Below are 72,089 nucleotides of genomic sequence, written 5' to 3' on the forward strand. Positions count from 1 at the left end.
TGGCTGACCTGGACTCACTTTGTAGAACAGGCTGGCTGCAAACTCATAGGGATCTACCTGCCTCTCCTCCCAGAGTGCTGGAATTAAGGGCACGTGCCACCAGGCCTGGCATTTTTAAAGAGAACAATGTTTTCATTTTTAATAGCTGAGTAATATTTCGTTGTATAATGTACCATATTTCATTACCCATTCTTCAGGTGAGGGACATCTAGGTTTTTTTTTTCCAGTTTCTGGCTATTACGAATAAATCTGCTATGAATACAATCGAGCAAGAATCCTTATGGTATGGTGACATACCATTTTGGTATATGCCCAGAGTGGTCTTGAGGTAGAGCTATTCCCAATTTCCTGAGAAACCACTAGGTTGATTTCCAAAGTGGTTGTACAAGTTTACATTCCCACCAGCAATGGAGGAGTGTTCCCGTTTCTCCACATCCTCTCCAGGATGAGTTGTCACTTGAGTTGTTTTTTTTTCACTTATTTATTTATTTATTACAAATTATTCACTTTGTATACCAGCTATAGCCCCTCCCTCATCCTCTCCCAATCCCATCCTCCCTCTCTCTTCTACGCCGATACCCCTTCTCTTCTCCTATCCAATGATACCGGAGGTCCTCCTCCTCATTCACCTGTCCCTGGCATATCAGGTCTCACCATGCCCAGCTGCATTGTCTTACTCTATGGCCTGGTAAGACTGCTTTACCCTCGGGTTTGTGTGAACAAAAAGCCAGCCACTGTGTTAATGTCAGAGAAAGCCCCTGTTCCTATTACTAGGGAGGCTATTTGGAGACTGACTTCCATGGGTTATACATATGCAGGGGTTCTAGGTTATCTCCATGAATGGTCCTTGGTTGGAGTATCAGTCTCAGAAAAGACCCCTGCGGCCCAGAGGTTGTTTTTTTTTTTTTTTTGGTTCTGCTGCTCTCATTGTGTCCAGTCTCCTCCAGGGCTTTCTAACTCCCCCTTCTTCCATAAGATTCCCTGAACTTTGCCCAAAGTTTGGCTAAGAGCCTCAGTATCTGCTTTAGTACCCTGCTGGGTAGAGTTTCTTTGTGGTAGGCTCCTGTCCTGTTCCCTGTTTTCTCCCTAATCTGATGTCTATCCCATTTGCCTTTCTGAATGAGGTTTGAGCATCTTACCCAGGATTTTCCTTCTTGCTTGGCTTCTTTAGGTGTATAGATTTTAGTATGTTTATCTTGTATTATATGTCTAATATCCACTTATGAGTGAGTATATGCCACGTGTGTCTTTCTGCTTCTGGGATAACTCATTCAGGATGATCTTTTCTAGTTTCCACCATTTGCCTGCAAATTTCATGATGTCCTTATTTTTAATTGCTGAGCAGTATTCCATTTTGTAAAAGCTCCAGAATTTCTGTATCCATTAGTCAGTTGAGGGACATCTGGGTTCTTTTCATATTCTGGCTATCACAAATAAAGCTGCTATGAACACGGTTGTGCAAATGTCCTTGTTGTGTACTTGAGCCTCTTTTGAATATATGCCTAGGAGTGGTATAGCGGGATCTTGAGGTAGTTGTATTCCTTTTTTGTTCTTTTTTAAAATTTTTATTTTTTTATACTAATCACAGGTTATTTACTTTGTGTCCCAGCCGTAGCCCCATCCTTCATTCCCTCCCAATCCCAACCTCCCTCCTTCATCTCCTCCTTGCCCCTTTCCAAGTCCACTGATAAGGGAGGTCCTCCGCCCTTCCATCTGACACTATTAGGTATCTTCAGGACTGGCTACAATGTCCTGTTTTGTGGCCTAGCGAGGCTGCTCCTCCCTCGGGAGCAGGGGGAGGTCAAAGTACCAGCCATTGAGTTTATGTCAGAAATAGTCCCTGTTCCCCTTACTAGGGTAGGAACCCACTTGGATACTAAGCTAGTACGGATACTACAGTATCCGATCAGGAGTTCTAGGGTATATCCATACATGGTCCTTGATTGGAGAAACAGTCTCAAAAAAGACCCCTGTGCCCATATCCATTTGCAGTATTCCTAATTGTCAAAGAAAGCTCCAGATTGATTTCCAGAGTTGTTGTACAAGTTTACATTTCCACCAGCAATGTAGGAGGGTTCCCCTTTCTCCACACCCTCTCTAGCATGTGTTGGCACTTGAGTTTTTGATGTTAGCCATTCTGATGGGTGTAAGATGGATTCTCTTTTTTTTCTCTTTTCTTTCTTTCTTTTTCTTTCTTTCTTTCTTTGTGACTTTGTTTGTTTCTTTCTTTGTTTCTTTCCCTTCCTTCCTTCCTTCCTTCCTTCCTTCCTTCCTTCCTTCCTTCCTTCCTTCCTTCCTTCCTTCCTTCCTTCCTTCCTTCCTTCCTTCCTTCCTTCCTTCCTTCCCTTCTTCTTCTTCTCCCCTTCCTTCCTTCCTTCCTTCCTTCCTTCCTTTCTTTCTTTCTTTCTTTCTTTCTTTCCTTCAACTTTGTATCCAGGCTGTAGCCCTCTTCTTCCTCTCTTCCCAGTCCCCATCTCCCTTCTTCTTTTTAGCCTAAATCTCTTCCCTAGTCCACTGATAAGGGATGTCCTCCTCCCCTAATATCTGACCCTAGCCTATCCAATCTTATCAGGACTGACTGCATCATCTTTCTTTGTGGCTTGCACCATCCAGCAGGAGTTGATCAAAGGGCTTGTTACTGAGTCCATGTCAGAGAGAGCCTATGCTCCCCTTACTAGAAAACACATTTGGAGACTGAGCTGCCTATGGGCTTCATCTGAGCAAGGGATCTATGTCTTCTCCATGCATGGTCCTTGGTTGGAACATAGCTCTCTTCAGGCCCCCCTTAACCCAGATATTTTAGTTCTGTTGGTCTATTTGTGGAGCTCCTGTCCCCTCTAGATCTTTCTAACTCCTCCTCCTTCCATAAGATTCCTTACACTGTACCTAAAGTTTGGCTATGTTTTTCAGAGACCCCCTGTGGAAGGCTCCTGTATTGTTCCCTGTTTTCTCCCACTTCCAATGTTTATCATGTTTGACTTTCAGAATGAAGATTAAGCATCTTCCCCAGGGCCCTCTTTGTTGTTTAGCTTCTTTAAGACTATAGATTTTAGTATGTTTATCTTATATTATATGGCTAATATCCACTTATAAGTGAGTATAAACTGTGTGTGTCTTTCTGCTTTTGGGTTACCTCACTCAGGATGATCTTTTTCTAGTTCCCACCATTTGCCTGCAAATTTCCTGATTTGCTTGTTTTTAATTGCTGAGTAGTATTCCATTGTGTAAATGTAAAATTTCTGTATCCATTCCTCAACTGAGGGATATCTGGGTTGTTTCCAGATTCTGGCTATTACAAATAAAGCTGCTATGAACATAGTTTAGCCAATGTCCTTGTTATATGGTTGAGCATCTTTTGGATATATGCCTAGGAGTGGTATAATTGGATCTTGAGGAAGTACTCTTCTTAATTGTCTGAGAATGCACCAGATTGATTTCCAAAGTAGTCTTACAAGTCTACATTCCCACCAGCAACAGCGGAGGGGTGCCCTTTCTCCACAACATCTCCAGCATGTGTTGTCACTTTAGTTTTTCTTCTTGGCCATTCTGATGGATTTGATGTAAAATCTCAGAGTTCTTTTGATTTGCATCTCCCTGATGACTAAGGAAATTGAGCATTTCTTTATTTCTTTGCCATTAGATATTCCTCTGTTGAGAATTCTCTGTTTAGTTTTGTACACCATTTTTAATTGGATTACTTGATTTGTTGGTGTTAACTTCTTAAGTTCTTTACATATTTTAGATATTATCCTTCTGTCAGATGTAGGGTTGGTGAAGATGTTTTCCCAGTCTGTAGGTGGTCATTTTGTTCTGATGACAGTGTCCTTTGCTTTCCAGAAACTTTTCAGTTTCATGAGGTCCCATTTATTGATTGTTGATCTTAGAGCCTGTGATGCTGGTGTTCTATTCAGGGAGTTGTCTCCTATGCCAAAGAGTTCAAAACTCTTCCCCACTTTTTCTTCCAACAGATAAGTGTGTCTGGTTTTATGTTGAGGTCTTTGATCCACTTGGATTTTAGTTTTGTGAAGTGTGATAAATATGGATCTATTTGCATTTTTCTACAGGTAGACATCCAGTTAGACCAGCACTATTTGTTGAAGATGCTATCTTTTTTTCCCATTGTATGGTTTTGGTTTCTTTGACAAATATCAAGTGTCCATAGGTGTGTTGGTTTATTTCTGGGTCTTCGATTCTGTTGATCTAACAGTCTGTTTCTATGCCAGTACCATGCATTTTTTATTAGTGTTGCTCCATAGTACAGCTTGAGATCAGGGATGGTGATACCTCCAGAAGATCCCTTATTGTACAGGGTTGTTTTAGCAATTTTGAGATTTTTTTGTATGTTTTGTTTTGTTTTCTATATCAACTTGAGAATTGTTCTTTCACAGTCTGTATAGTATTGTGTTGGTATTTTGATGAGAACTGCATTGACTCTGGTAGATTGTTTTAGCTAGGATAGTCATTTTCATTATGTTAATTCTATTAATCCACGAGCACGGGAGATCTTTCTAGCTTCTGGTTTATTCTTCAATTTCTTTCTTCAGTGACTTGAAATTCTTGTCACACTGCTGTTTCAATTGCTTGGTTAGAATTACACCAAGATATTTTATAATGTTTGTGGCTATTGTGAAGGGTGTTGTTTCCTTCATTTCTTTCTTAGCCAATTTATTGTTTGTATAGAGGGGGGTTACTAATTTTGTTTGAGTTAATTTCCTATCTAGCTATTTTGCTGAAGGTGTTCATCAACTTCAAGAGTCCGTGGTAGAATTTTTGGGCTCACATATGTATACAACCACATCATCCGCAAACAGTGATACTTTGGTTTCTTTTTTTCTAATTTATATCCTCTTGATCTTTAGTTGATGTATTGCTCCAACTAAAACTTTATGTACCCTATTGAATAGATATGGAGAGAGTGGATAAGCTTTTCTTGTCCCTGATTTTAATGAGATTGTTTTAAGTTTCTCTCCATTTAATTGATGTTGGCTATTGGCTTGCTGTATATTGCCTTTATTGTGCTTACATAGTCTCCTTGTATCACTGATCTCTCCAAAACTTTTATCATGAAGGGGTGTTGAATTTTGTCTAAAGGATTTTTCAGCGTCTAATGAGATGAACATGTGTTTTTTTTTTTTCTTTCTTTTTGGTTTGTTTATAAGGTGGATTACATTGATGAATTTTTGTATGTTGAACTGTCTCTGCATTTCTGGGATGAAGCCTACTTGATCATGGTGGGATGATGCTTTTGATGTGTTCTTGGATTTGGTTGATTATTCTTGGATTGAGTAATTTTGCATCAATTTTCAAAAAGGTGATTGGTCTGAAATTCTCTTTCTTTATTGAGTCTTTGAGTAACTGTGGTCTCATAAAATGAATTTGGTGGTTTTGCTTCTGTTTTTAGTTTGTGGGAATGTGAAGAATATTGGTATAAGCTCTTTCTTGAAAGTTTTGCCAGGCCATAGGGAAGAGGATATGTTAAATCTTGATACTTCTTGATGAGCTAGGGTGGGTAGGTAGGGGTGCATCCCCTTTTCTGAGGAATAGGGAAGGAAGTGGAGGAAGAGAAAGGGAGGATGGGATCAGGAGGAGAGGATGGAGTAGGCTACAATTGGATGTAAAGTAAATAAATAAACATTTTTTTTAAATAAAAGGAAAGTCTGGTAGAATTCTTTGTTATATCTATCTGGCCCAGACTTTTTCTGTTCTTTTGTTTATTTATTCATTTATTTTTGGTTGTGAGACATTTAATGATTATTTATATTTCCTTAGGGTTTATGGATCAGTTTAAATTGTTTACCTTATCTTGATTTAACTTTGATAATTGGCATCCATCAAGAACATCACCCATTTCGTTTAAATCTTCCCATTTTGCAGAGTGCATGTTTTTGAAGTAAGACCTAATGATTCTTTGGATTTCTTTTGTATCTGTTATATCCCTGTTTTTCATTTCTGATTTTGTTAATTTGGAAATTTGTTCTCTGCCTTTTAGTTAGTATGGCTAAGAGTTTGCATATCTTGTTGATTTTTTTTTTCAAAGAACCAGAAAGTCTTTGTTTTGATGTTTTTTTTTTATTCTCTTTGTTTCCAGTTCATTGATTCCAGCCCTGAGGCTGATTATTTCCCATCATCACCACTCCTCTTGGGTTTTTTTTTTTTTTATGTAGACTTTCAGGTGTTCTGTTATGTTGCTAGCATGGTATCACACCAATTTCTATATGAAGGCACTTAGCGCTAAGAACTTTCCTCTTTGCACTGCTTTCCTGTGTCCCATAAGTTTGAATATGTTGTGCCTTCATTTTCTTTGGATTCTGTTAAGACTTTAATTTCCTTCCTGACCCAGTTGTCATGAAATATAGAGTGGTCCAGTTTTCAAGGATTTGTACGCTGTTTCTGTTGTTGTTGAAGTTCAGCTTTAATTCATGGTAGTCTGATACAATACAGGGGGTTATTTCAATTTTCTTGTATCTGTTGAGTCTTTCATTTTGACTGAGGATATGATCAAATTTGGAGAAGGTTCCCTGAGGTGCTCAAAAGAAAATGTATTCTTTTGTGTTTGGGTGAAATGTTCTATAGATATAGTAGGTCTATTTGATTCATAACACTGGCTAAGTTCATTATTTCTCTGTTAAGTTTCTGTCTCAGTGACTTGTCCATTGGTGATAGCAGGGTATTGAAGTCTTCTACTATTAATGTGTGCGGTTTGGTGTGTGATTTAATCATTAGTAATGTGTTGTTTTTTCTTTTTAATGAATGTGGATGCCCTTGCATTTGGGGCATAGATATGGTGGATATTTTCCTTTCATGAGTATAAATTGCCCTTCTCCATGTGTTTGATACATTTTGGTGAAATCCTGCTTTATTAGATATTAGAATGGCTACTCCAGCTTGTTTCTTGTGTCTGTTTGCTTGGAAAATCTTTTTCCAACCCTTTACTCTAAGATAAAGTATGTTTTGTTGCTGAGTTGTTTCCTGTATGCAACAGAATGATGGATCCTGTTTTCACATCTATTCTGTTAGCCTGTGTCTTTTTATCAGGAACTGAGTCCACTGAGGTTGAGAGCTATTAATGACCAGTGATTGTTAATTCCTGTCATTTTGATGTTTGGGAGTGGTTTTGTTTATGTGTGTGTGTGTGTGTGTGTGTGTGAGAGAGAGAGAGAGAGAGAGAGAGAGAGAGAGAGAGAGAGAGAGAAAGAGAGAGAGAGAGAGAGAGAGAAAGAAAGAAAGAAAGAAAGAAAGAAAGAAAGAAAGAAAGAAAGAAAGAGAGAGAGAGATTCCCTTTTATTGGTTTGGTGGTTTGGAATTACTTATTTCTTGTATTTTCGTGGGTGTAGTTAACCTTGTGTTGGAGTTTTCCTTCTAGTATCTCCTCTAAGGCTGGATTTGGGATATATATTGTTTAAAATTAGTTTTGTCATGGAATATCTTGTTCTCTCCCTCCACGGTAATTGAATGTTTTGCTGGGTTTGGTATTCTGGGCTGGCTTCTGTGGTCTCTTTGGGTCTGCAAGACATCTGCCCATATTCTTCTGGTTTTTATATTGTCTGTTGAGAAGTTGGGTCTGATAGGTCTGCTTTTGCCACTTTTAATATTTTTCTTCCTTCTGTACATTTAGTGTTTTCATTATTATGTAGTGGGAGGATTTTCTTTTATCGTCCAATCTATTTGGTGTTCTATAAGTTCTGTATGTTTATCTTCATCTCTTTCTTTAGGTTAGGGAAATTTTGTTGAAAATATTTTCTGTACCTTTGAGCAGAGAATCTTCTCCTTCTCTTGCTAGTTTTCTTAGGTTTGGTCTTTTCATAGTGTTTCAGATTTCCTTGATATTTTGTGTCAGAAACTTTTTAGATTTAACATTTTCTTTGAGTGATGTATCGACTTCTTCTATCATAGAATCTATGACTGAGATTCTCTCTTCTATCTGTTGTATTCTATTGTTGATACTAATGTTTGTAGTTCCAGTTCTCTTAGGGTTTTCATCTCAATGATTTACTCAGATTGTGTTTTCTTTATTCTTTTACTTTTAGTTTCTGGTCTTGATCATTTTTACTCATTTCTTTCACCTGTTTGATTGTATTTTACTCTGTAAAGCCTTCTATAATCGTCAAAAGATTGGATTTAAGGTCATTTTCTTGTGTTTTAGTTGTGTTAGGATATCCAGAGCTTATCTTAATAAGCTTATTGTTGCCCTCTGGTGATGCCATATTGCTCTGACTGTTGGTTATATTCTTATGCTGTCCTTTAGCCATCTGGTTTTTGCTGCTATTATAGATTTAGATGCTGATTTCTGAGTTTATCTTTGTGATGCTTTGTTGATGCTTTTCCCTTGGTTTCTGTTTCTTCTGTGTCTCCTGGCCTGAGTTACCTGGGGTTCTCTTGGATAGCAAGTATTCAAGTCCAAAAGGGATGTCTTCTTGGGTTTTGTTGCCTTTGTGGACTCTGGGGTTTGGGCGTTAAACTTTTCTCTGTGATCCTTAGTACCATCTTGGTTCTGGGTCCCTGGTGCTGGGAGACCTCTGAGAAAGCAGGTGGAATTGTTGACTGAAAAATGAAGTTGAGAGGATGTGGTATAATTTAAGTCTGTTGGGTATGTTTTAAGGGGATATGGCAGGCAAGGGCTTGGGGCAAGGTCTTACCTAATTTTCACTGGTGACAGCAGGCCTCCAAGAAAACAGGCAGAGTTGTCTGGTAGGAAATGGAGTACAGGGTGTGGGATGCAATTTAAAGCTGCATGTTTGGTTGTGCTTTCTGAGGAGTTAGCAGACAACTGCTTTTGCTTGGTTAACTGGTGCTCCTGGTGCAGTTACGCCTCTGGGAAATCAGGCAAAGTTGTGGGGCTAGAAATGGATTGCAGAGTATGGGATGCAGTTTACAGCTGTTGGGTATACTTTAACGTGATTTGGTGGGCAGGGTCTTGGGGGTGCTTACCTAGTGTTTCTGGTACTGGCAGGCCTTCAGAAAAACAGTCAGGGTTGTGGGGCAGGAAATGGGGCACAGGGTTTGGTGTGCAGTTTACTATTGTTGGGTGTGCTTTCAGAGGTGTTGGCAGGCCCAAGGTAGAAATTATAATGAATGTAAATTACTAGATCAAGTCATTGAACATCATAATCCTTCAGTAAATGTTAGCTATTATTACTATATCTAACATTATTGTAATATTGTACTGGCTTACACTTTTTGGAAAATTCATTTTTTTTATTAAGTGTGAGTTTTACAGAGACATCCTAAAACACAGAGACACATGATATCATTGTAAAGAAGGAAACAAAGCACACAAATTCATTCCATTTTATCAGAAAGCAGCCAGTGGTTCCCTCATGGCCATGGGTTGGGATCTATCCACTGGGGCATGAGTAACTTTTGCTTTTTTGAGAAATGGTTTCTGTGTATAACTCTGACTGTGATGGGACTTATTTATAGAGCAGGATGACCTCAAACTCAAAGATATCCGCCTGCCTCTGCCTTTTGAGTGCTGGGATTAAAGTGTGTGCCACTACTTCTTAGCACATGAGTAACTTTCCAGTGTCTATATCAGTAGCAATAATGAATTCTCTCCCTCAGCAACATGCAACTGCTATATTTTTAATTTAGCTTTATGTAATATCATACAAGTACTATATTTTCACTTACTCCTCCTTCATTTACCCCACTCCATCTCGAATTCATGACCTCTTTAAGTATTACATGTGTGTGTGTTTATATAAGTAGAACCTGTTTAATCCATTTATTGTTGCCAGTATGCACATGTGTTTAGAGATGAACACTTGTGATTAGATAACCTATCAAGGAGCTTATCCCTGGACAAAACTGATTCTTCCTCTTTCAGTAGCAATTGATTGCCTTCTACTCTTCATCTAAGTCAGGGCTTCTTGACCTATGGGATAGGACCCTTTAGTGAGATCACATATCAGATACTCTGCATATCAGATATTTACAATATGATTAATAACAGTCGCAAAAAATTTATGGTTAGGGTCACCACAACATGAGGATTTGCACTGAGGGTTGTAGCATTAGGAAGGTTGAGACCCACTGACCTATATGGTAGAACTTTGTGAAACTTCTCTCATCACACTGCCATGATAACTGCTGTTATCATTGTACAAATTTTGTTTAGGCAACTATAATTGTTGAGATTTAACTGGGGAAGTACATTTACACAATGGAATATTACTCAGCTATTAAAAAAAGAAAATCATGAAAATTTGAAGGCAAGTAGATTGAGGTAATCTGATACCAGAAAGACATTCATGGTGTATACTCAAATATAAGTGGATATTAGCCATAGAATATAGGACAACCATACTACAAGCCACAGACTTAAAGAAGTTAAACAACAGAGTGTGTTCAGCTATTATTCAGAAGGGCAAATAGAATAGACACCTGAATTGGCAGAAGAGAGGACAGGAGTCTACCATAGATGTCCTCTGACTGACTCTGCCCAGCAGGGGATTGAAGCATGCAGTCCTCATGAGGCTTGATAGGCTTGGGTCAGTTCATAGGGGAGCAGGGCTCCTCCTTTTTGAGGACTAGGGTAGCAGAATGGGGGGGGAGTGGGAGTGAGGGTGGGATCAGGAGGAGAAGAGGGAGTGGGCTACAATCAGGATGTAATGTGAATAAATAAAAAAAAAACTAATAAAAGATACATTGACATCCTCCTTTCTTGTTTTAATCTCCTTGATCTCCCACAGTTATTTTATTGCCTTAGCTAAGAATTCAAGTACTGTACTAATATCTCTGGGTAGAATAGAGTCAACACCCTAGTTTTGTTCTTGATTTTAGTGGAGATGTCTTGAGTTTGTCTACATTTAGGATGATATTGACTCTGGGCTTACTGTAATTGCGTTTATTATGTTGAGGACTAATACTTATATTCCTAGTCTCTACAGGACTTCTATCCTGAAAGAATGCTCGGTATTTTTAAGACTTTTTCTGCATCTGATGAAATGAGCATTAGATGATGACACATTTTTGTCTTTCAGTCTGGTTATGCAGTGGATTACATTTACACATTTACACATGTTGAACCATCTCTGCATTTCAGCAATGAATACAACTTTACCATGCTAGATAATATTTTTGGTATATTCTGGAATTTAGTTTGTAAGGATTTTTCTTTCTTTTTTGAAAGTATTCTTTTTGTCTTTAATTATATTTATTAATTACAGTTTATTCACTTTGTATCCCCCCTGTACTTCCCTCCCTCATCCCCTTCCAATCCCACCCTCTCTCTTCCCAAACCGTGTCCCTCTCCCAGTCCAATGATAAGGGAGTTCCTCCACCCCTTCCCTCTGATCCTAGTCTATTAGGTCTCCTCAGGAGTGGCTGCATTGTCTTCTGTGGCCTACTAAGGCTGTTCAGCTGCAGGGGGAGGTGATCAAAGAGCAGGTCAATACAGCCACTGGTCATTAATCTCTCTCAACATCAATGGACTCAATTCTCCAATAAAAAGACACAGACTAACAGAATGGATGCATAAATGAGACCCAACAATCTGTTGCATACAAGAAACACACCTAAGTCACAAAGATAGACATTACCTGAGGGTAAAGGGCTCAAAGATGGTTTTCCAAACAAATGGACCCAAGAAGCAAGCAGGAGTAGGCATTCTAATATCTGATAAAATAGACTTTCAACCAAAATTAATAAAGAATAGATGGGGAAGGACACTTCATACTCATCAAGGGAAAATTCCACCAGGAAGATATCACAATCCTGAAAATCTATACCCCAAATACAAGGGCACCCACATTTGTAAAAGAAACATTGATAAAATTTAAACCACATATAGATCCCCACACATTAATAGTGGGAGACTTCAACACCCCACTCTCAACAAAAGACAGGTCAATAAAACAGAAATTAAACAAAGAAACAATGACTCTAACAGAGGTCACAAATCAAATGTATCTAACAGACATTTACAGAACCTTACACCCAAACACAAAAGAATTTACCTTCTTATCAGCACCTCATGGAACCTTCTCCAAAACAGATTATATAGTTGGTCACAAAGCAAGCCTCAACAGATACAAGAAGATTGAAATAATCCCTTGTCTCATAGCTGATCATCATGGACTAAAGCTGGACCTCAACAACAACAGAAATAACAAAAAGTTACACACACGTGGAAACTGAACAACTCGCTCCTAAATGACAGCTGGGTCAGGGAAGAAATAAAGAAAGAAATTAAAGTCTTTCTAGAATTCAGTGAAATGAATATACCCAATATACCCAAACTTATGGGACACAATAAAAGCAGTGCTAAGAGGAAAGTTCATAGCACTAAATGTTTTCAAGAAGAAATTCAAAACATCTCATTCAAGCAACTTAATGGCTCATCTAAAAGCCCTAGAAAGCTTATTATTATTGAGAATATTTTCATAATGTTCTTAGGGAATATTGGTGACATTTTTGTTTTTGCTGGGTCTTGTATGGTTTTGATATTAGAGCAATAGTAGTTTTATAGAAAATATTAAAAAATGTTCTCCCAGATTCTGTTTTGTTGAATAATTTGGGAAATATTGGTTTTAGCTCTTTTTTGAAGATCTAACAAAATTCTTTACTGATTCCATCTGGCCCTGAGTTTTTTGGTTGGAAGTTTTAAAATACTTTCTCTATTTCACTAGGGGTTATGCATCTTTTTTAGCTGTTCATTTAATCTTGATTTATCTTTTGTATGTCATTTATATATGTGTTTGTGTTCCATTTCTTTTATGTTTTCCCATTTGATGATGTTTATTATACTCCTACGTGAGTCAATTAGACTTATTAGTGATTAATTCTGAATAACCAATAATACATTAGTATCACATTACATCTCTTTCCTTTGATGTCATTTAGTTAAGTGAGCCCAGATTTGAAGATTTTACTTCATGTCCCCTGTCTTTTGTTTATTTCTTTCATGAGTCTGAATGTGCCTGAACGCTGTCTTGTGAATCTGTCCTTATCTTATATGTGATTGTGTCTGTGTCTCCATGTGACTGTGTTTGTTACTGTGTGGGTCTATGTCTAACAAATGGCTTTTGTCTGTCTTTATTAAAAAGAACAGAAAGTATCACATAGTGAAAGAATGGGATAGTTTAAAGAAATCTTTAACAGGACACTGCAAACAACATTGCTTATCAACTAATATGCAAATGTTTTCAACAATTATGGTGGATATCCATTTAGAAGATTGTTTTCAAACTTTTTTTTATGTCATGGGCATGGAAGAGTGTATAACTTAAGATTACAGCTATACATTAGGTTAGATTGTAAAACTTAATTTCATGGGAAATAAAGGGCAAGTGAGGTTGTCTCTCATATTCTTTTCTTATATGCTCATTAATGGAATAGGCTGTGTATACAGTAGACTGGCAATTTTAAGTCTTAATTGATCTCAAGTTGTATTATTAACACTGGCTGTGAGGTTCAGTAAAAGTTCCAGTCTGTTAGAATATAAGGGACATTTCTATAATATTGCATTGCCACATATATACATATTTTAAAATCTGATTATTTTGTTAGGTTTTACACAAAATGCATTTTAATTCATTGCCATATAGGTGACATGATAATATTTCTTCAATTTTTAGATCAGTATTCTGTGATAAAAATGTAGTTAATTTTGAAAAAGTTTAATTTGTTGATTTTTCCTTTTGTGGATGTTTTTTGCTATAAAGAAATCATGCAGGCTGTTTTCTACTAATTTTTCTTACAGCTATAATTTTTACCATTAAATTTCATTTTTTATCTAATTAGAGTTTATGTAAGATTTATTAATTGCTTTTCTCCTTGCTATGATGAAATGGCTGACAACAGCAATATAAGAAAGGATTTATTTTGATTGAAGGTTTGAGGGGAATCCAGTCTATCACTGATAGAGATGGTATGGTGGTAGGAGTATGAGTTAGGTCTTCACATTTTACCTATTGTCAGGAAGGAGAGAGAGATACTAATTTTTGCCCCTCATTCTCCATTTTAAAACATTATTTATTATTTTATTACTTTTTTAAAATTCAGCACAAGATCTGAGCACATGTGAAGGTGCTACATTATGGGCATTATTCAGTGTGTTTCTTTTTTCCTCAGTTAAATTTCTCTGGATATTCACCAAGACATCTCCAGAGAAATCTCTGGTAGGTGATTATAAACTTAGTCAATCTAATAGACAGAAGTGCTTGAAAAGAGGGAACAGAATAGGAGAGGGAGTGCTGAGGGAAATGAGGGTGGGGATCAGAGGTGGGAAGAGCCGGATGGATGGGAGGAAAGAGTTCTTGCAGAGAGAAGAGAAACCATGGGTAGGGACATCTCTGAGACAAGCTTTAGACCTAATACAGGGTAGGCTTCTGGGAGGATACGGAGGTAACTTCAGCTGAAATTCCGAGTAGAGGTGGTCATGGAGACTAAAGAGGGTACCCTCTAACCCAAGAGGACACCTAATGGAGGGAAGGGAACACCAAATCACTCATAAAAACTTTAACTAAAAATGTATAATCTCAACAAGATAATGCAGAGATTGAGGGAATATCTAACCAATGCCTGGCCCAACCTGAACCCACACCAAGGAAGAAAGCCCACATCTAAAAGTATTAAAAACAATGTGCTATGCTTACTGATGGGACCCTAGCATACCTGTCCTCTGAAGGGTTCACCCACAAGTGGATTGAAATAGTTGCTGAGACTCACAGAGCTCCCTGGACAAAGTTCAGGGAGCCTAGTGGAAGAGTGTGGGGAGGAGATAGAAGGACCCGGAGAGGATAGGAACTCCACAAGAAGACCAACAGAGCCAAGTAAACTGGGCCCAGTATGGGGGAGGGCTTGCGGAGACTAAATCACCAGCCAAGGACCATGCATGGATTGGACCTATCCCCCTTATACATATGTAACTGATGGACAGCTTGTTCTTCATATGGGTTCCTTAGTAAGAGGAAAAGGGGTTGTTTCTGACAAGGACTCTGTTGCATGGCTTTTTGATCACTTCCCCCTGGCGGAGTGCCTTGCGAGGCCACCTCTCAAGGATGTGAGGATGTGCTCAGTCCTGTTGTGACTTGATGTGCTTGAATGGGATATATTTATATTCATTCTCCTGTTGGCCTTCAAACCTTCATTTTACTCATGACTCTGATATTGAAACCACATTTCTACTTTCTATTTCCATATAGTCTATTTTATTTGCACATTTTAGCTTATACTATTTTTTAAAGATTTATTTTTATTTATTATTTATACAGTATTCTGCCTGTCTGCATGCCTACACACCAGAAGAGGGCACCAAATCTTATTATAGTGTTATGCCAGGTTCACGGGACCCTCAGAGACCATCAGGAGACGACTGGATGCAATAGTAAGAAAGCTTTATTACAAGAGCAATCGAACTCAGGACCCTTGTCTCACTGACACAGCAGTAGAGAAGTGGGACCCCGAGCTCTGAGTGAGCAGGATTTTTAAAGGTAAAGTCTGTGAGCAGGGGGTTTCCATGGCATCAAGCAGGGGGCCACAAGTCTTGGCGTTACAGAATTGGGTGAAGTTTAGCAGGGTGGGGTGACCTTTTCTGAGGTACACAATCACAATGGCTAAGGCATATAATCACAATGGCTATTTTTCTAAACCATATCTGAAACATTGGGGAAAATTTTCCCACCCGATTCTCAACTGATTCCCATTGATTGCCAGGGAATTTGTCTCTATTTTCTATGAAACATTTATTCTGTTATATTTCCTGGAGGCTGTTGCTAGGAGAGTTAACTTTGTTTCTGCTAGGTGTACATTCTGTGATATTTCCTGGTACCTGAATTCTGTTCCCAGTCTTTATTTCAAAATGGAGTTATATTCAGGCTATCTTAAACTCTTCAATAGGTGGTTATGAGCCACCATGCGGTTGCTGGGAATTGAACTCAGGACCTTAGAGAGAACTGCCAGTGTTCTTAACCTCTGAGCCACCTCTCCAGCCCCTTAGCTTATACTATTGAGATACGTGATGTTTCTCTTTCCGTGTCTGGTTTATTTTCCTCAGCACAATATTCGCAAGTGTTTCTGCTTTGATAGTTTGAAGGGCAGAGGCTTTCAGAGGCCCTCTGTGGTAGGTTCCTAAGTTGTTTCCTGTTTTCTTCTTCTTCTGATGTCCATCCTCTTTGCCTTTCCGGATGGGGATTGGACATTTTAGTTAGGGTCCTCTCTCTTGCTTAGTTTCTTTAGATGCACAGGTTTTAGTGGGTTTGTCCTATGTTGTATGTCTATATGAGTGAGTATATACCATGTGTGTCTTTTTGCTTCTGGGACAACTCACTCAGGATGATCCTTTCCAGATCCCACCATTTACCTGCAAATTTCATGATTTCGTTATTTTTCATTGCTGAGTAATATACCATTGTGTAGATGTACCACAATTTCTGCATCCATTCTTCAGTTGAGGGACATCTGGGTTGTTTCCAGCTTCTGGCTATTACAAATAAAGCTGCTACAAACATGGTTGAGCAAATGTCCTTTTTGTGTACTTGAGCCTCTTTTGGATATATGCCCAGGAGTGGTATGGCTGAATCTTGAGGAAGCGCTATTCCTAGTTGTCTGAGAAAGCGCCAGATTGATTTCCAGAGTGGTTGTACAAGTTTACATTCACAGTCATTGAAGCAGGACAGTCTCCCCAAGCATGGGAGCTAAAATGTTACGCTCAGGATGCGAGGCTAAGCACTGCACTCAGGGTCAGCCGCTTTGGACCCAGAGAAGAGCATGTCTGATTGCATGCGGGTTGATGCCCCAGGTCCCGGCTCTGAGAAAAAGGTATCGGACGGGTCTGATACTCTTTGGGTGGATGACACCTAAATGAACATCAGTACAAAGTCCCAATTTATTTCTAATATCGGAGATCAGACCTCTACTCTTGCCTGATGCATCTAAAACAAAAAGGGGAACTATAGAGAGCTGCGGAATGCTATGCCTTAAAGATGGAGCTGGTTTCCGCCTTCCACCTTCCCGATGGTGAGTGCTCTCTGTCAAGAACAATTCCACATTTGGCTAAGGCTGAGGATCTGGCTTGCTTCCATGTATGTGGACCTATCTGCATTGCCCACGTGGCACGCTGGGGTTGGCTACCCAGAGGCTATTTAAGCTGTGGGCTGGCTTTCCCCAGGGTCAGATGATTGTTCAAGGTTCTTGAATAAACTGCATTGAAAAAAAAAATATTCGCAAGTGTTGTATATGTTACCACATGAGTATGCTTCAATGGACATAGAGTAAAGAAATTTCATTTTGTATTCATAAACGTGATTGCTGTAATATATGACACTTTTGACAAAATCTTGTATTTTTTTGCAGAATGCCCGAATTAGCATATATTCCTGCTAACAGTACACAAGTGTTTCATTTGCTCTACACACTTACCACATTCATTACTTATTTTTAATATTGAAAATAGCCATTCTAATATATGTTGAACATTGTGTCATTCTAGATTGTCTGTGTATGTTTAATGGTTGTCAATTTTTATTTACTTCATGGATGCATTTTATTTGATTTTTATTAAATTTATTTTTAAAAATTTATTCACTTTACAACTTGATCATATGGCCCTCTCTCCCAGTTTCAGCCTCCCTCCCTCTTCTCCTAGTCCTCAGAAAGAGGCAGCCCTCCTCCACTACCAACTGACCCCAGCCTATCAAGTTTCATCATCAGTATGGCCTGCATCTGGCCAGGGGGAAGTGATCAGACAATATAGTACATGTCAGCAACTACCCCTGCTCTCCAAACTAGGGAACCCACTTGGAGACTGAGCTTCCTGTTGAGTATTTATGATCAGGGGCCCTAGGTCCTCTCTACAAATGTTCCTTGGTTGGTACCATCAGTCTCCACAGGCCCTCCCTGGGCCCAGGTTTGTTGGCTCTATTGGTCTTCTTGTGGAGCTCCTGTCCCCTCTGGGTTCTTCTATCCCACCACTCTTCCAGAAAACTCTCTGAGTTTTTTCCAAAGTTTGGCTGTAAGTCTCAGTATCTGCTCCCAATTAATGAATTTTAAACTTTATTATATGATGAGGAAGGAGGAGATAAGGAAATGATATAGACTATGGTTCCTACTATCTCTACACTAAGGTTTGAAATGCAGCCATGAAGTAAACACACAGATGGAAATATTGGCTCACAATGTGCAGACAATTTAATAGAAATTATCCTATGGGACAACATATTTTATGTTTACAGAGTTTACAGAGTTTATTTGTAGAGGAATTTTATCCCAGCAACATAGTTGCCTTGGCAAGGGATCACATCCAAAGGCCTAGGTCTGTGTGATCTGGCTGGAATATAGACATGCTCTTAGTACACACCTTTAATCCCTCTGGATGGATACACAGCCTTAATCCCTCTAGATGGAATATAGACATGACATACCTTTAATACTTCTGGCTAGAATTTAGTATAGACCTATATTCCCAAACAATGGCATCTCATTGAGAGGCAGAAAAGTGATGAATTAGAGAAAGTTTGACAGAATGTGTCAGCTGTAGGATATACCCAACTGTCACAGGAACATTCAGGAAAGAGAAGCTACTTCAGATTGTACAGAGATAGTGATAGACACACACACACACACACACACACACACACACACAGAGAGAGAGAGAGAGAGAGAGAGAGAGAGAGAGAAGGAAGGAAGGTTTGTGGAAACAATACCACAGAGTTCTGAAATACAGTACAGTTCAGGACTACAGTACAGTTCGATGCAGTTCCGTGCAGTTCAGTTGAGTGCAGTTGAGTTTGTGCAGTTCAGTTTTGCTGACTGCAGAGGCAGTTTTTCCAAGAAAAGCAATTCAGTGAGAAGTGGAGTTTGAATTAGAAGCCTGTTTGAATTAGCTAGCTTGGAGAGGAGTTTAAAACCAGAACAGTTGAGTTGAACCAGCCAGCTAGAGTTCAGAAAGAAAAGGAAAAGATGAGTTTATTAAGCAGTAAGTCTCAAGAGGTTGAAAACATTCTAGGGCCTACATTAGCAGATGGAGGTTTGAAGCTGAAGCCTTCAAGGTCCAGACTTGTAGGAGATTAGATTGTACAGAGATAGAAGCTTCTAGACCTAGGCCTAGGTACAGTTAGATAGAAACTTTCTGTTTCTATCATCCCAAGACATGTATTTGTGAAACTTGGGTATGGTGCTCATGCCCTCATCTGAGGAAATAAAAACTACATTTACATTTATTGATAATACAATTTATTTCACAAGTCTCTAACATGAAAAATAACCAACACAAATGGAGGCTTGCAGACATTAAAACTTTCCCACTTTATTGAAAATAGATCCTCTTTCTCAAACAATATATTTTGATTTTATTCTAACTCTATTCTAATTCTACTTCCCCCAGTTCCTCCCCACCTCTCCTTCCCTCAGGATACACTCTCTTTATGTATCCCACTAGAAAAGAACAAGATTCTGAGAGATAACAACCAAATATGTAAAAATAAAATGTAATAAGATGAAGCAAAAATATTATATTGAGGTTGAACACAGCAACCAAACAGGAGGGAAAGAGTCCCAAGAACAAGCACAAGAGTCAGAGATCCATTAATTCTCACAGTCAGGAGTCCTGTAAAAATGCTAATATATATGCAGAAGACCTGGTACAGACCCATTTAGGCCCCGTACTTTCTGCTTCACCAGAGAACTGAGGTAAAACAAGACTCTACTGGTCTTACAAAGATAGTATCTATAATATGACTCCCAATGACATTCTACTATACTCATTCATCAGTGCTTTATTCAGTCATCTTCAAAGAGATTTCCTCCAGCAGTAGATGGAAACAGACACAGAGTCTCACAGCCAGCCATTACTCAGACAGAAAATCTAAACGGGAAGTCTCCATAAGATTTTTCAAAACCTCTTTATAAAGGGAGGGAAGACTCTCCAAATACCCATCATTATTCATTTTAAGCAGGTCTCATTAGTTTTGGGGGTCTGTAGCTAAGGGAAACTAAGAAACTAATAAAGCTAAAAACAATGTAAAAAAAAAAAGATTTCTTCCTTCAGAACAAGAGAAGATAGAGAACACAAGGAGAGCAAGGCTCTCTGAATCAACTGAGCAAGGTATATAAGAGCTTCACTATTTTCTGGGCTTTCTAGTTTCTGGTTCTTGGCTACCAAAGCAGTGTTGGGTATGAGTTCCCTCTCATGGAGTGCACGTTAACTCAAACCAGACATTGATTGGCTATTCCCACAAGTTCTATGCTATCATTGCTCTAGTATATCTTGCATATAGGACAGACTGTAGGTCAAAGGTTGGGTGTTTATGTTTTTCTTTTGATCACCTGAAGAGTACCTTCTTATACAAAAACAAGCAACAAACAAAAAAAACCACTAGAATGTAGGTATGAAGGCTCATATAGGCACCAGCTTGACTTTTTCACGTACAGTAAGTTGTGTTCATATTTTCCTCAGCAATAAGACCCCACAGTCAGTTTGGGGAGATCATTCCTTTGTCGTGTTTGGAGATTTCCATTGGAATGCTTTGGCCAACAACTCAATTGAGTACAACCCAGTCTTACCACTGGAAGCCTTGCCTGGAATACCTGAGTCCTGATATAAATTGATTCCCAATTTTCTGAAGAATAACCATATTGATATCCATAGTGGCTGTTCAAGTTTGCATTCCCACTGGCACTGGAGGAGTGTTCCCCTTATTCCACATCTTCATTAGCGTGTGCTCTCACTTGAGTTACTGATCTTAGCTATTTTGAAAACCATATGATGAAATCTCAAAGTAGTTTTAATTTGTGTTCTCCTGATAGCAAAGATGTTGAACATTTGTTTGTCAACAATTTGAGATGCCTCTACTGAGAATTCTCTGTTTATCTTTGTACCCTGTTTTTAATAGGACTATTTGGTGTGTTTTTTTTATTACCTAGCTTCTTGAGTTCTTCATATAACTTGTATATTGATTCTCTGTCAGATGTGGAGTTGATGAAAATCTTTTCTCATTCTGTAGGCTGCTGTTTTGTTCTATTGACAGTATCCTTCATTTTACAGACACTTTTCAGTTTCATGAGGTCCCATTTTTTATTACTATTGTTGATTTTAGTGTCTCCACTTTCAGTGTTCTGTTCAGAAAGTCTTTTACTGTGCCAATGCCTTGCATTTTATTCCATACTTTCTCTTCTATCAGTTCAGTGTATATAGTTTTACGAAGTCTTTGATCTACTTGGACTTGTACAAGGTGATATCGATCTATTTGCATTCTTCTATACGCAGATATCCTGAAAAGATTTATTGCAGCCAGCATTAAAAAAAACTTACTGCAGCCTTTGAATTCTTTAAATATATGATAACCTGAATCTGCTTTTTTTATCTTCTTAATAATAATGTCATCAGCCTAAGTAACTGCTTTTGTAAAGTTTGACTTTGATCCTGAGATTATTAACTCATCCAAAACAAGTCCAGTTTCATAGTCTGCAACAAGGATTGCTTGAGCAACAACATGTCCAGAGCTCAGAAGTGTCAGGAAGAACAAAAAATTGTCATTGGAAAATCTTATTCTCATATGAAATCTCCACATTCTTAGTTTCTGACTCTTTGTAATGGTTTCAGTGACATTCTTTTCTTCCTTTTTTTTTTTCTAATATACCTAGCACCTTGCGCAACCCATAATTTCAGGCCCATCAAAAGAAAAAGATAAGAATCATATGGATATGTCCTTATCCTTTTTCTTTTTTACATTTCATTTGTGAAATAGTCATTGAATTCAAAGTGAAAAATCTAAGGTAAAAACTCACAGGCTGCTGAGCATCTCAGAGTTTTAATATCTTTCAAGTGCTTCAGAATATGTTCACCATGTTCCTGAGCCATGTCACTGAGCAAGTAATTAATCTTTTTAAAAGGTCAGGCAAAACTCAATAATTCCTTGAGATTTTTTTCTCTTTCTTCATCTTGGTGTTTTCTCCTCATCAACCTTGGTATTTTTTTTTTCAGCATTCTGAAATTTCACCTTCCTTACCTGGTTTCCAGTCACATTCTTCTATAGGTCCAGAATTGCATTGGTGAATTCAAATTTCTATTAAGTAACGGCCAATAGAAGTAGAGAAAATAGACAAAAAAGAAAAATCCCCTACTTTATAGAAGTAAGATCCTAGTGGCTTGAAGCATCATCCAGTTTTACATATAAGTGATTTGTGAAGCATTATATGAACAATTAAATCCTCTCTCCTAGTGGCCTTGGTGCTTCACTCCAAATGGGCAATATCAGAAAACACAATTAGTATAATAAGATTTACTACCTCAAGAAAGTGAGTCACTGTTTTAAACTCTATTCAGATACAAAATTATGCAAACTACTTAGGAGACAAGGTCTTGTGTGTCTTGAGTGTGCAGTTTTCCATTCTAACATCATTATATGCATACACAGTTGTCCAACCTTTTTTCTCTTCTAATCACATGCAGAATTCACACATATTTGCTGCATAGGAGGTAGTTAGCACTCAGGAATACCCATGTCTCTGAATCTGAGTAAAATCACTGTGTGTGTGTGTGTGTGTGTGTGTGTGTTTCCAAGTTGATTCTTGGCATGACCACTAGCTTAGAGGCCTTTGGAGTTTAAATATCTAAAAATCCACAATCATCACAACTTGACATTGTGAAGGCACTGAGAGACTGATGAATTATCAGTCTTAAATATAAAATATCTATATCATACTCTCTCCCTCCAAGGCTTAGCGATCTTTGTAGAAAGTGTGTACAAACTAGAGACAACAGATGACTACAAGATAGTGGAGTTTTCTGGGCACAACAGGGTGTATATCCATATGAACTTGTTTTTAAAAATGAAGATACAAAACACTCAATTTTACTAATGAAAACTCAAGAGTCAGATGTTGGGGGGATATCCTACTAGCTCAGAGAGGCAGAGAGAGCACCCAGCTGATCTTCCTACTCAAGCAACAGCTTAGGAAAAAAAAAACAAAACATTTCTTACTGTATTTACATCCCAGATGGAAAAAGCCAAAACCAAAACCCAAAATCTTGCTAGCTCAGCTGATGGCCAAATAAGATAAGGCCTACTAGCTAACCTGACTTCTCAGGAGGAAAAAGCCAAAGAGCTCTTAAGCTATCATCTGTGGTTTTAAAGCTCAGACCACCAATAAAGAAAATTTTGAGAAATGGGGTACACTTACAGACTGTGTGGTGATGAGAGATCCCAAACAAAATGTTCCAGAGGCTTTGGTTTTGTGACTTTCTCTTGTGTGGAAGGGGTGGATGCTGCAATGTGTGCCTGGCCACACAAGGTGGATGGGCGTGTGGTGGAACCAAAGAGAGCCATTTCTATAGAGGATTCTGTGATGCCTGGTGCCCTTTTAACAGTGAAGAAAAATTTTGTTAGTGGTATTAAAGATACAGAAGAATATAATCTTAGAGACTACCTTGAAAAATATAGCAAGATTGAAACTATAGAAGATATGGAAGACAGGCAGAGTAGAAAAAAAAGAGTATTTGCACTTGTAGCTTTTTGATGATCATGACAAAGTTGATAAATTGTTGTTCAGTTACACCACACTATTAATGGGAGGAATTGTGAAGTGAAAATGGCCCTTTCTGAACAAAAGATGCAGTCTGCTGGATCACTGAGAGGTAGTGGAGGTGGATCTGGCAATTTAATGAGTTGTGGTGGAAACTTTGGAGGTAGTAGAGGTAACTTTGTTCGTGATGGAAACTTTGGTGGAAGAGGAGGCTATGGTGGTATAGGAGGTGGCAGCAGAGGTAGGTATGAACGTGGTAATTGTGGATATAATGTATTTGGAGGTGACTGTAGCAACTATGATGGTGGTCCTGGTTACAGTAGTAGAGTAAGCTATGGTGGTGGTGGAGCAGGACATGAAAACCAAGATAGTGGTTATTGTAGCAGAGGATATAATGGTTAAAACGAAGGAGTAAATTTTGGTGGAGGACACTATGTTGGTGGTGAGAATTATAGTGACTTTAGAAATTATAGTAGACAACAGCATTCAAATTATGGACCCACAAAGGGAGGCAGTTTTGGTGGAAGAAGCTAAGACAGTCCCTATGGAGGTTGCTATGAATCTGGTTGTGGGAGCGGTGAATACGGTAGCAGAAGGTTAAAAAAAAAGTAGAAAAGACTACAGTTCTTATCAGGAGAGAGAGCAAGGAGTTGTCAAATAATCTGCAGGTTACATTGAGACAGTTGTCCCAAATGCATTAGAAGAACTATAAATTCTGCCACAGGAGGAAGAATGATCCCTTAGTCAAAAAAGTTACTGTAGCTTAAGCAGGAAACCCTTATTGCTCAGGACAGTCATAACCAAATTTTATATAAAGTACAGCTATTGATTAATGCAATGTAGTGTCAATTAGATATACATTGCTGAAGTCTTTTATCTGTTGTAGCTTTTTCTTTTCTTTTTCTTTTCTTGACATCAGGTATATTGCCCTGTAAATTGTGGTCGTGGTACCAAGAATAAAAAAGTATATGTGGCTTTTTTAACTTTTCAAAAAAAATCCAAAGAGCTAAATAACAACTTCTTCTCTATGCTGTGTTAAATATTTTTCAACTCAATGCCCCCTCCCTGTTAGCTGTTTTCTTTCTCTACCTCTTGACCTGGTGTTAACTTTATTAAATCCTTTGTACAGAAAGTCCTTGGTTTAAAAGGTGTGTGCTAGGTCTGAGCCAAACCAAATCAGAAGAAGGTTTTAACAGTTCATAGTCTCTGGTTTCACAATGGGATCAAATATCCTGCAACATGAACTCACAGTAATTTTGATGGCATGCACAAAACGTGTGCTATATCCAGCCAGAACCCAAATGGAGGCGGGAGGTAGACATTAAGTTTCACTCTTATCTAAGGAGTGATTAATAATTGATAGCTTGTGGAAAAGAAAGTCAGTTTTCTTTAAGGGTGTGACCTCAGGTAAGTCAACTATGGTCTAGTGGAAGGCCACATATCTAAACATATATGGACGTTACAAAGTGTACTTGATAGATTTAAAATTTATTTTAAGAGGACAATAAGTTGGATGTGTTAGGAAACTGGGCTGACCTGGAGGAGCTTGAGCAGGGTATGAATATGATCAAAGTATTCTGTACCATTTGAGTTAATTTGAATAATTCTTAGTGAGCACAGAAAGAAAAATATTATATGTCTTATCTCACATGTTGATGTTTTCAATCTTTAGATATACTTGCTTCATTTCTAATACATACATAGGTCAGGATATTACTGAGGAGTCACAGAGAAAATCATTTGGGTGATGGAGACATAGAAAACATTGGGATAAAGGGTTAAAAAAAGTTATGAAACAGAATGGGATAAATTGCGTTGGGGAGGAGAGGACAGAGTAGATTAAGGAAACTGGGAGGTAAAATAACACTGAAGAATTTTCAAAGAGTAATACATAAATAAAACTACTACAGTAGAATCTTCATAAACTAAATCTATACACATATATTAAAAGACTTAAAGTAGAATTATCCTATAATGATATAACAGTACCTTTACTAGATATAAGAGGCTAACAAAATAAATGCTTAGTCCCAGAAATGGTCTATGTCTTTTGGATTTGTTGGCCAGTGAGATTGAAAAAATCTCCTAAACATTATAGGTTATTACAGTGTTCCTGATTAACCTCGAGATTTTCACTATGAGAAAGTGAGAGCCTATTGGTGAAGACACCACATATTTGAGTCACTGAACATGAAAAGATCAAGCTGGTACTGGCCTGGAAACTTCTTCCCTACTGCCTAGATTTTGCAGTGCTGAAAGGTACTATGCATGCTACTGTAGGAGAAAAGCAATCATTAATCATACTCAGCTTTTAGAAGTGCAAACTATAATAATGATTGGCCTGGGAAGAAATACCCACTGATACAATAGTGGCGCAAACATCTTGGGAGTATGCATCTACTTTATGGATTGAAGTCCAACTATACAAGATGACATCCATACATGGCACCTTTATTGGACAAAGAACCTATTGTCAGACAGGTCTTTTTTTTTTTTCAGTTTATTTAGGCCAGATAGATCTTATGCCCTAGAAGAAATCTCTCCTATTATGCTGCTAAATAAATATAGTATTAAACTGACTCTTAATGACTTAGTGTCATACCTATATGTTGAGGCATGTCTCAGTCATCGGAGAAGCTTCTATTCTCACTGGATGGTGAATAACAGAGTAACCCACAACTGGCCAAGGTGTAGAGAACAAAACACTGTAGAATTCTCAGCCAGATTCAATCCCAGCACAGAAATGGAAGTTGGGTATGGGATTCTATCCCTAGCCAAGGAGTTTTTGCCATTGTTAGTTGTTAGAAAAGGGAGTGTCAGTTCTCCAAAATAGTTTTAGTCCCTGATCAGTCAAACATGCTCCAGTGGAAGACCACATATCTAAAAATATTTGGGCAGCACAAACTGACTTCTATATGTGTGTTGGGGAAGACACAAATTGGATGAGATGGAAAGGGGGTGGATCTGGAAACTCTTGGGGGATGAGGGGTAAATATGACCGATACTCATTGTAAAAAAAAAAATCTCAAAGAACTAATTAAAAAAATAAAAACAAAATACAATGAACGACATTCTCAAGGAACTAATAAAAATGAAAAAAAGAAAAGCCCTAAGGTCTTCTAGCTGCACAAATATTTTACTTTAAGCCCTCTCCTTAAAATGGCTGCCCACAGGGACACCAGTGAGCAATACAGAAAGGGTAGTGGGTCCTCTCTAGTGTCTGTTTGCTGTTCAGTTTGCAAACCTTCAATCATGAATGGTATTTTTGCTGAATGCCACAATGTGTGCTTGTGGAGCTTTCTGACACTTGTATTTTTTCTTACAGCACTACTAAAGGGGTCTGAGGTGGGATTCTTTTATTCCTCATCACTTTAGTCTAGTACTTTGTGTGATGGTTCACTATTTATTTTCCAAATCTAAAGTGCAATATTTCTGGATTTCATCTGGCCTATAGGAGTCTACTGCTTATAGTTGTCTTCTGACTTTCATCATCAGCTAACTTTCCCTGTAGCCATGGCTGTAATGTTTTATTTTAGACTTATGAAAATGCAATGGAGTGCTGAGTGCCTCTAATCTACCAACTTCCCTTCCCTTAAGCCACAACTTAGAGAATTACTCATTCCTGGGTATCTCCCTTGTGTATGCAAAATTTCCATGCAAACAGAGGCTTCATTTACTTTTGTCAATCTATTTTTACAGGGGCCCCAGACATTAAACCTAAGATGGGTAGGTGGAAATCTGTTTTTCTCCCTTATACATTATTCATAATAAATGATAATTTGATGTAATTAGTTCTGTTATATACATGATTCAGTTTTCCACCTTAATTCTGTTTGATTAATTACTTTAACATGTTTTAGAGTACTAAATTTTAGCAAAAATTTTAGTGAACAATAAGACGTTATCTTTCATTCTTTATTAATATTTATTCAATGTTATATAACTTTGCCTCTTTCTGAAATTTTTATTTTTATTTCTTCATTATAATAAGACAAACGATTCTACAAATATCATACCAAAACAGTTAGTTCCATAGCTTCTAAATTCCCTTTTCCTCTGATGCACTAACATCTGTCTTTCTTATTTTCACAATATTTCTTTATTATTTTTAAACAGTTTTGACTTTTAGAACACCTTAATTGATTCTATAAAAACAAAATAATGCCTTTTAAACATATGGCTTTCTGACAATTTTTTCTTTCTTTTTTCATATTATTATTATTATTATTATTATTATTGACAATATATTCACTTTGTATCCCAGCCGTGGCCCTCTCCTTCATCTCCTCCCAGTCCTACCCACCGTCTCTCTTCTCCGCCTATGTTCCTCTCGTAACCCACTAATAAGGGAGGTCCTCCTTCCCTACTATCAGTTCCTAGCCATCAGGACGGTCTGTATCCTCTTTCTCTATGGCCTAGTAAGTCCACCTGGGCATGGGGTGTTGAAGAAAGAGCAGGCAACCAAGTTCATATTGGCAACTGCCCCTATTCACCTTACTAGGGAGCTCCCTTGGAGACTGAACTGCCCACGGGTTACATCTGAGCAGGTGGTCTAGGTCATTTTAAATTCATCATTCTGATAATTGTTTCCATGTGCCTATGTAATATTTTCATTGCTTTTTTATTGTTTTAGTTTTGACACTCTGTTGACATTTAATCTTGATGTATATGAATTTTGTTTCATTCTTTCCATTCTCAACATTACTATATTCATATACTCTATTGTAAATATTTGAATTTTTTTCTGTATGTTTATAGTTTGTTATCTCAAAAAAAAATGCTGATTACAATGACTGCCTTACCCTTAGGTACCCAATTACTATGCCTAAAGGTCAAAATAGTTCATGCCTTTGATGCAAACTAACTAATAGGCACAGAACCGTACCTCATGTGTCTGGTCCATACACCCTGAAAACAATACTTTTATCCCTAGAGGGCAGGAAACAATAGTCTACTACTATAGCTCAAAGGCCTCAAAATTATTCAAGCTAGTCAACACTTAAGTGCTTTCAGTGCCTCTGTCTTTCTTTCATAATGAAATCCAATAAAGACAGTAGTCTAAACCTTCTTCTTGCTCCTGTCTTCTGTCTTTTGATTGCTCTTATACATTTTATTTTGCATAGAATTCATTGCCATCTATATCTATTTATCTACAAGCTTATAAGCATGGGAAATTTTCTTTATTCTCTGAGCCTCTCTCCTATTTCTCCTTGTACCACATTTATGAACTGATACAATAGTACAGAACACATAATTTTTATGCTTCTATTCTGTTAGTAAATTTATTCATCTATCCAAATGCCAGTTTCTTTTCTCCTTACAACTCAGACTACAGGAAGTTATGTTCTTTAAATTGCTATGGATTATTACCTTATGTAACTTCTAGTTCCTTCTGAGTCCCTACTAAAACGTACCATTGCTATGATCAGTTGAGTTTTGTCATTTATTGGAACTCAGATGACACCCTTGAATTAAGTGCATTGAATTAAGTCCATTTGAGTATTATATTCCATCTGATCAGTATTGTCCAAAGATGTTTAAACACTTCTAAAGCAACATTGAATCAGAGTCTCTAAATTTTTCTCATGTTTTTCCTTCCCTACAGACAAGATCTCTAGAATGTCTTTATTGGTATTAAGATCAGACTGTTTCATGGACTGCACCACTGCCTTCTAACATTTCCATGAATTCTTACATCTGTCTCAGAAAAGAAGTGTGAGAAGTATAATCACTCATGGTCAGATAACCATCACAGCAAGAGAGCCTCAATTCAATCTGCGAAAGCTCCCAAATGAGAACTAAACATGATGTGATGATTAATATTGACTTTAACTTTATGAGATTCAGAATTACCATGGGAAATAAGCCTCTGGGCATGGCTGTGAGGGATTATCTAGATTATATTTATTAAGCTACATCTCTTTAGTTAGATGTTTAATGTTTAGTTTGGAGTTTGAAAGTGTGGAGACAAGCCCATTTATAACTGTCTCAGTGCTGTCTTTATTTCTTTCTTTCCCAATAGACATGGAAGATTTCCATAGCTAAAGCATAAGTTATCCTAGAGTTCACTATTTAAGGAGTCCTGGAAGAGGGTAGGACCACCTACATGACCCACAAACTACAAATGGCTAACCAAAGGCCGCAGTGTACAAAGAAGAGGAGAGACTAAAAAAAAAATTTAAAAAAACCTGCTGGATTTAAGGATCCTAAATATTACCCTTATACACACAGATAAGGGTAGCTACTATAGCTCATCATCTCTTTCATCTCTTTACAGCAGATGGGCATCATCACAGAAAAACTATAACTGTGAACAATGTGGAGATCAACAGACTGTGGGGTTCTCAGCCCCAAAGAATACATCTACATCGCAGCTTCTGTATCTGTGGTTCAGGTAGCACCATGGAGGGAGGTGTAGCTCCATTCTACCTACTTCCCACATGCCTGACTCACCTAGGTCAGAATCAGGCAGCACAGCACAGACAATGAATACAGAAGATCTGAGCTAGGCACAGGACTCAAGTTCCATTGTCCACCTCCTTTAGGAGGCCTGTGGTGCACTGGAACTCAGATGACACCCCTGAATTAAGGAAATTAAGGAGTATTTTATAGTCCATTTGAGTGTTATATTCTATCTGATCAGTGTTGTCCAAAGATGTTAAAACACTTCTAAAGCAGCATGGAATCAGAGTCTGTAAATTTTTCTCATGTTCCTCTTCCATACAGAAAAGATCTAGGCTTTTGGATCTTTCTACATGCTCACCAGCAGCCTGGCACACCTGGGTCAGAAACAACCAGCACCGCACAACCAGTGAACCCAGCACAATTGAGCCAGGGACCCCAATCCCATAGTGTGCCATCTCAAGGAAGCCTTGGGGACACTGGAGCAGCTTTAGGCTCAGAGATCTTTCAGTTTGCACCCTAGATACCTGACATACTTGAATCAGAAACAGCGAGCCAGTAAGAAGAAATAGTGAATCCAGCCGAGACTACTTCAGTCTCAGAGACAGATGGACCTAGTCTGCAGTACAGACTCCAGGAACAATCAGTCTAGGCTACAGACAACCAGATGACTAGAGGCTGACATAAGAATACAGGCAACAAAAACCAGGACAACATAGCTTCACCAAAATCTCCAAATATCAATTGACAGTAAAATGATCTTAAATCTATAATTATGCAGTTATTCAAAGCACCTCAAAAGGAAATGAACAACAAACAATAGAGACCATCATGGACAGACAGAAATCCACATTCAAGCAGGTGAAGGAAATGAGTAAAATTTGTCAAAACATGAGAACAGAATTAGAATCAATAACGATAACAAAAACAGAGAAAACGTTGGAGTTGGAGAACTTAGAGAAGACATGAGGAACCAAAAAGGTAAGCATTACCAACAGACTACAAGAGATGGAAGACACTCTCAGGCACTTAAGATACAGTTACAGACTCACAGTGATTTCAATTTCAGATCACTGCAAAAAAGCAAGTATCAAAAACAGTTACTTTTTTGATTTCTCCATGTATATAAAATTGGCTCTATAATATAATATAGCCAACAAGTATATAATAACATTATAATTAAAATGGTATATATCTTCATACTTTAATGCATTGTTGCTAATATCTGATATCTTAGGAAGTCATATACTCTTTGGTCAGGATATTGAAATTGTCAGGAGATTACAATTCTGGGGTAATTGTAGCTATTTATTAAAATAAGACAATCAAATTTGCTTCATTGATTGATTCACCTTTCCAGAATGATTCGTTTTCACTGTGTTATTTGATACTATAATACCCATAGCATAACACCAGTGGAAACAGTGACCAGTCCTTGCAAATTTTGCTAAGGCTTTGTCTATTACATATGTGGCATATTCTAAATCAGTGGTTCTCAACATGTGGGTTGCAACCCCCAAAGAGGTCACATATCAGATATCCTGGTTATCAGATATTTATATTATAATTTATTAGAGTAGCAAAATTAGATTTATGAAGTAGCAATGAAATAATTTTATGGTTGGGGTTCACCTTCACCATTAGGAAGGTCTAGAAACACTGTTCTAAATGCTTTCTCATTTCAGCAATGTATGTTTGTAAAGTCTTCACCAGAAGTAGACTCTACAGAAGGATCAACATTCTTTACTTCTCATTAAGAAACAACTTTTCATTCTTTAATGTTTAATAGATTGTACTGGATAGTTTTCTGTCAATTTGACACAAGCTATAGTCATTTGGGAACAAAAATCTCAATTGAGAAAATGCTTCTATGGCTATTTGAATGAAAATGGACCTATATTTGAATGTTCGGTTCCTAGTTGGTTGGCTATTTAGTAAGGATTAGGAGTGTGGTCTCATAGGAGAAGGTGTGTCACATTAGGCCAAGTCTCACTTGCTTTCTGCAATTACCCAAGACTTGTGTGTATGGTTTGAGCTCTCAGCTCCTTCCCAAACACCATGCTTGTCTGTGTATTCTTATGCACCTTGCTTTGGTGGTAATGGACTAACTCCCTGAAACTGTAAACAAACCACAAATTAAATGGTTTCACATATAAGTTGCATTATTCACAGTGTCTCTTCGTAACAATAGAATAGTAACTAAGACAAAAGATAATACCAGTCTTTGATGTGACAGCCCTGAGCATGCTACTTCTTTTAGACTTTAGGACATTAGGTTTAAAAAGTAGTTAAACACTGTAAGTGAGACTTCATGAACCATAATAGTAAGATATTAGAAGGGTGTATTGCTGAGAGCAATTTGGACTATGACGATCCAGCTCAAGAGGTTTTTAGGTGAGAACAATAGGTATTGGCTTAAAGATTGTTATAATATTTTGGCAAAGAATATGGCTGATTTCTGTCCAGCTCTTAAAAGTCTGCTGGAGGCTAAATTGAAGAGTTTTGGAATAATATCTTTCCTTTCCTTTTCACATTGAAAGCTTTATGTGCTGGGACCAAAGGTATACAGATACTTGGTGGCTTTTCATTTATATATACGCTTGATGGCCTGAGCAGTTTCCCAGGTGTTCTTAAAGTGAACATGAAGATCTGAACCTCTTGATTTGCATGGTTTTCTAAATTTGTCTTCATCAATGTAATATATACCATCAAAATATAGTATGGCATTTCAACACAGCCATACCCTGAACAAATCAGAGTAATTAAAATTACTTCTTTGTATTATCATGTGCTTACGTTTGGAGTCTTTGAGTTCTTCAATTCTAGGTTTTCACAAAATATATAATATACTAAAGAGGTGTAGTCACCTCATTGTATTGCAGAGCACTAGACTATTCTTACTTTATAACTAGGTTTTGGTATGCCTTATCAAACCTGTATCCTCCTTACCACCCATACCTTTTCTATTTTCGTGTCATTACTATGATGCATTATATTGATATTTTATCTTCCAGAAATGAAAGAAAGCTCCTAAAATTTGTATTATTTTGGCTTATTTCACTTACCATAATGCCCATCCTTCAGTTCCACCCACTTTTATGTGATTTATAGGATTTCATTTCTAATTTATGGCTAAATAATCTAAATAATTGTATATATATATATATATATCATATTTTGTTCATTTATCATTGTCAGTCACTGAAGTTGTTTTCTATGTCTTGGATATTTTTAATAGGGCTATGACAAATAGTAGTATCTCTTTTACAAGCTGATTTCATTGTATGTGAATATACACCAAGAAGTGAAATTATTTGATCTTATTTATGTCTATGTTTACTTCTGGAAAGAACCTTTATGCTCTTCTCCATAGCAGCAATACTAATTTACACTTCCATCAGCACTGTATAAGAAATTCTTTTTTCTCCATCTTTGGTAGTGCTTTTCACTTCTCTTTTGATAACAGCTATCCTCATTCAAGTGGGTTTATATTATACTAGTTTTAATTTGCATTTTTCTGATTATTACTTATCTTGGACAGGATTTCATAAGTGTTCTAGCCACTTGTACTTCTTGATAAATGCCTACTTAGATTATTTTCACTTTTAAAACTATTATTTGGTTTTGATAATTGGACTTTAGCTTTTTAATTAATTAATTAATTGAGTGATTAACTTACTTGTAGTTTCCTTCTATAGTCTTCACATTTAACTCTTTGTTACATACAGACATTTTCTCCCATTCTCCCATTCTTTGAGTTGTTACATATATAGTTGGAAGAAATTTTCTCTCAATCACCCATTCCTTAAGTTGTTCTGCATTCAAATTTTTGACTTTGGTTAATAAGATTCTTGTTATCCTGTTTGTCAACTTTGCTTTTTTTGCCTGTGCTTTGGGATCTTGTGAAAAAAAAAAAATCATTGCTTATTATCAGTGTCAAGTGTTTTAAACTCTTTTCCCATTTTCTTCTTGTAGTATCATAGTCTTATGACTTACATTTAGGTATTTGGTTGTGGAGAGCCAAGCTCTGCCGCTCCCTAAAGATGGCGCTGGCTTCTGCCTCTGGTAGGTAAAAGCTCTCGGTAATCAACTCCTTAATTGGTTGTGTATGTGCATCGGGCTCGCTTCCACAGCTGTGAACTAATCTGCAGGCGCCATGTAGCTTGTCAGGATTGGCTGGCCATAGGCTATTTAATTGGCGGGCTGGGCTTCCCGAGAGTCAGAAGATTGTTCAAGGTTCCTGAAAAAACTGCATTGAGAAGAGTCCAGTGTTGCGTCTTCTTTGCTGGTCGAGGCGGTCGTGACATTTGGTAAATATGAATTGACTTTATGTGTGTGTCTGTGTGTTCAGTGTATATATTTGTACATGTTCCTCTGTGTGTGCTCATATGTATGGAGATTGGAGGCCTGAGGTTGTAGTCGGATATCTTCCTCAGCCACATTTCACATCATATTTTGAGACAAAGCCTGTCACAGGACCCAAAACTCACCAGTTGCTAGGCTGGCTGCACAGCTTACTCCAGAAATTTACTTATATCTACCTTCTCCCTGGGCTGGAGTTGCAGATATGTGTCACTACATCAGGCTTTTGTGTAAGTTCTGGGATCAAAATTCAAATCCTCATACTTGTATGAAAAGTGCTTTATCAACGGCTATCTCTCCACCCCAAGGGTTGATTTTGTATAGAATAAATGGTAGAGTTGGAGTTTTAGTTATCTATAGAACACTATCCACTTGATCAAGCATTATTCAGTTCTTAGTACTTCATTAAGCATCAATAACATAAGGATGCATGCTATTACTGGGAACTCAAATATGGTCCATTTATCTGCTTGTTTTTATATCAAGGCAGTACTGTTTTGGTTCCTCTGATTCTTTGGTATGCTTTAAGCTCTGTATATCTTATTCAGATTACCTTGGCAGTGTAGGGTGATCTTTGTTTCTGTATGCATTTTGTTTCTTTCCCCAGTAAATTTGTAATAATGTTCATAGATAATTAGTTGATAATTGCAGATAATTAAATCTGCAATTTGCTTTGGAGAGTATGGATATCTTACTAATTTTAATTCTTCGAGATCATGAACATAGACGTTTGTTCCTCATTTTATCTTTTTCAGTTTCTTCCATAAATGTTTTATAGTTTTCATAGTGAAGTTCTTTCACTTTCTTAGTTAAATTTCTTTTTGAATATTTTATAATACATTATGTATTCTTTGAAATCTTCCTTTCTTTTTTTTTAAAATTTTCATCAATTACACTTTATTCATTCTGCATCGCCCCATAAGCCCCTCCCTCCTCCCCTCTCAATCCCACCCTCTCTCCTCCCTCTGCATGCATGCCACTCCCCAAGTCCACTGATAGGGGAGCTTCTCCTCTCCTTTCTGATCTTAGTCTGTCAGTTCACATCAAAAGTGGCTGCATTGTCCTCTACTATGGCCTGCTCCCCCCCAGGGGGAGGTGATCAAAGAGCAGGCCAGTCAGATTATGTCAGAGGCAGTCCCTCTTCCCATTACTATGTAACCCAATTGGACTCTGAACTGCCCTGGGCTACATCTGTGCAGGGGTTCTGGGTTAACTCTATGAATAGTCCTTGGTTGGAGTATGAGTCTCTGGGAGGTTCCCTGTGTTCAAATTTTCTTGTTCTGTTGCTCTCCTTGTGGAGACCCTGTCCTCTCCAGCTCTTACTATTTCCCACTTCTTACATAAAATTCCATTCACTCTGCCCAACAGTTGCCCATCAGGCTCAGCATCTGCTTTGATAATGTATTTTAATCACATTCACTCTCTGTTCAACAATCCAACTCCCTCAGTACCCCCAAAATATTATTCATTATATCTTCTTCTTTTCTTTTTATAATGCACTGAATCAAATTAGCACTGCTCATACATGCACAGCTGTGGGGCCATCCACTAGAGCATGAATATATACCAGTAGCCTCATGCCCGAACAAAAATTACTCTTCTTTTCCCAGCATCTGTCAACTGCAAATATCTCCTTAACTATGTGTAGGGATCCTATGAGCCCCCTCACTTACCTATGTTTGGATTTTGATTAGCTAGTTCATGGCCAGGTCTATTGCTGTTAACCATGGCTGCTGTGAGTTCATGAGTGGAAACAGCTACTTTATGTCCAGATGACATTTCACAGCACACCTTCTGATCCTCCCCTTTTTGCTTCCTCAATGTTATTCATTGACCCTTGATGGGATGAGAGTTGATAGATTGATATAGATGTCCTTTATTTGGCTGATCACTCTCAGTCACTTATTCTAGCACTTTGACCAGTCTGAATTTACTACTGTCCACTGCAAAAGGAAGCTTCTCTAAGTAAGGTTGGGAGCAATATCAACTTACTGAGTGAAACTGATGCCCTAAATTGACAGTTGGAGTTGTCTGATATGACTGGTTCTAGCAGGCTCTATTTGTGGAGCAGAGAGGTGGGAGCCTTTGGTCTCTGCTGAGTGAATGTTACTGGAGCTTCTGAGGAAGGAGAAGTTGTTAAGTCTTTCCTGGTAATTGAAACTCGGAACTCCTCCACCACCTCTTCTGGTCCTACAATTATGGTGTCTTATGGTGTCTGTGGGGCATTTTTAGAGTGAATTAGAAAGGATTTCTTGCCACTGTCCTTGCAAAAATCTCCCTGAGTTTAATAAATTACATTTATTCCTTTTCCTTATTTATTATTATTATTATTATTATTATTATTATTATTATTTTAAAGACAGGGTTTCATATAGCCTCAGTTACTCATATTCACTATGTAACTAAGGCTACCTTAAATCCATATCCTCCTTCCTCCACCTCCTAAGAACCTACTTATCTGAATATTTTATAGCTATAACTAATGAGAATAATTTCATAATTTCTTTCTCAGTAAATTTATGCCTGAGTGTAATGTTTTGAATAAGAACGGGCTTTCATAGGCTCATCCGTTTTAAAACTTAGTCTCCAGTTGATGAAATGATTTGGTATTTGGAAAGGATAAGGAGGTTATGATTTTGTTGGAGGAGGTTTGTCATTGGAGGCAGGCTTTGAGGTTTCAAAAAATTCATATTTCCCCTGCCACCTGCCATGTACCTGCCTCTGTCTGTTTTGTGCTTGTGTCTGAAGATGTGAGCTTTCAGCTGTTCCAACACCATACTGGCCTGCCTGCTGCCATGATCCCTGCTGCCATGTGTTCTAACCTTCTTAAACTATAAGCCCCAAATTAAATCCTTTCTTTTATATGTTGCCTTGGTCGTGATATTTTATCATAGAAATATATAACTAAGACATAGTTGTATTAAAATGCTAGTTTATTTTTATATGACATTATTGTGTCCTATAACTTTGTTTATAAATTTCAGTAGTTTCTAAGATTCTCTAGAGCTTGAAGATATATACATAAACATGTTGTTATGTATAAATCAGAGATAAGTTGACTTCTTCCATTTTTTTTCATTTTTCCTAAATTGCTCTAAAAATTTCAGTAATTTATTGAATAAGTGCAATGAGTGAACATACTTGTTTTTTTCTTTTTATTAATAATTATTATTTATTACAATTTATTTACTTTGTATCCCTGCTGTGCTCCCCTCCCTTGTCTGTTCCCAATCCTATTGAGACGTGATAGGCTACAGTTATACTTGTTTAATCCCAATCTTAAATATTACAGTTTCTCCCCATTCCATATGATATTGGATGTTTGTCTCATATAAATTTTATTATTCTGAGGTATTATTCTTGAATGCTTAATTTCATCAGTTGTTGTTATAATAAAAGATTTAATTTCATTACTGTTTAAACATATGTTGAAATATAATAGTTTAATTTTTATTTTTGTTGTCATGATATGTTACATTTACTGACTATGCCTATGTTGAAATGTCCTTTAATCACTACAACAAACTCAACTCAACCATGGTGGATAATCTTTTTGGTTGCCCATTGCATTTGTTTTCCCTTGTTATGCTGAAATATGTTTACCAAGGATATTTATTTATACTTTGCTTTTGTCTGATTTGAGTATCTTGGTATTGCTGGCTTTCAGAATAGAACTGGAAGTTTCTTTCCTTTAAGATCACTAGAACAGTTTTAAACGTATTTTTACTGACGTTTTTACTGCTTTAAATGTTTGTTATAATTCTGCAGTGCAACCATCTGATCCTGGGCCTTTATTTGTAATTTTTAACTTATCTTGCTTTTTTCTTGGTTTATCCAGATTATTTTTGTTGTTGTTTTTTTAATAGTTTAAAAGCATATACTGTATGTTTCATTGATATTTTGCAATTTTATTCTCTATTTCACTTATTTCTGCTTTGATACATGTTTTTTCATGTCTTTCATGTTATTACTTTTGCATTTGATTTGTTCTTGCGTTTCTTTCTCAGGCCTTTCATTAATAACACTTTTTAAATTTTCAAGTCTATTGATAGTTACTATTTTTGGTTGATGACATCATTTTCTATTGTTTTATAATGTTTCTTTGATTCTACAGTGAACTTTGTATTTAGCGCATGTTTATTTGCACACATTATTATGAGGTGGCTTTATACAAAGTGAATTTCTCCTGAAAGTGTGTCTTTAGTTATTGCTTTGGTAAACAACATTCCTTGTAGTTTTAGTGTGGAACTTCATAGCTATTTATTTATATTTGTTTTTAATTAAAGCTTTGGGTCATGTTGCATTTGTCAGTAGAGTTCAAGAGCCCCTTTGTTTTCAGGGGTACATTAAGGAGAGTGTAATCCAGTGGCCTGTACAAATATAATACACATAATAGTAAATGCAGCACCAATTATACAGCCACCATAACACAATGTGAATGGTGGCACTGTGGACGTCTTAAACTGTAGGTATTTCTTCAGCATCAGCATACACGTGTGCTTAAATAGTTACTGTAATGAGGACAGGTCATCAGGCATGGCAATAGTTCAGTAATACACTGTTGCAGTAATACACATCCTCAGGCACAATGGCAATATAGGCCAACTTCATTCACAGCCTTTCATTATTAAGGCAGAAGCTCCACTAACTTTGTAGCTTGATCCAATTACAGTATTGAGTCAGGCTGACTCCCTAACCTCATGTCAAATGACAGTACATGGTGTGCAGGTGGCAGAAATGCAGACTTGCACCCAATATACATACCATGCTGCAGAATTTGGGTACCAAGGAAGAGAAAATTTGATTTTCTTTCCTTTTTCTGTTTTTATTTTTACTTACTTTATTGGGCCTGTTCTGGCCAATGGTGCATGGCCACACAAACCTTGTCCCAGAGACCCTGCCTACCTCTGCAGGAGTATCAAGACCCTGTCCTCCACCAATAAAGAACTAGTTCCCCAAAGCTGTTCCCGGGTGTGTGCCTACTTATGCTTGGGCATTTACTGCTGACCAAGGCCCTGCATTTCACCCACCCTCCTTGGCTAAGCTTTGTCCCCTCCAGCCCTGTCTGGTGTGATTATCCTGAGGGTAAGGGAGTTAACAGAGATCAGCAGGGGAGGAACAGGGAGAAGTGGAGAGAGGAGAAACTGTGGTAAGGATGAATATGAGAGAAGAATAAAAGCAAAATGGAAGACAGGGACCAGGATAGGAGCCTTCCACAAAGGGCTTCTGAAAGACTCTACCCAGCAGGGTATTGAAGCAGATGCTGAGATTCATAGCCAAACTTTGGTCAGAGTGCATGGAATCTTATGAAAGAGGGGGGAGATATTAAGACCTAGAGGGGACAAGAACTCCACAAGGAGAGCAACAGAGTCAACAAATTGGGGCCCATGGGGCCCTGCAGAGACTGATGGACCAACCAAGGAGAGGACCTAGACCCCCTGTTCAGATGTAGCTCATGGCCAGGTCAGTCTCCATGTGGGTTCCCCAGATAGGGGAGTATTAGCTGTCTTTGACACGAACTCAGTTGCCTCCTATTTGAACACTTCCCCCTAGTGGGGAGTGGTCATTGCCAGGCCACAGAGGAAGAAGATGTAGGCAATCCTGATAACATTTGATAGGTTGGGGTCAGATAGTAGGGGAGGAGGGCTCCCCCTTTCTGAGAAATAGGTTAGGAGAATAATAGGGACAAGGGAGGGAGGGTGGAACCTTGAGAAAACAAGGGAGGGGCTACAGTAGGGATGTAAAGTGAATAAAGTATAAAAATAAATTTAAAGTAAAAAAAGAAAGGGAAAATGATTGATCCATATTTTTCTTTTATGTTTCACAGTTTCTTAGTACTGGAATATGAGTATAGAAAGAGTGATAAAAAGTTTAGTATACCTGTGATTAGAAAGATTTGATATTTTGCTTTATTTCTGATTTTCTCATATCAGTTTTGGAAACTTTTTTTTTAATTCTTTTTTCACATAATATGTCGTTTTCACAGTTTCCCCTTCTCTTCCTCCCATTTCCTTCTTCTCCGGATTTACCCCTTTTTTGTCTCTCATTAGAAAACAAACAGACTTCTACAGAAAATAGTAAAATTAATAAGATAAAACAAATACAAACAGTTTTCTTTTTTCTCACAGTATTCTAACAGAAAATACAAATACTATTAAACACGAAGTCTCAGAGTTCTTTGATTTGTAAAAACACTGACACCAAAGGAACCACTGATTTCATGCAGCACAACAGTAATATTTAAAATTTTGTGTTTATAGGTATTTTGCTTGCACGTATGTCTGTGCACCATGTGTGTATCTAGTACTCATGGAAGCACCAAGAGGGAATCAGATCCCTTGCAAAAGGAATTAATCAATGGTTGTAAGCAACCATGGATACTAGGAATTGAACTCAGGTCTTCTGGAAGAGAATCACAAGCTTTTATCTGTTGAGCTATTACCTCAGAACCATGCTTTGCTTTTTTAAACTAAGCTATAGGTCTGCCTTCAGGTTGTTTCTTTAATTGGTTATAAGCCTATCATAAGTATTAATACTTCCCATTTCAATGACTGCTTTTGTTCTCAGAAAAGTTGCCAACGTCTTCAATGATGATGCCACTGAAATTCTTCCACTCACCATTTTCCATGTAGTAAAGAGATCTCCTGGAGGAGGATCAAGAAAGTTTACAGTCTGTTTTAATCCACTTTCAAAGATAGTGTCCTGTGTTTCTGAATGTTACTTTATTTTTCTGTTTCTTTTTTTAATTAAGTTTATTTGTTTGCTTTACATCCCAACCAAAGCCTCCTACATCTTCTCCTTCTGGTCCCACCCCTACCACCCTCTTCCCCCTTCCTCCTTCTCTTATTCTCAGAAAAGGGGATCTCCCCACCCCTACATCAGTCCACCACAGCCCATCCTTTTCCACTGAGGCCACGCCAGGAAGCTCTCACTAGACAGAAATGATCCAAAAGCATACAACAGAGTCAATGTCAGAAACATTCCTTTCTTATGCTTGTTAGATTATAGTGTCACTTTCTTAGAAATGGAGGTATTTATGTTTGCTCTGTTTCTTTTGTGGAAAATGTGGGTACTTTTACTTAATCATATTGCTAACCCCTTTGCCCAGAAAAAAAAAAAAAAAAAAAACAGAAAAAAAAAACAAAAAAACTTCACAGTTTTGGAGACTGAAAGTTCAAACAGCACAACATGGGTTCTGATGAGCCTTTCTTCTAGCTGTAGCACTTTTTTTTTGTTTGCAGTTTTCATCATGACAATAGCAAATGCAAGGTGGAGAGATATTAATGGCAAGACAGGAAGCCAGAGCCACCATGGGTAGAGACTAGTCTAGTTCTTTTTATAATAATCCACATTAAAGAAAAATTAACTCACTTTTCAAGACCAGTATTTTTTGCTTTTAAGGGTAGTAGGTTCTATCTCTTAAAGATTTTAGAATTTTTTAACATCATCTCACTTGGGACCAAATGCTTAATACATGGAAACTCTGGGGATAAATCATATTCATGTGACAGCAATGTTAAGCATGAGTTAGGGAGACCTGTTAGAAGATTGTGAACATAATTCAGAAAAGGTGATAATTTTTGTGCTGAGGTAGTAATACTGGTAGAGGAGGCAGGGAGTGGTTTGATTTAAAATATATTTTCAGCAGAAGGGTAGGTTTGGATGAAAGAATGTGGAGGAAAAGCAGTTATAGGCAGGGAATGGAATTCTGAAGACTACTTAGGCATAGTTATGATAAATTTGTAATATTAATGTATAGTTGATATAAGCTGGGGCTGGATGGGAAATTCTAAGAAAAGAGAACAGATAACAAGCATCTTTCAACCTATAAGAAAAAAATAATGTATACTTGCAAATAATTGATAATTACATAGCAAAACAAAAAAAAATCAAATTTAAAAGTAGTAAATATCTTAAAATAACAAAGATGTATTGTATTACGTACTTTTTAATGAGTTAAAATCATTATTTAAAAATCCAAGGAGATGTATTTAAACAACAGTGATATGCTAACTAAGGCAGTTAGTTACATGGGACTCAGATTCTACTCTGCGAGATGACTAAAACAATTAAATAAATCAATCTATAATTAGAAATGGTACAAAGTGCCATGAATAAAAATTAGAGCTGATAAACGGGTTAGATATTTCAAGGGGATATGTTATCTGTCAAGGAAAATAGTTGTATGCAGGATATATTTGAAGTCAATCTTATATTCAAAGTCAGAGATATCTAAAAGTAAGTTAATCATATAGATGAAAGTTAACACGTAGATAACAAAGACCATGCATGGAGATAACCTAGAATCCCTGCTCAGATGTAGCCCATGGTAGCTCAATGTCCAAGTGGGTTCCCTAGTAAGGGGAACAGGGACTGTCTCTGACTTGAACTCAGTGGCTTGCTCTTTGATCACCTCCTCCTGAGGGGGGAGCAGCCTTACCAGGCCACAGAGGAAGACAATGCAGACAGTTCTGATGAAACCTAATAGACTAGGATCAGATGGAAGGGGAGGAGGACCTCCCCTACCAGTGGACTGGGGGGAGAAACAAGAGAGGAGGAGAGGAAGGGAGGGTGTCACTAGAAGAGGATGAAGAAGGGGGCTACAGCTGGCGTACAAAGTGAATACATTATAATTAATAAAAATTAAATAAGAAAATTGATATCAGACAGGTTGAATTCATGTGTAAATATTTAAAAAATAAATGATAAAAATATTCATCAAAAGAATAACTCAATGAATTAACGAGATAAGTGTTACATTAAAATACATGAACAAGGGGATTCGGCAAGATGGCGGCACCTGGACAACTCTCATTCTGACCAACAGCACAGCAGGATCAGCACAGTGACCAGCAGTCAGAACTCGTAACCCTAAAACACAAGTGATTGTGTTTCCCAGGTGAGAGGATAGCCCACGGTGGGGGATTCAATCAGCTTTGACTCACCCAGCTAAACCTCGGAAGAGATCCCAGTTCCAACAGGTTCTTGATTGCCAGCCCAGAGCCACACGCCAGTGTGCTCTGATCACTGTCCCAGTCTGAACTGTAGGCACCACAAAATCAGAGACTAGGATTTCCAGTCTAGAGATAACCCCACGGTGCAGGAAACTATTGGGACTGACCTTAGGTCATCACCCAGACATTCCCTGGAAAAGACTCAGGTTCCGCGGGTGCCCAGGAGCCAGCCCAGAGCCAGAGGCTGGGACCCAGGTGCCTGCACAGAGTCCTGCCTGAGCACCTAATTCACCACCTCAGATAGAACAGCGGGCCCCAGGGCACCAGAGACTGAGTTTCTCAGTCGGGTGCAAACCCACAGCGAGGGGAACGGCTGGTCTGATCTCAGAGCACTCAGCCGATACCACCACCCTGAAAAGGTCTTGGGAGAAATTACCCAGTTTCAGCAGACGCCCAGGCACCCAATCCCCAGAAAGGCAGAATGGCAGAGCCATGTAAGTCTGTGCTTTCGGGTTGTACTCACCATCACAGACAGAACGACTGTCTCCAAAGCAAAGACTGGGTGTCCCTGTCAGAAGGAAACCCAACAGCAGGGGGGATCATCAGGTCTAAGGCTCAGGACACCCAGCTCCAAAAGACTTTCTGGATTCACGCAGACTCTAGGCTCTAGCCTTCTACTGCAGGCATGAGCACTGTGCTCACCCGCCATTATTGAGTACCACTAGGGCACTGGGGCACACAGCTGCATCCTCAGACCTACAAAAGCCAGAGTGCCAATACAGCAGCCCTCAGATACTGCTCCAAGGATCAACCACGTATCCTTAGTTAAACTGACAAAACTGTGGGAATCCCTGGCTCTTCAAGAGGGCTGCACCCAACAATTACACCTTAAGAGCAACAGCTGCAGCTCAATGAACTCAGAGCAAGAAATCCAGCAGCAGGGCAACCATCACCAGGACCTCTCCTGATGAGAGGAGACCTTACTGAACACCACAGTTACCACACAGGTCCATACACCTGAAGTGAACTGCAACAGTTCCTGAGAGGAACCACCATTCAGTTGACCATACCCAAAAAGCAGAGGAGAACTTCAGAATCCCACAAGTGGATTCTCCCCACCCCAGGACGCAGCAGGCACCAGAAATTAACAAACAATACCTGAGACAGACAGATGGGTAGAGGCCAGCAAAAAAGCACAACCAACAAAAGGCAAAGCAATATGGCATCCCCAGAACCCAGTTATCCAGGGGCAAATAGCCCTGAACACCTTAACATAAGTGAAATTCAAAAAGATGATCTTACATCTATGCTTATGAAGAAGTTAATGGAGGAAGCAAGTAAAATGTGTAAAGAATTGGGGGAAGATATAATAAAACAAATTATGGTAATTCGTAAAGAAATACAGGAAGATGCAACCAAACAGTTTGTGGCATTCAGAAAGGATTTGTTCAAACAAACAGCTGAAGGAATTGAAGGAAAAACAGGAAAATACAGTCAGACAGGTGAAGGAAATCAACAAAACGGTTCAAGATCTGAAGATAGAATTGGGAAAATTAAAGAAAACACAAATGGAGGAAATCATGGAGAGGGAGAACCTAGGAAAGAAAACAGGAACTACAGAGGTAAGCATAACCAACAGACTACAAGAGATGTAAGAAAGAATCTCAGGTGTGGAAGATACAATGGAAGAAATCGATGTATTCATCAAAGAAAATAATAAATCTAAAAAATTCCTGACACAAACCATCCAAGAAATCCAAGATAATATGAAAAGACAAAACTTAAGAATAATAGGAATAGAGGAAAAAGGAGATTCCCTGCTCCAAGGCCCAGAAAATATTTTCAACAAAATAATTGAAGAAAATTTCCCCAACTTAGAGGGAGGCCTATAAGAATACAAGAGGCCTACAGAACACCTAATAAATTAGACCAGAAAAGAAAATCCTCCTGCCACATAATAATCAAAACAGTAAGTATACAGAACAAAGAAAAAATACTAAAAGCTGCAAGGGAAAAAGGCCAAGTAACATATAATGGCAAACCCATTAGAATCACACCTGACTTTTCAACAGAGACTATGAAAGCCAGAAGGGCCTGGACGGATATCATGCAGACCCTAAGAGAACACAGATGTCAGCCCAGGCTACTATACCCTGCAAAACTCTCAGTCCTCATAGACGGAGAAAACAAGATATTCAATGACAAAAACAAATTTCAACAATACCTACAAACAAATCCAGCATTACAGAAGACACTGGAAGGGAAAATACAACCCAAGAAAACTAACTACTTTCAAGAAAACACAGGAAACAAATAACCTCACTACAGCAAAACAAAAAGTAGCCAAACACACTACAATAGCCAACATTGGTATCAAAGGATCTAACAGCCACTGGTCATTAATCTCTCTCAACATCAATGTACTCAATTCTCCAATAAAAAGACACAGATTAACAGAATGGATGCATAAACAAGACCCAGCAATCTGTTGCATACAAGAAACAGACCTAAGGCACAAAGATAGACATTACCTGAGAGTAAAGGCCTGGAAGACGGCTTTCCAAGCTAATGGACCCAAGAAGCAAGCAGGAGTAGCCATTCTAATATTAAATAAAATAGATTTTCAACCAAAATTAATCAAAAGAGATAGAGAAGGACATTTCATACTTATCAAGGGAAAAATCCTCCAGGAAGATATCACAATCCTGAACATCTATGCCCCAAATACAAGGGCACCACATTTGTAAAAGAAACTTTAATAAAACTTAAACCACACATAGACCCCTACACATTAATAATGGGAGACTTCAACACCCCACTCTCAACAAAGGACCAGTCAACAAAACAGAAATTAAACAAAGAAATAATGTCTCTAACAGAGGTCTGAATCAAATGGACCCCAAAGACTTCTACAGAAACTTTCACCCAAACACAAAAGAATTTATCTTCTTCTGAGCACCTCATGGAACCTTCTCCAAAATAGACCATATAGTTGGTCACAAAGCAAGACTCAACAGATAGAAGAAGATTGAAATAATCCCTTGTATCTTGTCTGATCACCATGGAATAAAGCTGGACCTCAATGACAAAAATAGCAAAAGGCCTACACACACATGGAAACTGAACAACTTGTTACTAAATGACAGCTGGGTCAGAGAAGAAAGAAAGAAAGAAATTAAAGGCTTCCTAGAATTCAATGAAAATGAAGGCACAACATACCCATACATATGGGACAAAATGAAAGCAGTGATAAGAGGAAAGTTCATAGCACTAAGTGCCTTCAAGAAGAAATTCAAAACATCTCATGCAAGCAACTTAATGGCTCACTTAAAAACCCTAGAAAAAAAAGAAGCAGACACACCAAAGAGGAGTAGATGGCTGGAAATAATCAAACTCAGGGCTGAAATCAATAAATTAGAAACAAATAAAACAGTTCAAAGAATCAATGAAACCAAGGGCTGGTTCTTTGAGAAAATCAACAAGATAGACAAGCCCTTAGCCAAACTAACTAAAAGGCAGAGAGACACCACCCAAATCAACAAAATGAGAAACAAAATGGGGGACAAAACCACAGACACTGAAGAAATCCAAACAATAATTAAGTCTTACTTCCAAAGTTTATATGCCACAAAATTTGAAAATCTAAATGAAATGGACAATTTTCTTGACCGATTATACATGCCAAAGCTGAAACAAGACCAGGTAAACCAATTAAATAGTCCTATATCCCCTAAGGAAATAGAAGCTCTCATCAAAAGTCTACCAATCAAAAACAAAACAAAACAAAACAAAAAAACCCCTGGATTCTCCTCCATATTTCATACTTATTAAATATAATTAACACAGTTGTATAAGTAGGATTCATTGTAACATTTTCATTCATGAATACACATGCATGGATCATATATGCCTAGCAGTCTATTCTCCCCTTACTTCACCTTAACACCTTTTCCAGTCTCTAATAGTAACTATTCTACATTGGGATCAAATTTTTATTTTTGTTTTTTTCATATATATGAAAGAAAATACAGGATTTATTTGTAACTTAACGTGACTGTATTAATATTTTTTTTTCTTTTCCTGTGATAAATCACCATGACCACAGGCAACCTAAAGAAGAGACGGTTTATTTTGGCTTATGATTCCAAATGATAAGCCTCTATACCGGCATAGTGAAGGCATGACAGCAAGCAGCAGTGATGGCAGCAGGAGTAGGAAATTTTGAGTTCACATCTTCAAACACATGCACAGAGCAGAGACAGCAAACTAGAAGTAGGTGAGAATTTTTTACTCTCAAATTCTGCCACTTTCACTCAATTACATTTTTTCTCAAGAAAGATTGCAGCAAGCCTAAACTTCTACAAACAACAACATGAAGTGAGGACCAAGTATTCATATGCCTGAGACTATGGGAGGCATTTCTCATTCAAACCACAAAAATGATACCTCCCATTTCTATTTTTTTTTTCATATAACAGGATTTCATTCTTCATGTTCAGCCCAAGCTTACTAATAATCTTTTAAATTAATTTCCTTCTCTGTGTTGGATGCTAGATGGCTTAGTCAATTTTACAAATATATAGGAATTCATTATATGTTTTGAATTCTGATCTTACATCACAAATTAATTTTCATTGTTTATTTATTTTAGTTGGTGAATAATAATTTTTTATGGAAAATAATGTAACTTTATAATCTTTCACTTTGTCTCTGTAGGTCTCTGTTTCTCTCCCCGCCCCCATGTGTGTGTGTGTGTGTGTGTGTGTGTGTAAGGAGTTGTCTGGTGGAATTTTTGGGATCGTTCATGTACACTATCATATCATGTGAAGACAGTGATAACTTGACATATTTCTTTGCGATTTGTATCCCTTTGATCTCCTTAGTTGTCTTATTGCTCTAGCTAGGACTTCAAATACTAACTTGAAGAGATATGGGGAGAGTGGGCAGCCTTGCCTTGTCCCTGATTTCAGTGGGATTGACTTAAGTTTCTCTCCATTTAGTTTGATGTTGGCAATAGGCTGCTGTATATTGTCTTTACTCAGTTTAGGTATGTGCCTTGTATCCCTGATCTCTCCCAGACTTTAAACATTAATGGGTGTTGGATTTTGTCAAGTGCTTTTTCAGCATCTAAGGAGATGATCATGTGGTTTTTCTCCTTCCGTTTGTTACATGGTGGATTACATTGATGCATTTCTGTATACTGAACCATCCCTGCATGCCTGGGATGAAACATATTTGGTGATGGTGGATGATATCTTTTATGTGTTCTTGGATTCTGCTTGCAAGAATTTTATTGAGTGTTTTTGCATCACAGTTCATAAGAGAGATAGGTCTGAAGTTCTCTTTTTTTTGGGGGGGGTCTTTGTGTGGTTTAGGTATCAAGGTGACTGTGGCTACATAGAATGAGTTTGGTAATATTCCTTCTCTTTCTATTTTGTGGAATAGTTTGAAGAGCATTGGAATTAGCTCTTCTTTGAAGGACTGGTAGAATTCTGGGCTGAAATCATATGGCCTGATGCTGTTTTTGGAAGGGAGATTTTTTATGACTCCCTCTATTTCCTTGGGGGATATAAGATAATTCAATCAATTTACCTGATCTTGATTAAATTTTGGGAAATGGAATCTATCACAAAAATAGTCCATTTCATTTAGATTTTGTGGCATATAGGCTTTTGTAGTAAGTCTTAATGATTGTTTGGATTTTCTCAGTGTCTGTTGTTATGTTCCCCTTTTCATTTCTGATTTTGCTCAATTGGATAATTTCTCTCTGCCTTTTAGGTAGTTTCCCTAAGGGCTTGTCTATCTTGTTGATTTTCTCAAAGAACTAGCTGTTGGTCTCATTGATTTTTTTGAATAGTTTTCTTTGTTTCTAATTCATAGATTTCAGCTATGACCTTGATGTTTTCCAATCATCTACTCCTCTTGGGTGTGTCTGCTTCTTTTTTTTTCCCCCTTGGGCCTTTAGGTATGCCATTAAGTTGCTTTTATGAGATGTCTCCAAATTCTTTATGGAGGAACTTAGTGCTATAAACTTTCCTCTTAGCACTGCTTTCATTGTGTCCAGTAAGTTTTGGTAAGTTGAGTTTTCATTTCAGTAAGGCTCTAATTTCTTTTTTCATTTCTTCCCTGACCAAGCTATCATTGTGTAGAGAGTTGTTTAGTTTGAATGTGCATGTAGACTTTTGGTTATTTCTGTTGTTGTGGTGTCTAGTTTTCAGCCATGGTTGTCTGATATGATACAAGGGATTATTTTGATCTTGTGTCTGTTGAGGCTTGCTTTGTGCCTGACTATATGGTCAATTTTTGAGGAAGTTCCAGATGCTGAAAAGAAGGTATACTTTTTTACATTGTATTGAAAAGTTCTGTAGACATTTATTAGGTCCATTTGATTAAGGACCTCTGTAAGTGTCATTATTTAGCTATTTACCTTCTATCTAGATGACCTGTCCCTTGGTGAGAGTGTAGTGTTGAAGTCTCCCACTATTAAGGTATTGGGATTGATGTGTGATTTAAGCTTTAATAATGTTCAGTTTACAAATGCAGGTGCTCTTGTATTTGGGGCCTAATGTTCAGGATTGTGATGTCCTCTTGGTGGATTTTTTTCTTTAGTGAGAATCAAGTATCCCTGCTCATCTTTTTTGATTAATTTTGGTTGAAAGTCTATTTCATTAGAAATTGGGGTAGCTACCCCAGCCTGTGTGTGTGTGTGTGTGTGTCTGTTTTCTTGAAAATCATTTTTCTAGCCCTTTACTCTGAGGTAGTGTTTATCTTTGTTGCAGAGGTGTGTTTCTTAGATACAGCAGAATGTTGGATCCTGTTTATGCAACCATTCTGTGAGTCTGTGCATTTTTATTGGTGATTTGAGTCCACTGACGTTGATAGATGATAGTGACCAATGAATGTTAATTTCTTTGATTGTGGAGTTGGTGTTGTTACTGCATTTCAATGCTTGTTTTCTTTTATTTATTTATTTTTTGTGGTGATATCCTGTGTTTTTTTGGGTGTAGTTGATTTCATTGGATTGGAGTTTTCCTTCTAGCATCTTCTGTGGGGCTGGGTTACTGTGTAGATATTATTTAAGTTTAGTTTTGTCATGGAATATTTTGTTTTTTCCATCTATGTTGATTGAAAGCTTTGCTGGGTATAGTAGTCTGGTTTGGCATCTGTGGTCCCTTAGAATCTGCATAACATCAGCTCAGGTCTTTCCTGCTTTCATTTTCTGGCTTCTGTTGAGAAGTGTTGTGTTATTCTAATAGGTATACCTTTATATGTTGCTTGGTCCTTTTTTCTTGCTGCTTTTAGTATTTTTTTTTTCTTGTGTAGATTTAGTGTTTTGACTATTATGTGAAGTGAGGAATTTCTTTTCTGGTCTAATCTATTGGTGTTCTGTAGGCCTCTTGTATGTTTATGGACATCTCTTTCTTTAAGTTGGGATAATTTTCTTGAAAATATTTTATGGACCTTGGAGCCTGGAATATTCTTTTTTTTTCTTTTTTTGGTCTATTCCTATTATTCTTAGATTTTGCCTTTTCATGATATCTATGATTTCTTGGATATTTTGTATTTGGAACTTTTCCAATTTATTTTTTATTTCAGAGATGTATCAATTTCTGCAAGTGTATCTTCAGTGCCTGAGATTCTCTCTTTTATCTCTTATATTCTATTGGTGATGATTATCTTTGTGGTTCCTGATCTTTTCTCTAAGTTCTCCGGCTGCAAGGTTTTCTGTTTTTATTTTCTTTATTGATTCTAATTCTGTTTTCATGTCTTGCACTATTTCCCTCATTTGTTTATATGTGGATTCCTGTCTTTCCATGATGGCCTCTATTTTTTTGTTTGCTTCCTCTCTATATGTGACTAATTGTGCCTCTATTTGTTTGTGCTTGTGCCTCTATTTGTGTTTGTGCCTCTGTTTGTTTGGCTGTATTTGCCTGTATTTCTTTGAGAGCTTTGTTTGTTTCCTCTCTATGTGCCTCTAATATCTGGATAAGCCTAGAATTGAGATTATTTTCCTGTGTTTCCAATGAATTAGCATGTGCATTGATTTTGGGGTTGCTGATGAAGCCATGGTGCCTTTATTTTTGCTGGATATGTTCTTATGCTGACCTTTAGCCATCTGCTTATCCTTAACCTTTGCTGTTTGTTCCTGGACTCTGTACTTCAGACTGGGTCCATCTTTCTCTGGTGTCTGGAGTATTCTTCAGGAAGGTGAGAGAAGTTCACTGGTATGAGAGTGGGTGTTGGTGTTTAAGCTGTAGCTATGGGAGGAAGGTTGCAGGCTCACAAGTGTGGACATGTGCGTGGAAGTGTGCCTTGAAGGACAATGTGCTAGAACATAGATGGAGTATGGGGTTTATTCACAGGAGGGATTGAGGGTGCTGGCTCCATTTGTGGGTGCAAAGTGCATGCAGGTTCCCTGAATACCTCAGTGGCATACAGTCCTGTCATTCTGTCTTCCCGGTATTCAGATCTGTCTCAGCTCCAGGAATTGTTTGCCTGGACTCCACTTGTAGACCCATAGAATAGGGTCTTCAATGTTGAGAACACTGTCCCAAGGATCTCTATGTTGTCCACAGTGGGGCTGTGGGTGAAAGGGATCTGATATCTGGCTACTAGCATAGAGGGACCCTGGATCTGGGATTCTGCATGCACTCACTTGAAGGCACACTCACTCCCTAGCAAGCCTAATCAGAAAGCACAGGGGTTCCCCCTGTTCTCTACTCTCAGATTTGGGCCTGCAGGGGCAAATGAGGGTGTAAGAGATCCCTCAGCTCAGTGGTGTCCACTGTTTGTCTGCTGTGCAGGGAGACCCTTACTTGGGATAACCACTCCTATTGTCTTACTCTTGGAGGCTCCTTGAGGGCTAGCTGCCACCTGCTGCCTCTTCTGCATACCTGGGAGGTTGGTACAGTCTCCCACTGGGAGACCCTAGGGGGCCTGTACAGCCACCTGTAGACCTGGGAGGCCCATACAGCTGCCTGCCTGGAGGCTTATATAGCGGCATGCTGCAGCAGAACTGGGAAATCCGCCTCTGCTGTTTCAGTTACCGACCAGGGAGATCTGTCCTTGGAGCAGCTGGTACTGTGGGCTGCCTCTTCTGGGGAGGGAAGTCAGTGCTTAGGTTAAGGGGAAGTACGGGGATATGTGAATATTTGTCACTCTCAGTCCCTGGAGACATCCACGGGTGACCTGGATCCAAATGGTCTCAGCTTGTGGGTTGTCTCCTCTGGCCCAGGAAGCCTCAATTTTGATGTTCTGGCTTCAGCTGCCCCTCCACTTATCAATATCAGAGTTTCAGATCCTCTGCCCCTCAGATATGGCGCTTCCTGTGGTCTCCATCTTTGATTCCAAAAATAAATTCTTCTACAACTCCATTCTTCCCAGCTCCACCTTACTTCCTCACTCCCTCAGATTAACTCTCCCTTAGTTTCCCTTAAGATAAAGTTAAAGTTTCTAAGAGAAATCAACCAAACATGACAAAACAAGATAAAATAAGACATATCAAAAAGCCTCATATCAGAGTTGGACAAGGCAGTCCAATAGGAGGAAAAGAGTGCCAACTGCTGGTGAAAGAGTCAAACACATACCCATTCCCACAGCTAGGAGTCCCATAAAAACACCAAGTTAACTGCCATAACATATATGTAGAGGACCTGTGCAGACCATGGAGACCCTGTGTGTGCCACTTCTGTCTCCATGAGCCCATTTAATCTCTTCTTAGTTGATTCAGTGGGTCATGTTCTCCTGGTATACTCCATCCACTCTGATTCTTACAATCTCTCATCCTCCTTTTCTGTGGGGTTTCCTGAGCGACAAGGTGAGGGGCCTGATACATAGCTCCAATTTAGACTCTATATAATGTCTGACTCTGAGTCTCTGCACCTACTTCCATCTGCTGCCAGAAGAAACCTCTCCGATGACAACTGGACAAATATAGTGTACAGCAGAATACCATTAGTAATCATTTAATTAACCTTATTTGTTTATTTATTTGTTTTGCTAGTCGTGTTTGGTTCTAACTTAGGTCTCTGGGATATCCTGGCTATTAAAGCAGTGTTCAGCATGGGCTCCCTCCTGTGGGGTGGGAGCCTCAAACCAAATCATACTTGGTTTGCAATCATTGTCTCAGAATATATTGGGGGCAGACAATAGTGTTGCTCTAAGGTTTTATGGCTAAGGTGGGATCCAGGTTTCTCTTTCCATAGGCTGCAGAGTACCTTCTTCCACCAGAGACTGGAACATAGAGGTGAAAGCTGCATGAAGGCACCATGCAGCTTTTTACGTTTAGTGAGATGTGTTGATGTTTTTAGCAGTGGGCCTTTGTTCTCAGTTTACAGAGAGCATGGGTTGTTTGGGGCTCTCCACTGGGAACTCCTCAGCCAGTAACCCAATTGAATTCAACCTAGTTCTTCCACTGTAATCATTTCTTGGCTACAAGAGTATGCCAGTTGAGACTTCTTATCTTAAATTACTAGGAGTCTTCAATAGAATCAGCCAAATAAATTACAGAAGTTTCCACTGCATTGGGTTTCCACACTGTCCCATAAAAGGTACCCAGTTCCAGCCATCTCTCTCCACACTGTCTCCCTCCATAACATTCCTCCCATCAAATTCCTCCTCCTCTCATCCCCACCCACCAACATTCCACCCAGAAAATTTATTCTGTTTCATCTTCCCAGGGAGATCCATGCATCCTTGCTAGAGTTGTCCTGTTTACCTAAACTCTCTGGATCTGTGTGTTGATTGCAGTTTGATTATCCACTTAAAAAAGAATTCATATCATATTTGTCTTTCTGTGTATCAGTTACCTCATTCAGGATGAATTTTTCTAATTCTATCATTTGCCAGTAAATATCTTTTTTTATCAGATAATTAATCCTCAATTGTGTAAATGTAACAAATTTTATTTATCCATTTCTTTTGTTGGGGACGATCTAGTGTTTTGTTTTGTTTTCCCATTGAGTTTTTTGACTATTATAAATAACGCCACAATAAGAACAGCTGAGCAAGTATCCTTGGGGTAGAAACATCTTTTGGGTATATGCCCCGGAGTGGTATAGCTGGGTCTTAAAGAAGACTGATTGCCAGGTTTCTGAGGAACTGCCACATTAATTCCCATAGTGGCTGTAGAAATATGCACTCCCACAAGCAAGGGAGGAGTGTTCCCCTTTCTCCACATCCCCACCAGCATGTGTGGTTACTTGTGATTACTTGTGTTACAGATTTTAGCCATTCTGACATGTGTAAGATAGAATCTCAAAGTAGTTTTGATTTTTATTTTCCTGATGGCTAAGGATCTTAAACAATTTTTTCTTTTTTTTATTAATTACAGTTTATTCACTTTGTATCCCCCCTCTAGTTCCCTCCCTCCTCACCTCACAATCCCACCCTCCTTCCTCCTTCTCCACCCATGCCCCTCCCCCAGTCCACTGATGGGGAGTTCTTCCTCTCCTTTCTGATCCTAGTCTCTCAGGTCTCATCAGGACTGGCTGCATTGTCATCTTCTGTGGCCTGGTAAGGCTGCTCCCCACTCAGAGGGAGGTGATCAAAGAGCAGGCCAATCAGCTAACGTCAGAGACAGTCCCAGTTCCCATTACCATGGAACTTACTTGGACACTGAATTGCCATGGGCTACATCTGTGCAGAGGTTCTAGGTTGTCTCCAAGAATGATCTTTGGATGGAGTATCAGTCTGAGAAAAGACCCCTGTGTCCAGATTATTTGGTTCTGTTGCTGTTCTTGTGGAGCTCCTGTCCTCTCCAGGTCTTACTATCTCCCTCTTCTTTCATAAGATTCCCTGCACTCTGCCCAAAGTTTGGATATACGTCTAAACATCTGCCTTGATCCCCTGCATGGTAGAGCCTTTCAGAGGTCCTCTGTGGAAGGCTCCTGTCCCGTTTCCTGTTTTCTCCCTCTTCTGATTGTCCATCCTCTTTGCCTTTCTGAATGGGGATTGAGCATCTTAGTGAGAGTCCTCCTTCTTGATTAGTTTCTTTAGGTGTACAAATTTTGGTATGTTTATCTTATATGTCTAATCTCAACTTATGAGTAAGTATATACCCTGTGTGTATTCCTGCTTCTGGGATACCTCACTCAGGATGATCTATTCCAGTTCCCACTATTTGCCTGCAAAATTTCATGATTTCCTTGTTGTTGTTGTTGTTGTTTTGTTTTGTTTTATACCTGAGTAATATTCCATTGTGTAGATGTATCACAATTTCTGTATCCATTCCTCAACTGAGGGGCATCTGGGTTGTTTCCAGCTTCTGGTTATTACAAATAAAGCTGTTACAAACATGGTTGAGCAAATGCCCTTGTTATATACTTGAGCCTCTTTTGGGTATATGCCTAGGAGTGGTATAGCTGGATCATGGGGAAGCACTATTCCTAATTATCTGAGAAAGCACCAGATTGATTTCCAAAGTGGTTGTACAAGTTTACATTCCCACCAGCAGTGGAGGAGGGTTCCCCTTTCTCCACAACCTCTCCAGCATGTGTTGTCACTTGAGTTTTTGATCCTAGCCATTCTGATAGGTGTAAGGTGAAATGTCAGGGTCCTGTAAGACCTGGAGTCTCACAGCTCAGGAGCTCAGGATGGTGCCCTTCCCAGGAACACGCACAGACTACAACTCGATGCAAAATCAAGAGGTTTATTCCAATCGCCACGGGGTCACCCCTCCAAAGACAGGAGATGACCATAACCCTCTCCCTCTCTCCCTCCTCTTCTCCCAGTCCCACCCTCCATTCTTGTTCCCCTCCCCATCCCTTATTTTTCAGAGAAGGGAGCCCCCACGCTAATCCACCCCAGCTCATTAAGTCTCATCAGGACTGAGTGTATCCTCTTACCCTGAGGTCTGGTGTGGCAGCCCCTCTGGGGCTTTTGAGTGATCAAAAAGCAGGCATCTGGTTCCATTGTCAGACACAGCCCCTGGTCCCCTTACCAGGGAACCCACATGAAGCCTGAGCTGCTCATCTGCTATATCTGTGTACTGGACATAGGTCCATTCTATGCATGGTTCTTGATTGATGCTTCAGTCTCCACAAGCCCCTCTGGGCTCTGGTTATTTGACTGTGTTGATTCTTGTGGAACACCTGTCACTTCCAGGTCCTTCTATCTTTTCCAGCACTTTTCCACAAGACTTCCTATGCTTCACCCAATGTTTGGCTCTTAATCTCAGCATCTGTTTCAATCTAGTGCTGGGTGGAGCCTCTCAGAGGACAGCTATGCTAGACTTCTGTCTTGTGTGTCTTTCTAGGTCTGGGTTACCTCAGGATGATTTTTTTTTTCTAGTTCCATCTATTTGCCTGCAAATTTCAGGATTTCCTTGTTTTTAATATCTGAATAATATTCCATTGGGTAAATGTGCCACAATTTCTTTATTCATTGTTTTGTTAATGGACATCTAGGTTGTTTGAAGATTACTGCTATTATGAATAAAACTGCTATGAACATAGTTGAATAAGTCCATTTTGACCAGCACCATTTCTTGAAGATGCTGTCTTTTTCCAGTGTATATTTATGGCTTTTTTTTATTTAAAAAAAATCCAAGATTCCAAGTATGGTGACTTATTTTTGTGTCTTCAATTTTATTCTTCTGATCAACATGTCTGTTTTTGTTCAGTTTTTATTACTATACCTCGGTAGTACAATTTTAGATTGGAAATGATGATACATCTAACAGCTCTTTCATCACTCAGGAGTATTTTAGTTAGTTGTGTTTCCATATTAAACTGAAAATTATCTTTTCAAGATATGTGAAGAATTACGTTGGAATTTTGAATCTGTAGATTGCTTTTAGTAGGATAGTCATTTTTACCATATTAATCTTACTGATCCATAAACATTGGAGATTATTCCATCTTCTGATATCTTCAGTTAGTTTTTTTGTGTCTTAAAATTTTTATCATAAAATTCTTTCACTTGCTTGTTTAGAGATACTGCAAGATGTTTTATACTGCTTGAGAACACGTTCTAGGTTGACAAACTTCAATTATAAAGAACAGTTATCTATAAGAGGGACTACAGAAGCCAAAACAAAAACAAACAAACAAAAACAAAAGTTAGTACATGTAAAGACTTGCCCAGAAAGCTTGAACTTTAATGTATTGGGTGTTATTTTTGTTTGTTTGCTTTAGTGGATGATGCTGTCTATGAGCTGAGTTTTATGGTCTGAATGGCACTTCCATTATGGAGTCAGTTGTGCCTAGATCTGAGACCCCACTAAGTTCTGGGGTTCTGTTACACAGTATTTGTGTTTTCATAGATTTCTTTAAGGGATTTTTCCATTTCCTTTGAAGGACCTCTAAAATTCATAAAGGTTGTTTTGAAATTCTTGTCTTGTGATTCAGCTATGTTCCATTTCTATAGACCTACGGTTAATGGGCTTTAGTGGAAACATTTTGTTCTGGCTTCTATTTGGTTATATTTTATACTGAGTCTCAGCATGTGTTAATATATTAATATGTGGTCTTTCTTTTGTTGGCTGGTTATTTTGTTCTTTGGATTCTATTCTTTCTGCTCTTTAGGAGAATGTGTGCTGTGGGTTACCTCATAAATGCTTCTGAGATCCTGTCAGGTGTGGCCACTGGGGAGTCCAGTTAAAATGTGTTTCTTGGTATTGGGAGATGATACTTAGGGATAGAGATGGGCTAGAAGCAGGATGAGGGTTTCCATAAGAAGTAGGGAAGAAGGGTGTGTCACCAGTATCTGCTTAGTCCATTGGTAATGGGACCAGAGAGGAAGGGGAAGCCATAGCATGCAATCTACTGTAGAGCTGGGCATTAAATTAAGGTGTTGGATTCGGAGAAGAGGAGAAATAGTAAAGATCTGAATATCACCTCCCTGCATCCCTGCCAGATTGGCTTTACTGGCCAGAATGGCCTGTAGTAGTTCCCAGGGAATGCTTGCGGAAGTTCAGGCTGAGCAAAAGGATGGTGTGGTGAGGGATTCCATAGGACAAGATATTTGTGATTTGCTGGAGACCTGGGGTGGAGCCATATAGGAAAGGGGGGCTGCAGGACATGGATGGTGACTCAGACTGTGAGTAGGAGTGTAGAGGACTAGATTTGGAGAGGACATAAATTGAAAATCTAGAGATTCCTTCCCTCTAAGTATCTTTTTGTTGTTTATTTATTTTTTATGGTTAGATTATTAAAATCTATTTTTGCAATTTGAAATATGTATAATCTATAGGCTATTGGGACAAAATACTTAACAAATGCAACTTTAAAAAGTTTTTTTTCCTCACAGTTCCAGGTTACAATCTCTTACGTTAGGAAACTTTTGGTGGCAGGAGATTGAGGTACTGTACACACATTCACAAAGCAGAGAAGTGAGCTATTATCACTTTTCTTTTTCCTCTTTACTCAGTTCATGAATACTGCTCATGGAATGGTACCACTTAAAATTAAGGTGACTCTGCTCATTTCAGTTAACCCAATGTAGAAGATCTCTAACAGCCATGATCAGAAGCTTTCCACCACATACATTTATTACTAATTGTACTCACATGTACATTATAATAATTTATAATATTTAAACTTATTTAAACTTATATGTCATTTGAACTTATTTTTCCAGACCAGGCTAATCAAAACTTTACATTTTTTCCCATTTCCTAATTTTAAAAACTAATTCCTTTTCTATTTTGAAAAAAACATGTTAAAACTTTCATTTGTGTGTGTGTTTGTGTGTGTGTGTGTGTTCTGTTTGCGTGCCTGTGTGACTTATGTGTAGTTACCCCTGTAGACCAGAAGAGAGCATCACACACCTTGGTGCTGGAGTTACAGGAGGTGTAACTGCCTGACACAGATATTGGTAACTAGACTCAGGTCTTCTCTGCAAGAGCAGCTAGTATTTTTAACAACTAAGCCATTTCTCCAGTGGGTAAAACTAATTTCTTTAATTTAATGCACCCTTAAAATCCATATAAATTTCCTTCACTGTCTATTATATATTATTGTAGTTCCTTGTTCATTCAATATAATTTTTGAGCCACTTTTATAATATTCATTTCCCCAAGTATATTCACATTTCCTGATGGCTGAGACCACATTTTGTTTACCTCTTAATTCTATACTCAGTAGCAACAGATATCACACATCGGAATATACATTTACTTTATTATGTTGAATTGTTGACAGATTCTTGCTGAGATAAACATTTGCTACAATTTCAGGTAGGTAATTTACTTATACTCTCCTGATGTGTCATTTCCAGACTTGATCCCTTAACCTCTGAGTTTTCTTTCTGATTACACATATATATACAAAACAAAATCCTTGATTATCTGGCTGTTTGAAGAAAATGTTCTATAAATTATATCCAGTGGAATCTTTAAAGCCACAAACGCTTGAGCAAAGAAAGACCCCAATCTCCTGCCTTGTCTCCAATGCAGTTTTTGTAGATGGTCATGTAGGTGAGGAATGTATTTGTAGGCATAGTTGAAACCTTGTCACTATTTGTTATTAGTGATGTGCCGTTTTGTACCTTATTTTTAAGTTTGTTTTAACCATCTTTATAATGGCTATTGTTTCCCAATGAGAATGGTGTAATTTTTGTTTGGTTTATCTTCTATATTCTTTTCTACTCATAGCCATTTTAAATGTACTGTTCTAAGTACACTTCTTGTTCAAGATGAATTAGGCAGATATGTTATATATAGAAAACACCACAGGAAGGACACTCTGTAAGCTGTTAACATTCATTAGCACTTCAAGACTTAATATGGACAGAGCCTCTTCTCTGTTTTCTGTCATTCTCTGCTTGATAATAATGACAAGAAGTCATGTGGACTTACTACCCACCAGCCACTGACAGAATTCCTTTGTCATCCAAACAGTTAGGTTGATAAGGTGACTGATGAGAAACTTGTTAGGTATTTCATTATCTGGTACCCATACACAAAGGAAACCGGGCAACCCTGGGGAACTGAAACTGTAATGAAGGATTTTGCCTTCTGCTCTTACCTTGTTAAAAACAAATGATAGCAATTATTCATTATATTCATTTACTTTGATACAATGCTAGGATAAGCATAGAGCAAGTGATTTACTGAAAGAGCTTCATTTCAGAAGAGACAGACACAGGCAAGCTTGCAAAGTATCCAAATAGGATATTATATTTTTGCGTAAATGTTAGGATATCTGGATTGTCCTGAAATATATAGTTGTTTGTGTATTCATGTATCAAACATTTACTAAACCGTACTGTATGCCAGGCACAGTACTCTTTTTTTTGCAGACACAAAAACATAGTAAATAAGATACAAGGATAAGTTTTCTGCTTAGTGGAAAAAAACAAATAATAAAGAGATCATTTTAGAGCACAGAAATTAAATCTATATAATGTGATAACATCTTTTAGTAGCTGCTATAATTTAAAAGTCAGAAGCATTTAAATAAAATGACTTTCTAGTTTCTCTGGAAAAAAAACCAGAAAATATCATATTCTTGAGTTCATATTCTAACACTTAGCTGAGACTGAACAGTCCTGTGCTACTTCAAGTGGGCTATGAATACTCAAAGTTTACCATAGATTCCAATGCCCACTTGAGTCATTAACAGTATCTTCCTGTCCCATGGAAACATTTGAATTTTGTGTACTCTTGTTTCTTATAAGAGTAATGTTTCATTCAGTTACCAAAGAAGAATGAAGGATAAATTAGGGCATATACGACATGTTTTACTTTCTATGGCATTATTTTTGTACCTCGTTGTAGAGAAAACTGTATATGATGGTTCCAATTTTTTTGCCCTTTGGAGAATCTAGTGGCACATATTTTAGTTAAGAAAGTAATGAGCTAAATGAATGCCCAAATAAATTAGACTTCTTTAAAGAAGCCTCTTTTATCAAAACTTCTTGATGTTTTCCTACTCATCCCTAAACTCCAGATTTTATTCTTGTTAATAATAGATTGTTTGAACCTGAAAGATCAACAGAAGAGACTTGTGACTGAACAAACTTCCACTCTAAATTAAGAAACCAAGCACAGAACAGATAAATTTTGAATCTGTCTCTAACATGATAGGAAAAACTGATTGCTTTCCTCAGATAGTTATTACTTAAAAGTGCAAATACAATACACCTAGGCAAATTTGTTTAGATGATTAAGTTGTAATTTCCAGCAAGTATTTCTGTCACTATTTTAAAATGTTTAAGCTCTGCCATACAAACATGATGAAGCTTCAAAGATACTTCACTGTACAAATGTGTATATCTATAATAAGAATAATCTTATATTATGATAGCTTGCAACATTTAATTAGCCTCAAAACAGAGACCTATATCACTATAAGCTAAATACTTTAAATTTACTGTGTCATTAAATAATCACAAAAACTCCACAATAAATTATTCAACATGGGCCTGTGAGATGGCTTAGAGAGTTAAGGTCCCTGCTGCCAAGCCTGACAATCTGATTTTAGTGCCCGGAATCCACATGATGGAAAGAGAATTGGCTCAATTTCTCTGCTCATCTAACCACTCATGCTGTGGCACATGTATTCAAGTACATACAAAACACACAGACACATACCATGAATAAAATGTAAATTATTTAATGTTTATAAATGCAGAGACAGTTTCCATAATGAAGAAGTATTTTGCTATATGTACATTGCTAGCAAATGGATGAGCAAAAATTTGAATCCAAATCTCAAGGTTTAAGCTACTCTAAATACTAAATTTCCCATGTGCGACTCTGCTGGATAAGGTTGAAGTCTCACATTGCCGGATAGCCTCTGTTCTCAGTCTGTAATGATGAACTCCTTTTTCTCCACCTGATCTGGGAACCCCAGATTTTGTAAGGAGCATCACATAGCCCTCAGAGAAAGATCACTGGCCAGACCCTTTCCTGATAAGAAAACCTGTTTAGCAAGCATGTGGGGATTCCTGAAGATACCCACCCAATGCTAATAAGATGTCTTGGTGTTTCAGCTTTCAACCAGTGACCTTTAACTGTACTGGAGATTCCCCAAGGCCCACAGGATAATTAAGTACTAAGCTCTCCTTCTTGTGATAGGACCAGGGTACTGCACATAAAAGTTCTGTATCACTAAATGTAAATCAAGTGTCCCTAACACCTCTGGCCCCAGCAAATAAAACACTTTCACCCTTAAAACCTCTCCCACAGCCCAAGTTTTATAAATTCCTGATTTCACATGAAAGGTGCTGTGTGCTATGTGCTACATGATACCATCAGCTTTCCACTATGGCCACCTGGGATTCATCTTTTCTTCTGTGGGAAGGAGGGTTCCTCTCCTCTCCAGAAATTCTCCACTGAAATCCCAGGGTTTGGCTGCCAGCCAAGCTTGTTGGAGTCTGCCTGACCTCCACAAGTTTGCTGAACTCCAGAGAAACACCCACCAGGCCTGGACCTGCCTGATGGTCTGCAAGGCCTGTGACTCACCTGCCTTTTGGCTAGTTTGGTTTCAGGCATCTGCTTGCATCCTCTGCCATGCTTATCACAGCAGCTTAAAGAAGGAGCTGTAACACTTTGGTATCATTATAGGCTTTGGAATACCAGAGTTTCCACAGTCACCAGCAATCTCATCTCATCTTAAGAGTTAACTTACTATAACAGCTGGTGGAAAAGTCACTTCCACCTATCCCAGAGATCACAAGCCTTGCTTAGCACATGAGCCTCTCCCTAAATCACCCTAGAATGTTCCTGAGAGAAAGGGAACCCTGATCCCAGGCTTACTCTGTTCTTTATCCAGAAGCCAACAGGTATGTCACTGACTTTGGACAAATGAAGAATGACACTCCCATATTTAATAAGTCTGTTTTTTTATTATTAAAAAAATAATCATTGAAATATGCTGCTCTTGTGTTAAAATGGAGACACAGTATAGTTATCCACTCTCAGCATCTCTTATTTTAAAAAAAACAAAAACCACAAAATGAAACCATCCCTGCCTGCCTTTTTCACTATTTGGACCATTTCTTCAAAATATATCTGTATCTACTGGGACTAGTGCCCACATATTCCAAAACACAATCTTAACACTGTATGCTTATGAAACATATTCCCAGAACTGAACACCACTTAAAATAGTATGGTTTTACTACAAAGAGTTAATGTTATTTTTCTGAAATGAATTATCATTTAATCTTTAATAAACTTTCTTTTTATTTTTAATTTTTTATTCCTTAAATTTATTTATTTTATATCCTGAGTGTAGCCCCCCTTCCTCATCTCCTCCTGGTCATATCCCTTCTCCCCCCCCATCCCTTTCCCCAAGTCCACAGATAAGGAAGTTCTCCTTCTCTGCCATCTGACTCTAGCTTATCAAGTCTCATCAGGACTGCCTGGGTCCTTTTCCTTTGTGACCTGACAAGGCTGGATATTCAGGGGGAAGTGATCAAAGAGCAGGCAACAGAGTTCCTGACAGAGGCAGCACCTTTTCCCCTTACTCAGAAACCCACATGGAGACTGAGCTGCCTATGGGCTACATCTGAGCAGGAGGTCTAGGTCCTCTCCATGCATGGTTCTTGGTTGGTGCATCAGTCTCTGCAGGAGCCCCTGGGCCCAGAATTTTTTTGTGGAGTTCCTGTCCTCTCCAGGTCTTTCTATCTCCCCCTTCTTTCGTAAGATTCCATGTACTCTGCCAGAAATTTGGCTGAGTCTCAGCATCTTCCTCTATACCCTGCAGGGTAGAGCTTTTCAGAGGACATTATCTTACCACACAGGAAATAAAGAATGATTATTATTATGAATTTTCCAAATAGGATAACCTATGATTATGAATTAAAAGATGGTTTTATGTAGTCCTATATATGAGTCTGTAGTCTCTCTTCTTATGTAAATTATCTATTCTCTAACAAGATCATTATTCTTTCTATCAGATGGATACACTGCACTTCCTCTTTTTTTGTAGGTATTTTAGTTCCCAGTTCTTGGCAAAGAACTTGAAAAGTTCCTGAAAATCTACCGCCAGATGTCAACTACCCTAGTGACAATTATAAGTGTGTGTGTTTGTGTGTGTGTGATTTTTACAAAAAGAATCACCAAACAAAAAATTAATTACAGTTACTTATAAAGCAGTTGTATATTATGATGCCCTTTTATTACTTAAAACTATTTTCATTAAGAAACATTCAGTAAAATATTTGCATATAAAAGTAAATTATGTTAATATATGGGGAAATAAGGATTGGAACATAGCTTTAATCTGTCTGTCTTTTAAATATTCCATTGCCAAACAGTAGCACTACCCTGTGGCTTTAAAGGCTTTGATTGCAATCGTTCCTTAAGGAATACAAATCATATCCCAGTGATATCGGTTGTTGTTGCACTAGATGTACCTGTATGTATTAGAATCCCACTCACTCTCCCAAGGCAGAGATGTAAAATCAAGGTTGAATAAGTTAAGTCTTCACTCCATATCAATAGGATGATTCTGCATATTCATCTTTAGAAAATGTTATTTGTGGATTATGGAGCTATCTACATAATATTCCAATTTAAGTTTCCACTTAATTTCACAAGTGACCTTCAGTATAGCCTTCTGCATGTTACAGCAAATGTTATAATACTAATATATCATCTCATGTGAATTAGTTAGATCCATGTTAATATGTTAGTATGATTTTACTTTTAACAAGCTACTTAAAAACAAACATATTCCTTTTCTGATACCTTGTATGTATATCTCATATATATTAACATAACATATTATATTAATGTAATATATACTAGGGGTCTTACTTTACTTTTCTGTTATTTCCAAAATGCCACTGTAATTTTGAGGAGATGGACAAATATCCTCCTGGACAATGCATTTAGATTTGCTGTTGTATGTTGTATGTTTTATTAAAAATTTCAGCCCAAAATCCCACAAAACTAACAGATAGGATATTTGTTGCTATTAGTTGAACTTTTTATCCCTATAAAAGATAGTTAAGAAACAATTTAAATGAAAAACCTTTGTGTCTTTTTCACAAAATATACCTCATGTGATATATCAGCCAAGTAAGATTGGTCCAGCACTCAGTGCCTGTAGTAAGAAGAAATATGATGGTGGTGACTAAGTGTTGAAACAAAGCCACTCAGCTCACAACGCACAGGAAACAAAACGAGAAAGAGAAGCCATGCTCCTGGTAACATACCTCCTCCAATGCTCCTTCAATGGCTCATGCACTTATGAACTATTGAACCATTTCTCACATTAGCATGTTCACAACCTTATCATTCTTCAGTTAATAGAAATTTTGGAGCAATTCTTTAATATATAGTCTTTTTAGAAAATTTGTGTACTTAAATCATAATAAGCACAAAAATCAAGCCTTCATTGATAACACAATAAAACATAGGATCTTAATAAAAAGTTACAAAGTGTTATACATATTGAATAGTTAAATATACATATTAATGTATATTTATATATAAATATATAAATGTAACCTCTCACTTGAAAAGAACTAGAAACATTTGTAAAATGGAAGTTGTGAGTAATTGTGAAATTGTGGCAAAATAATTTTTTTGAAATGAACTTGTGACAGTACATAGGGTGTATGTATTTACTTAAATTTTCAGTTCCCTAATGTTATATGATGTTGAACATCTCTTCATGTACATTTTTATTTTTATATGTTATTTATGGATGGACTTATTTAGATACTTTATCAAATTTTTTCAAACAGTTTGCTTCTACATTGTTGGTATTTGAGGTTCCTATGTGTACTTAGGATAATAATGTTTTATTAAATATATACCTTCTAAATCATTAAGTTATAAAGTAAACCTCATAATAGCTATAGATAAAAGCTTTCTAAGAATAAATTAAAAATGAATTAATTTTAACACCATTTTAGGGAATTATAGAACATAAAAATAGAAAGATTGATTTTGTGTATAGATAGACTTTACTGTGTGTAAAAACAAGAAGACTCAAGGATGTAAGGTTTATTCACAAAGACTGATCAGCTATTAGGCTCCATTCCATGACAAAGGAGACAGTGCTATCTTAAAAGCAGCCATTATGTCCTGATTCTCACCCTAAGATACAAGGGCAGTTCAAAGCATTAGGACAGCATAGACTGACAACCAACATTAGATTCTTGTCTGCCACTGAGTCTTCTGTGCACCTGTCAGGAAAATTGTAATTACACTAAGGGATCCAAGATTATACTGGTAATGATTATTAAAAAAGAAAGAAAAAGATCAAGTAAAGAGATTTTCCTTATCTGTAATTATTGGGAACCATTTCTCACCGAGAAAGTACATTATTTCTAAACAAAATAGCATGCTGAAAGGGGGAAATATTTGTAAACTATTTGTGAGACATAACTAATAGAATATTTAAAGAACAAAAAATTCCACAACAAAAATCCAATGAAAAATTGGTAAATTCAATTCAAAAATGGTAAATTGAGTGAATAGACATTTCTCAAAAAAGATACATAATATATTAAGCATCACTAAGGATAATGAGAATGCTAATGAAAATAAAAGTAAGCTATCTTGCCAAAATAAGAATGTATATTAAAGAAGCTAATAACAAATGTTAATGAAAATGAAGGGAAAAGAGGACTTCTTATATACAGTAGATTGGAATGTAAATTAGTACACCTATTATGGAAAACAATATAGTGGTTCCTCATCAAAGTAATAATAGGTTTTTTATAGTATTGAACTATCTTCAAGTGTTGAAAGATATAGTATCAAGAGGGATACCTAGACTTCTATATTTATTGTTTCACTATCAACAGTAGTCAAGATATGGACTCAAAGTGTTCATCACTGGATAGATGGATAATTAAAATGTTTTAGAGGCATATAATCAAATATTGCTCAGCCATATAAGGAACGATATCTTATCACTATGACAAAATGGATGGAAGTGGAGGAGGTTGTATTGAATAAAATAAAGCAGACACAGAGATATACTGTATATTCTTTCTCAGTTGCGGAAAAATAAAATTATTCTTAACATCAAAGAAAACAGAATGATAGTTTGTACATGCTAAAAAGGGTAACGTGGTAAGAGTCAATGATAAATCTAAAATTGCAATTATATAGTAAGATTCAGTTCCTGTGTTCTGAAGCACTGTTACTGAAGACAGCTGGAATTCTTTTGAGGGAGGGGGCTCATAGTCTCCTTAATAAAAAAGAAATCTTTAAGATGGTGTTATAAATTATCAAAGGCAGTTTTACTAGATTTTGAGGGGAAAGCAGCAGGACTGGTAATTTGTAAATGTTGGCAGCTGACAGAAAATGGACAAGAAGAAAGCCATGGCTTCACAGGCAGGTTCAGTAATGGAGGTTAGCATGACAGGAGGCATGGGGCTTTGCAAGAAAGAAAAAAAATAAAGGAAGAAAGGAAGGAAGGAAGGAAGGAAGGAAGGAAGGAAGGAAGAAAGAAAGAAAGAAAGAAAGAAAGAAAGAAAGAAAGAAAGAAAGAAAGAAAGAAAGAAAGAAAGAAAGAAAGAAAACAAAAGAGTGAGGTCTATGTAACCTCATTTCTGAAAAAGAAACTCTTAAGAGTAAATGACCTAGGCATAAACTCCAGTTTCAAAACAGAGAAAAACCCACAAAACATGTGCTTCGACCACTCACCTCTGGTAATATTTAACCATCACCCCTAGCAACGGCTATCAGTGAATACATGAAGTTTACCCAGGTGTTCTTTACAATAGGATGAGTAAAACAGTTATGGTTTGGCCCTCCAGACAAACAACTATGTTTGGCCCTCCAAGGCAGACAATTTCCTTAGGAACCTGATGCTTTCTAAATGTCAGTCAATCATTAAACTGCTAAACTGGAATTTCCCAAAGCTTGCTGTAACCCTATAAAAACCTTTCTCCCCTTGATCTCGGGGCTCTACATTCGAGAAACATTGGTGTCAGTATTACAGACTCGAGCTTGTAATAAAAGACCCTGCTGCATTTGCATTGGAATCAGCTCCTTGGTGGTCTTTGGGGATCATCTGTGATCCCCAAGACACCCAGGACTCCCAAACCAAAGGGTAAAGGACTAGTAAGCATCTTGTCTGTGCCTATCTCTGTGTTCCTCTAGTTTCTGTTTTGTGCCTTGAGGCAAAATATGTAATCTGTGTGGTCAGGAACTGTTAGAGCAAACCCGCTGGACAACCATGGGCCACAGGGGACCTGGAAGATATTTCAGACTCTTCAGAGGTGACAGAGGCACCCCTATCTATAAGGGGGTGACAGAGCATCCCCAGTTTTCTGTGATTTCTGGATAAGGACAAGGTGGATAGCTCCCATAGTGCAGCAATTCGCTGCTGTCCTACTTTTGTTATTTTCTGCTGCAGGAACAGAGGAATCTGTTGTCTGGCTGTGTGTGTGTGTGTCTTTCTGCTTGACTGTCTTATCTGTTGCTGCCTTTTTTTGTGACTGAGATTGACAACATGGTACAGACTCCTTCAACCCCCTAGACTTAATTCTTGCCCGTTTCAGGGAGGCTCAAGCCATGCTCCACAGGCTCCAATGGTGTCATTGGCAAGGAGGCCCCAAGAGATGGCTACAGTCTGCTGAGCCCCAGGCCTGGCGCCTCTGCTGCTACTCTGGACTCTGTTCTAGAATCAGCTCTTTGGTGGTCTCTTGGGTCTGAGAGACTTGGGTGTAAAGACAGGAAGGAAGGAAGGAAGGAAGGAAGGAAGGAAGGAAGGAAGGAAGGAAGGAAGGAAGGAAGGAAGGAAGGAAGGAAGGAAAAGAAAAAAAAGAAAACTAAGAGTGATGTGGAAAGCAATCCTAAGGTTTTGGCCAGGACCAAACAAAATAGAAAGAGAAATAAAAAGGAACACTTATAGTTCTCTGAAAAGCAAACAATCTGCAGTACTACATGATGGAAGCTCTGCAAGCAACTGCACCAAGGGAAGGGATTCCAGAAAGAATAAATATACTACATCATTAAGAGAAGTATGCATCCTTTCTTCTTATCTGTCATCAGAAGAATCAGTTTTTCAGAGGTGTGGGATCCTGTCAAAGTAATTGACGGAAACACCTGGATTCATGCTTAAAAGACATAATATATTATGTGATATTTTGGGGTAGTTTACAATGTCAAGTCTCTATCCAGGGCCAGAGGTTAGGACTTAGATTCTACTGGTCAGAGCAAAAGAAAACAGTTTTTTTTTTTTGTTTGTTTTTGTTTTTTAATGAACTGCCACAAAACCCAAAAAAACCTTCCTTTTCATATGGTGATTTGAACCCCAAGGAAGAGACTTCTCTTTCTCCTGTTACCAAGGAAATGGGTGGTGGAATTCAAAGTAGACCAGGATGGAGTAGTCCATCCCAAATATCTTACAAGGCCCCTCCCTCTAAAAGTATAATAGAGTTATTATAAGCTTCAGTATTTATGATGTATTTTATAAAGAGCTGAAATTGAAGATCTTGATAGTTTCAAATACAACAGACAGAAATGGAAATTCTCCAATACTCTGATTTAATCACTACGTATTAAACATTAAATAAATATATTGAAAATTCACATTGTACCTCATAAATATACATGATTATTTTGTTATTAACTAAATCAATATAAATTATAAAAAAACTTTCAAAATCATTTATATTGCTTGTTTTGGAGGTGAATAAAGAACATGAGAATAGAAATGATATTTCCTGGAATATGTAAAGAATGCTTATTTACCATTAAATTATTCTAAGTTTGTGGCAGCCTATTTGGAGTTTATGGCAAAATTAGAGTGAGCATCTGAGCAGTGGAATTCAGCCTCTAGGCCCTGGCTCTAATCTAAATTTCAGTGTCTCAGAGACAGTTCTACAGCAGAGGGCTCTGATCCTGAGAACTAGACAATAAATTCCAGGCAACCATGGTAACCAGACAACAGGTTCTGTGTAACCTTGAGTGAGCCCTTATATGTTTTGGCCAAATAAAGTTGCCTCCATGAGAAACTGCTTGTACTTTCCTGCTATTTAAGTGTTAACCTTGTTAGTATTTTGGAACACAACCTGCTCCTGGGTTACCCAGCAACCTATGATGTCATCATGTGTCACCAGCCGGGTGGCCACACCTGGAAGGCGTGGTTACCTTGCCCCTTAAAGGGCTAACCCCAACATGTGGTCTCTCCCTTACACACTCTCTCTCTTACGCTCCTCTCTTTCTCTCTCTCTCGGGGCACCCCTTCCCTTTCTCTCTCTCTCTCTCTCCATGTCCTGCTCCCACCTCCCTCCATACCTTCCTAATAAACCTCTTGCAGAGAATATCGGTTGACTCCAGCCTCATGTTTTTAGTAAATAATAACAAACCTGACATTCAGTAAAGGACACCTTAATCAGAACCTAGACTTGGTGTCCTTCTTTGTATCGCCCTGTCTCTTTCCCCCCAGCCTTCACTCAGGTGGTATTGTTATTGCAGGCCGGTGACATAAGTTAAATTTTGTAAAATGATGAATTTGTTAGGAATGCTTGCAGGAGTATGAGTGTGAGGGTACTTACAGTAATCTCATTCACTTAAAATTAACTGAATCAACAAGAAGTCTGCCCCAGCAGGGGTGATGACTTACAAAAGCTTCAGCATTGTATTCTTACTCATAGTCAGCCTTCTACCTCGTATATAGTCTTTAACAAATTTTTTAAGTCCACATTTAGCTGAGGTAGAGGTGGGCAGGATCAGTGATAGAATTTCAGGAGAGGTCCTAGTGACATTTTAAACTCACTTACAAGGGAATGTTAATTACCCCATTACCATTATTGTAGACTTAGCTGCCATTGAAATATGTTGTTTTACATATTTCAATGTCTGGACCAATTGACTCCTGGGCCCAATGTATTCTGGAGTTCATAAAAGTGACATTTGTTCTATAATGGCAATCAATGATCATGTTACTTCCAGGCAGAATATCTATATCTTAAAATCTTTTCACTTCCTTCAGGTCTTATAGTCTTTCTGACCCCTCTGCTATGGATAGTTTCTTAGCCTTGGAGGGGGTGACTGATTTGGATGATTCTTTAAAAATTGGGCTACTATGCTACAGACCAAGAACATCACTTGTTCACAACAACCGGATCAAGTATGAGTCTACATACTAAAATTTTAACATAGCAAAATATTCTCTTTACTAAGGCTGAAAGCATAGCAATCTATGGGTATAGCACAAAAATGTCGGGACACAGCACTGGTATTTAAAAGCAATTTTACAGACATATCAAATCCATTTTACAAAACAATAGCATTAGTATGTGCTGGAGACTGTGTTCTTAACCACAAATGTTTGCCCTTAATTACAAAAAAAAAAAAAATAGGGTTTTGTCCTGTGGTAAGTCCCATAATCCCAATAACAGAGTAGTTGAATATACTTACAACAATTATGGTACTATCATCATGCCTGGAATTCTGATAGCGTTAATATGTGAAGTTCATCCCTGAATAGTATGAATGATAATTCTTTCCCAGAAGCCTGTGAATTTATTTATTTATTTATTTATTTATTTATTTATTTATATATTGTTGTTTTTATTTAGGTTTATTGTATTTATTTAGGTTGTTTTCAGAGTTTGGATATTACAAATAAAGCTTCTATGAACATAGATGAACAAATGTCCTTATTGAATGGTGGGGCATATTTCGAGTATATACCCAGTAGTGGTAGAGCTGGATCTTGAGGAAGCACTATTCCTAATTTTTTGAGAAAGGACCATATTGATTTCCAAAGTGATTGTATAAGTTTACATTCCCACCAGCAAAAGAGGAGGGTTCCCCTTTTTATATATCCTCTCCACCATGCCTCATCCATTGAGGTTTTGACCTTAGCCATTCTGATGGGTGTGAGGTGGAACCTCAGAGTCATTTTGATTTGCATTTGCAAATTACTAAGGATCTTGAGCCTTTCTTTAACTGTTTCTCTGCTTTTTGATATTCACTTCTTGAAAATACTCTGTTTAGCTCTGTACCCCATTTTTTAATTGGATTGCTTGATTTGTTGT

The 72,089-nt window shown here is 37.9% G+C and overlaps 1 pseudogene; it reads left to right on the forward strand.

The window, feature by feature from the left end:
* The first annotated feature begins 20,327 nt into the window (after positions 1-20,327).
* On the forward strand, positions 20,328-23,997 carry LOC110566020 (heterogeneous nuclear ribonucleoprotein A3-like; annotated as a pseudogene).
* Positions 23,998-72,089: the final 48,092 nt, after the last annotated feature.

Source organism: Meriones unguiculatus, chromosome X, assembly GCF_030254825.1.
Source record: "Meriones unguiculatus strain TT.TT164.6M chromosome X, Bangor_MerUng_6.1, whole genome shotgun sequence".
NCBI lineage: Eukaryota > Metazoa > Chordata > Mammalia > Rodentia > Muridae > Meriones > Meriones unguiculatus.